General features: G+C 33.8%; 2 protein-coding genes and 1 long non-coding RNA gene across 3 annotated transcripts in view; 2 read left to right on the forward strand and 1 right to left on the reverse strand.

The window, feature by feature from the left end:
* The window catches only part of LOC112022991 (dicarboxylate transporter 2.1, chloroplastic), a 9,657-nt gene extending 876 nt beyond the window's left edge, over positions 1–8,781 (forward strand). Inside the window, 4 exon segments of the mRNA XM_024055610.2 lie at positions 1–103; positions 1,483–1,796; positions 7,727–8,175; positions 8,565–8,781. The exon segment at positions 1–103 is cut by the window's left edge and continues 43 nt beyond it. Of these exon segments, the coding sequence (XP_023911378.2) occupies positions 1–103; positions 1,483–1,796; positions 7,727–8,175; positions 8,565–8,680 (982 nt within the window). The 3' untranslated portion in view covers positions 8,681–8,781.
* Positions 8,782–45,412: 36,631 nt separating this feature from the next.
* On the forward strand, positions 45,413–46,795 carry LOC112015943 (UPF0481 protein At3g47200). The gene has a single exon (XM_024048410.2). The coding sequence runs from the start codon at positions 45,416–45,418 to the stop codon at positions 46,733–46,735; it is 1,320 nt and encodes a 439-aa protein (XP_023904178.2). The 5' UTR covers positions 45,413–45,415; the 3' UTR covers positions 46,736–46,795.
* Positions 46,796–50,966: 4,171 nt separating this feature from the next.
* Positions 50,967–54,592, reverse strand: LOC136063133 (uncharacterized). The gene is made up of 2 exons (XR_010624837.1): positions 54,377–54,592; positions 50,967–51,190 (listed from the first exon to the last, which is right to left on the reverse strand). It is a non-coding gene; the product is annotated as an uncharacterized LOC136063133 (long non-coding RNA).
* Positions 54,593–62,217: the final 7,625 nt, after the last annotated feature.

Below are 62,217 nucleotides of genomic sequence, written 5' to 3' on the forward strand. Positions count from 1 at the left end.
CTTTTTGCCCATAATTCAGTCGCTGGCGCTCTCTGCCGGGAGCAAACCCGGCGACCCATCTGCTAAAAAGCTCGGTTCTTATCTTGTTCAGTCTCAATTTCAGGTTTGGTTATGTTGCACATTTGATTTCATTTGTTTTTTTTTTTTGAGTTTTAATTATGATAATTTCGAAACATTGGTATTCGGTTTTGTGTGTTTCTCATTATTAAATGAGATCGTGTATGTATGATATGAGGGTCGTTGAAGTTATAGCTTTTTTTTTAATTATCTAGTTGATGCTCTGTTTTTTTTTTTTTTTTTTTTAATATATATTTTAAAATCTTGATTAAGTTTAGCGATGCTATTGGGATTTTTATATAGTTGATATAGACCATTTTTTTAATATTAAATCTGCTTATCTATGGTGTTAGTCCAATTGCACATTTGATAATGTTTACCAGCTATTATTTAATTTGATATGTCAATGAAAACTTACTAGATATAGGAGAACTTTTGGATATCCATTGGGTTATGTCGTGCAATGGCTTGTTAAATTCCATTGTATATAGTTATTTATTTATTGATAAAGAATACCGTCATTTTTTACTCCTTTTCCGATGACTGCCTTTTGAGTTTCTGTTCAATGCAGTTTTTCCATTGGCCATTTCGTAGTCTAAATTGGTCAACTTTATAACAAAAGCTATGGTCTTCCGGCTTCCTCATCTCTTTCTTTGGTGTACTAGGATCATGTCTAATGGTTGTTGTGTTGGACACATATCCCAATCAATACCTGGATCATCTTTTATGATCTTGTTACTTAAAACATTTTGAAATGCCCCCTTCACATGGGTATGAAGAAATCATCTGCCCATTTGGATGTATGCTCCACATTTTTGTTTTGGTTCAATTGATCAAGAAAAGTGGGAGTAATTAGGATAAAAAATGTTCATTTTCTGATGATCTTTTAAGACATTCAGAGTATTATAATATATGGGTTTAAAGAGGAAAATGCAGTACTAATTGAATTGCTTGTTTTTAAGTTATTTTACAGAGCCTAGTAGAAACGATTCTAGGTAATAGCGCTTGGACAATAAAAGGAAGGTGTGTTCATTTTCATGAAAGAAAACTGCAGATAGAGTTTGCTTCTTGGGTTGATTTTAGTTCAGGGGATTGATAATGAGTTTTTTTAGTTATTAGAGACTTTTAATTTTTTTGATTTATCTCATGTTGATAACTACCCCCAAGTTTTGGTACTAATGCTTTGTTGTTGCTGTACCTCATGTTGATAACTAGATATACTTTTCCATTTTTTTTCCCAGGACAAATAGATGTGTTAGCTACATTAGATGGTATCTACAATTCCTTTTTCAGCATCGATGCATATCGTACTCTGTCCTTGTTAAATTTATGACTCTATGTTATTCCATGATCGATGCTGTTTAATTTTGTCATCATGTGATACCTAGGCAACTGATGCATTGCTCATTTGTGACGTGTTGACAGTCTTCTAGTAACTCTAGTGCTCTTTTCCTAACTGCTGCTGCTCAAAACCTGCTCTGCCTCAAATTGGCTGAGGAGCTTGGGGTGATAGTTTCAAGCCCTTGGGTTAGTTGGTTCAAAGCTGCTAGTTTACCAGCAATTGCCTGTCTTTTAGCTACTCCTCTAGTCTTATACAAGTTATATCCTCCTGAAACCAAAGACACACCAGATGCCCCTGCCATGGCTGTAAAGAAATTGGAGCATATGGGTCCTGTTACAAGAAATGAGTGGGTGATGGTCAGTACAATGCTCCTTGCAGTCTCTTTGTGGGTCTTTGGGTATGTAGTATGCCTTACTTTGTGATAGTTATTATTAAATTACCATCTCATACACACACACACACATACACACACACATATATCACCACATTGTTCCTTTTTTTTCCCTGCTGATAATTAGTTGCACAAAAGTCAATTGTTTTAAAAAAAAAATTAAAAAAAAAACTACTGGGAGAGTTGAATTCTCCATTTATTTTTTGGTATCCCTTGATTTGTTAACACTTTTTTTGGCAATTGAACAAGACTCAAAACATAAAATAATACTCTTGGGTGTCTAGAACAACTCACTACAGCATATTCTAAAAAATAAGAAAATTACCAAACTACCCCTATTTTTAGTAAAACTTTATTAAAACTGAACCAACAACTTTCTAAAGTAAAGAAACTAAATACTTAGATTCAATAATAACTAAAGTAGCCTTCAAAAAGTGCCAAAAAGCCCCCCACATCAAAAACTGAACTGAAAACTTTCTAGGATCATTTAGTATTTAATCTTGTTTCTCGTTGAACACTTTACTTTTTGCATCATTAAGCCTAATGTATAAGTTATCATTTTAGGACCTTATAAAACCCCCCAAAAGAGGAAACAAAATTGGTGAAATAATTTCAAAAATTGTAAATGGATGATTAAAAAGTCTTCCCATGGTAAAGATTGAGCCCTATATCTTGTCCTACGTTAGTCCTCTACACTTGAAAAAAAAAATCACCAGGGATTTGTTGAATTCAAAATTGAAATTTCCTTGCCATGTAAAGGGATATTTTAAATATATCAAAATCTTGAATCTCTTAACATAGAAATTCCCAAATATGTATAACCCAAATTTCTTTTCCTCATTCTTTAATAGATTGACAGTATAGACCAAATTACTATCTGAAATAATATAAAATTTTCCCACACTAATAAAATCAACTTGTTGGATTCATTAGAATTGTAATCAACTCACTAGCTTGATCTTTGAATTCACGAGATATGTGATAAGACTTAACGAAGTTCTACTGTTTTAATAAATTTGTGATCACTCTCCACATTACACTCCGTGACTTCTTTATGATTTTTTTGCCAAAGTTTTCTTCAACTTCTAATTGTTTAACTTGCAAGGATGTCTGATCTTGTTCTTCAACTTTTTTTTTTTTTTTTTGATAAGTAAGAAGAGAATATAATTAATAAAAGAAAAGCAAGAAAAATACAAGGAGTTCACGGTAGTGAACGAAGGAAAAAAAGGAACAAAAAGACAGAAGTAGCCCTTAATCTATTCTAATAGACGAAAGAAAATCCATAAGGGTAGAACAATCTGAGAAACCCCAACAACGAGACCAATCAAAGAGGGTCTGTTGGCAAAGCTCTAATAATCGAACCACAGTTTTCCCCTCATCCTCAAAAGACTGCCGATTCTGTTCAGTCCAAATGTTCCACAATAAACAGCCTATACCAAATTCCAAATATCAGAACTATGTTTCCCAAGCCAATTATACCAACAAAATAAAAAGTCCGCAATTGAACCTAACATGACCCAATCGATCCCAAACAGCCGAAGCATATACATCCACAAAGAATGAGTTATCAGACAAAAAAGTAACAGGTGATCCACAGATTTTGCATTGCAACAGCACATATCACAATGATTTGCCAAAGGGCGACCACGAAGCATAAGGTTATCCAAGATAAGAATCTAACTATGAGCTGTTGTCCACATGAAAAAAGCCACTGTTTTAGGAACCTTAACTTTCCAAATGCCCTTCCAAGAGAAAGTGGAAGGAGCTGCATTTTGGATCTTATGATAAAAAGACTGAATATCGAACTTCCCACTTCCATTAAGATCCCAACAAAGCTTGTCACACCCTCCACCCCTAGGAATTCAGGTTTGGATGAAATGAAGTAGAGAGTAGGTGGCCGCTAACTTCCAATCATTGAATTCCGTATAAAATCTTAAACTCCATACTCTGTCATTATCACCCATTGGAGGGCTTAACACTTTAGAAATACAAGCCTCCTTATTGGCTGAGCACAAAAATAACTGAGGATAAAAAATTTTAAGAGGAACATCCCAGTCCACTTATCATGCCAAAAAAGAATATGAGAACCATCCCCCACCACAAAAGAGAAATGCTTAGCGAAAGTATCCCATCCTTCACTAATTCTCCACCATAACCCACAACCATGAGCCTTTCTACAAGCTCTAGTGCACCAACCCCCTTTTCCCTCCCCATATTTCATGGCTATGACCCTTCGCCACAGATGAGTGGTTTCATGGCCATACCTCCAAAGTCATTTCCCTATTAGGGCCTAATTAAAAGACGCCAAATGCTGAATACCCAAACCACCCAATTCACGTGGTAGGCAAATGTTTTCCCAAGCCACCAAAACACTCAACTGACGAACCCCACAAGAAGTTCCTTTGAATGCGTTCCAATCTAGTCGCCACAGATTTAGGGATAGTATAAAGGGAAAGGTAATAAGTCGGAAGGCTTGAAAAGGTGAAAAGCTTTTCAGCAAAGTGAGTCTACCACCCTTTGACAAATAAAGCTGCTTCTAGCTTGAAAGCTTCTTTTTCATCCTCTCAAGGATTGGATTCCAAATAGAGGCTGTTTTATACAAGGTTCCCAATGGCATACCCAAGTAAATCATAGGCAAATTGCCCACCCTGCATTAAAGAATATTAGCCAAAGTCTGAATGTTACTCACCTCCCCAATAGGGACAATTTCACTTTTTCTCACATCCACCTTCAAACCAATAAAAGCTTGAAAACAAGTCAAAACCAGCCTAATAGAAAGAATCTGCTCTCTAGAGGCATCATAGAAAAGAATGGTATCATTAGCAAATAATAGGTGAGAAATACGGATACCAGTAGAATTAATAGGACCTGCATGAAAACCCTGAATGAAACCTCCTTCCTCAATTTTCTTCAGGATATGACTTAAAACCTCCATGATCAAAAGAAAGAGAAGGGGAGACAAATGATCACCTTGTCTAAGACCTCTAGGGCTACCAAAGAAACCAATAGAAGATCCATTAACCAGAACTGAGAAGCGAACGGTAGTGACACAAGTTTTTAGCCATCTTCTCCATCTGCCCCCAAAGCCCATCCTCTCCATAGATAAAACAAAGTGTCCCAATTCACATGATCATGTGCTTTCTCAATGTCTAACTTACACACCACCCCCGGAGTACGACATTTCAGTCTAATGTCTAAGCACTCATTAGCAATAAGTACTGAATCCAAAATCTGTCTGCCACCAACAAAAGACTTCTGTGACTCCGAAATAAGTTTATCCAACACCTGCCTCAATCTATTTGCCAAAACCTTAGATAATAGCTTATACACATTGCCCATTAAGCTGATAGGCCTAAAATCTTTGATATTCAATGCATTATTTTTCTTGGGAATCAAAGATAGAAAAGAAGCATTCAGAGACCATTCAAACTCTGTGCTTCTATGGAAATGATCAAAAAGGCCATGATGTCTTTTTCCACAACATTCTAGCATTTTTGAAAAAATGCCATAGTGAAACCATCAGAACCTGGGGCTTTATCACCCTCCATCTCTTTAAGAACCTTTACCACTTCCTCCTTAGAAAAATCCCTCTCTAATTCAAGCCGCTCTATCAAACTCTAATCCATCCATAGAAGGGCGCCAAGTATTTGATTCAGTGTACAAACTCTGATAAAAATGGACCACCTTAGCCCGCACCTCTTCCTCATCCTCATAGAAGACACCATCCACCTCTATACCCCGAATATGATTAGTTATTCTATGGGAGTTAGCTACTCGATGGAAGAAGCGAGTATTATTGTCCCCCTCCTTTACAAATAAGATCCAGGACTTTTGTCTTCAAGAAATCTCCTCCAAAGAGGCAAGATGTGCAATCTCGCCTTTAATTTGAATATGACAAGTTTGATCCTCCTGTGAAAGTAGCATCCAAACCCAACAATTCAGATAAAAAGCATTTCTTCCTAAAGGCCAGATCCCCAAATTCCTCCTTATTCCACATTTTCAAGTCATCTTTACGAGCTTTTAATTTACGAGCCAAAATAAAGCTTGGAGAACTCGAAAAGCAATACCCATTCCACCATTGCTGAACCCATTCTACAAAACCCTCTTCTTTCAACCACATATTCTCAAACTTAAAGGCACTCTGACCTTTATTAACACTACCCGCCACCACTAGAAGTGGGCAATGATTAGAAACTACACGAGGGAGTACCCTTTGAGACATGTTTCCAAAGTGATCTACCCAATCAACCGATGCCAAGGTTCTATCTATTCTTGACATATACAATCCCTCCCCGAATCTCTAAACCAAGTAAATGAAGCCCCTTCAAGAGGTAAGTCCACAAGGTAATTAGCCTCAATGAAGTTTGAAAAAGCAAACATAGCCGGACTAAAAGCCTCACAACCAAATCTCTCACTCAGAAAACGAATAGTATTGAAATCCCCAAACACACACCATGTCGCATTCCACCTGGAGTGCATCCTTGTAAGCTCCTCCCATAGAGCACCCCACTGACTATCATCATTAGGCCCATACACTCTTGAACAAGCCCATACAAAGTCTAACTTTGGCTTCTTCTCTTTCAAAAGCTACATGAAAATTTTTGTCCTTCCCCATAAAAGTCGGACCCACTGCATAAGGCCCTCACTTTTGTCTTTACCCCTAATTTTTATTTGGAAAGCTTGATTCCCGGACTCAAAACTGCAATCTGCACTACCTCTATAAGCATCAATCAAATTGCCAAGATTTACCCAACAATTTCTATGCCTACTACATTGCAAACCATCACATCTCTATATGTTCTTCTAATAGAAATAGGCACATCACAGATTTCACTTACCTCTAATTCTAGATCTTCACCTTTCCTGGCCCAACCATTTTTATATGGTGTAGAATGCTCCTCGAACTTCTTCGTAACAAAATTCTCACTACTACCACTATCCATAATTATGTTACAAACCTTCTTTCTGATAGTGCCCTGTGATTAAAACATATTATGGTGTTGCATTGGCTCTTGCAAGCTGCACCATAAAATTTATGTGCTCAAGACCATGTTCAACAAATGCTTGGCCCTCAAAAAGCCTGATTTTCTCCAACCCTAGGTTTTGATGACTAGGGTTTTGGTTTATCAGTGACAAACCAAAACCAATTGTCAGTAACCTTTAAAAAGCGGTTAGGATTTCTTGCACCATTCATTGGTTATCTTCCTTGAACAGATCAAATTTGTCCTTTGGAATAGGCTTTTTACCATGGTCCTCTGGTGTAGGATTGTCTGTATTTCTTCTGCCAGTTGCCATTATGCCAGAGTATTCCCTCTTCTGAGACCGACCAATTAATGCAGCGGAAATGATAAAGTCCTGAGTCCACAGGGTTTTGAAATCCACCAAAAATAAACTTTATAGATTTTATTGATTGAAAACTGAATTAATTATCTTGGTTTACAACTTGTAGGCCAATTTATAGGCTCTACAATTCTTTTTCTCTAAATAATAATCTTATTAAACTAATCCTAACCTATATGGTATGTACTAGGACTCTATTTTGACTAATATAACCCCTAAAACCCCTAAAATGAAGAGCTAAAAATCAAAATTAAACAATGTCTATATTTACAAAAAATAATTATGTCTTCCGATATAGAGATTGATACCTATATCTTGTTCTAGTTTACCAGTGTTGCATGAAAATATGTCCTAGATTTTATCCGTGTGTGTTTATATTTTTTCCTGGAATGGAGCTTTCGTTTGAATGTAAATATATTTCTAAAAGCAATCGTTATGTTCTTTTAGTAATACCTGCAGCTCAATATATATGATGTTCTTATCATTGTTAGCTGAAAGTTGCAAACTCATTATATCTTCGGTATGTGGTTTCTATTCCAATGTGTTTTTGTCCTATTAGGTTTTTGAATAATTAATATTTCTTTGTCCACTTGCAGTGATGCTCTTGGTATAGCAAGTGTTGTAGCTGCAATGACAGGCTTATCCATTCTCCTTTTGTTGGGAGTCCTTGATTGGGATGACTGCTTAAGCGAAAAATCCGCATGGGATACCTTGGCTTGGTTTGCTGTTCTAGTGGGTATGGCAGGCCAATTGACGAACCTTGGTATTGTGACCTGGATGTCTGATTGTGTCGCCAAGTCGCTTCAATCTTTCTCTTTGAGTTGGCCAGCTGCATTTGGTGTTCTTCAGGCTTCTTACTTCCTCATCCACTACCTCTTTGCAAGTCAAACAGGTCATGTTGGAGCTTTGTACTCTGCATTCCTTGCTATGCAGTTGGCTGCTGGGGTTCCTGGCGTGTTAGCAGCTATGGCTTTAGCATACAATACAAATCTTTTCGGTGCCATAACACATTATAGCAGTGGTCAGGCTGCTGTATACTTTGGAGGTGTGACTCTTACACATATCATGCATAACTTTCTGTTGATTCATCTTTTTGTCCTTGTTTTTAGATGACAAGTGATTTAGCTCTTATTATTCTTCTGATCTATTGTTTCTGTTTCTTATGACTTCCATTTTTTGGACGGTTTTAATTTTCGGCAGTTCATTGATACTGATGTAAAAGAAAATATTTTGTTTTGAATTTTAACATGGGTATTTATCATAGAAGAAATTCAAGATGTCTATATCCGTCCGTTCTTCTTGATTTTAAGGACTAACAATGAAGTATCTCTTTATGGAAAGCCTTCAGAAGTTAATTTTATGATTTTACCCCTTTTAAGATCTGTTGCTGCATGGTGTCTAATTTTTTTTTTTTTTGTTGTTTTTACTCAACAGCTGGTTATGTAGACCTTCCCGATGTATTCAAAGTGGGATTCATAATGGCTGTTATCAATACTATCATCTGGGGAGTAGTTGGAGCTTTTTGGTGGAAATTTTTGGGCCTCTATTGATTTTCAATTTCAATGTAAGTAATGGCCTTCCCTGTTGTACGTTTTCCTCTTTGAGGACATTGTTGAGCTCATAATTTTATCTCAGCAAATTTTCATTTTTAGCTGTTATCTTTAATAGCTTTAGCTCTGTTTTACCACAGCAAATTTTCATTTTTAGCTGTTGTCTTTAATAGCTTTAGCTCTGTTTTACCATTGCAGTAGTGAAACAAAGCTCATTGAAATATGATTCTTTTTAGGGTGGAAATCTAAATTAACGATTTGTATCAATCCTGTTTTCTTCCTTGTTCAATTTTGCATGGAACCTTAGGTCATGCAGTTTTTTGTTATTCATTTTCTGTTTTGTACTCTACCATGTATAAAAGAACTTTTGTCATTTTTGCTGCGCCAAGCATGCTTCACTTAGGGTGCATTTGGTTGGAGGGGTGGAAAAGTAGGAGGATATAAAATGGTAGGAGGAAGGAAAAGTGGGAGGATAAAAAAGATTTTAATTTTTTTTTTAGTTGGGAGTGGAAAAAAGGAGAGATAGAAACAATTAGTTTGTATAAATTTACTAATATATCTTTTGTTAAAAAATGATGCTCAATTAAAACAAAAAAAGTGACAAACAACCACACACAAAAAAAGCAATCACCCAAATTTATTTTTTTTAAAATCACGTCTAGTTAAACAAAATAAAAAATAAAAAGAAGAAAGAAAAAACAACCATCATGCTTAGGCCCTAGGAAAAAAAAAAAGAATAAAAGAAGAAGAGGAAGCAACGTCCAAGAAGGCAAAAGAAAAAAAAAAGGATGTAGATTTTTGTCAATCAAGAAAAAATGCATCCTCATCCAGTTTTCTCCCTATTTTTGGGAGAAAACATTTTGGTGGAGCCAAGGAGAAACACTCGGGCTCCACCAATTTTTTCTCTCACCTCCCTCCAACCAAACACCCACAAAAAATGTTTTACTAAACAACTTTGTGCTTAATGTTTTTCAGTGAACAACTTTGGGATTATAATGTTTGTGTAGTGAACTATGATTATATTTTTTTGTTGGGTGTGGAATTTTTTTAGAACCCTACCTTAATATGATAATTGAAATGAAGAATAAATATAATTGAGAAGCCTGGGAAAAAGAAAAAAAAAGAAAAAAAGAAAAATCTTCTGCCCATGTATTTGCAACATTTCCTGTGAATACCATTTAGATGGCATGAATGTTTAATTGGTAAATGATGTTTTGGTTAGTAGGTTCCTGATCAAATCATAATTTCAAATATGCAAAGCGCTGATTGTCTTACGCCACAGGTGTATGCAACAAACGCTTCACATGTACTTGGGATCTGCACATGTGGACCTCACATGTATATGAGAGATGTTGCATGCACCCGTTGACATAACATATCACCTCGTGCTGGACACCTATCCTAGGTAAGGAATTCTGTTTGGAATTTTCTTTCTTTTTTTTTTTTTTTTTGATCGGTAAAAAAAACTTCATTGAAAATAAGAGAGAGAAAAAAAAAAAGAAGAAAATTTTTCTTGGAATTTTATCTACTATTTCTTAATGCATTCACATAAAGAGCTAAATTCTTCTAAATAGATCATTGGAGTTCAAAATTTGTATAGATTTGCATATTGGAATTCCTATTGGAGCAGCGTTGACAAATTATTAGCAGTTTGAAATAAACTTTGATGTACGTAATTTCTGTGTCGAGCTAGATCAAATCAATACACCTTGACCCTTCCCTAAAGTCATGAATGGTAGGCAGATATGGAACTTTGTAAATTGGCTGAGGTCTTCAAGAATCAGCCTTACTTGGTTGGCATCAAAAGTATATGCTGTTGAGACGAGGGAACTATAAAACATTTAACTGAAGCAAAATTAAGTTACCCATCTAGATTAAAAATTCTAATATTGCCAAAACATAGTCAAATGGTTCACATCACAGTAAGTAAATACAGTTCTTAGGGATAACAACTTGCTTCCTCTGCTCACAACGGTAAAATTAATGGTACAAGCAAAAGCCAAAAGCGACTATTCCGGATGGAGGGCATCCTAATTTTTCTATTCCCACTTTGTTGCAATTTTTTTTTTCCCAATTATATATAAGGAAGTGGTGTCTTTTGGTTAGATTATTCCACCCCTTATTCATGAGACACCCCGAAAATCTCATGGACCGATAGTGTGCTGGATGGAACTTGAGCCTTTGGGTTTACGGCACATCCTTCAAACCTATTGAATCTAGTGGTTCACTACTTGATTGTTTCAAAAGGGACTGTTACACTTCTTTTCTCCTCATGTAGTGATTTTTGGTAAATGTTGCTGCTAGCAAATTCTTGGTATACTAATCCGTCAGTTCATGGACTAATTCAATTGCACAGAAGAATGGTTTTTTCTCTGCACTATAATCCCTTCAAACTCGTCAGACTTGCATGAGTGTAAGGATTGTGTTCCGTGGAAAAAAAAATTGTATATATTTTTTTATTTAAAAAAAAAAAATTGTATATTCTTATTAAAACAATAGACTACAAAATATGTTACCTTTCCTCAGTTTGAGAAATACTTGGAGGAAATAGACACAATAAACGCCCACAACACGAGCATTTAGCCCCCTATTTATCCGCACGAAGGAGCTGGAGATGAGATCTTTACCTAGCAATAGTAATCTGTAAGCCTCCAGTTTCATATTCTCCTCCCATGGGAATATTTAGTTATAGCATACTATTGCATCTTCCAGTTTAATTTCATGGTAAATTCTTTTTACCCATAACCTTTCATCCGAGTTACAATGTTCCTCCTACAATTTCTGATTGGTCAATTAACCCCCTAATCTGAATGAATTGCCACAATGTCCATCCTGCCATCTATGTTGGAGTTATCTTGGACGAAAAAGTTAGTCATTACAAAACATGTGACAACTAAAATACTTGTCATTTGGTTTTAAAAAGAATGGATGTTATGCATGTGTATATGCGATAAAAGGAAGCAAACATATCCTAAGATGACATGTGAGCATGTAGATATGTGCAAAATGCATTTTTATGTCATTTTTTCTAGAAAGCAAGATAAAAAAGACATGGCCAAGCACTTGCTCACATGGCATTGACTAGGAAGGTAAATTGCAAAAGGAATAAGTAAAATTCACTTCGCTCCACAGCATAGCCTAAGTGCCTAACAAATGCAACAATTCTTTTTGGCAAAGTATTTTATCTCATGCAAAAGGGCACAAAAATAACAAGAACACAAATGTTAAATTCCTATAAAGTTGATAACAAAATCTTTTAATAATTTTACTATTTCCAAATGAAAAATAATTTTATTTTGGCACAAAAAGAGATTGAAAAGGGATATTTCATTTTTGTGACCTCAAGGGCATTTGTGCAATTTTTGAAATTTTAGGGGTCATTTTATGATTTCATGAAAGTTTTGGGTAAAAAATGTTATTTAAAAAGTTTGGGGGTCAAAGATGCAAATGTATTAAAATTTGAAGGATCAAAGTTTAATTTTTTGAAAAAATTAGGGGTCGAAATGTAAACTATGAAAAGATTTAGGGTCCGTTTAGTAGAGAAGTTTGAGTAATGTTGTTTGTAGTTTTTTAAAATATGTGTGGGTGAAAAAGTGTGTAATGTTGTTTAAAAACTAAAAATGGGTGTTTAAAATGCTCTACTAAACTGGCCCTTAATGTTAAAAATGTAATTTTGTGAAAGTTTGAAGTTGAAAATATAATTTTGAAAAGTTCAATGGCATTTTTGTGGTTTCAGCTAGGCTGATGGTTGATGGGTTTTGTTTTTAAAATGGGAAGCGGCCTGATTGGTTTTACTTGTTGGGTTTGGGTTGATTTTAAAGTGGGCCGAAGGTTTAGTTTAAGAGGATTGGAGGATTTGAGAATTGGGCTTGAATTTTGGATTGGGTTTGGTTTGGGATTGAATTACAATAAATCCCTCTTCTCTGCTCTGTTCTCTCAATTCTACTAGCCGTTGGTTAGTTTTAGAGTTTGGGTTTTGAATTAGGATTCACCAATACCTAATCAATCAATGACTGAGATTGAAAGTTGAAAAAACAACTTCCAATCTCAGCTATTAAATAAAATATATTAAAAAAGAGTTAAAAAGTTAAAGTTAAAAAATAAAAAAAATTGAGGGAAGTGGAGGTATTGCACCAGGTGCAATACCCTAGGCATTACACCTGATGTGAATCTTTTGAATTATCAATCCTTCGCTCTCAGACTCAAAGACTCACTCTCTGTTTTGTCCTCTTCGAACTCTCAATCGAGGGACTGAATTAAATCCAACGCAATCCCAACTCTCAACTAGCCATTAGTTATTTTAAGGATTTGGGTTGTTTGAATTATAAAACCTACATTCTCAGACCCAGAGGAAGACTTCTTGAATTACTTTCCATTCTCCTTTCCAACAGGAAACCCTTCTCTCTCTCTCTCTCTGTTATTTGTTGTGCTTTCTTTATTGTGTTTCTATCTCTGAAACAGAGAAGAGAATCATTTGATTTTACAATGATGGAGACTTGTTTCGACTCTCATTCATCTCCTAAAAGATTACTTTGTGATGTTGGGTCATTTGATTTGGATGTACTACTGAAATATTTCATGCCAGAGAAGGGAAAAGATGCAATGGACTTGCCTAGTCAAAGGGTTTTGATGAAACTCTTTCTATTTCACTGCCTCGCCAACACATCAGATCAAACTCCTTTGCCACTGCCACTGGTCACAGAAAACAACGACACTCCTTTGGAAGAGAAGAAGCTTCAATATCGTTTCAGACCCACCTGGGGCGCCCGCCAAAAAAGATCGAATCTTGGTTCTTCTAAACCTCATTCCAATTCCCAATTGCCAACTTTGAACATCAAAAGGAAGAGGTTTTCTCAACCCACTGCCACTGCAGATCTGGAATTGAAAGATTCTCTACTACAAGAAGAACCAGAACCAGAGGCTTCTGTTGCACCCAAGATAGTCCCACGGCTTAAAATCATTCCACCAAAGAAACCCCATCATTTGGGAAGCTCTTCTGCTTCACCCATTGCCATTCCTAACTACTCTGCATCAGTGCTATCTAAAGAAAAGTCTTCCCTACCCAAACCCAAGAGGCAGAGGATCAACCCCACACCCACATCCAGAGTCATTCAGCAAGCGGGTCCCGACTCACCACCCGTCTTGTCCATCCAATTCAAACACAAAATCAATAACTCAAAGGTCATGATTTGAAGCTTGTTATACTGAAGCAGTTGTCCCTAGCCGACATGGACTCTTCCTCTGCTCGGCTTTCCATTCCAAAGGGTCAGATAAGGGCTGACTTACTCACACAGGAGGACCAAGAGCAAAGAGAACCAAATAGCACCAGTTGCAAAGGAATGCAAGTCCCCTTGATTGAGCCCAGCCTTGCAGATTCAACCATCATATTGAAGAAGTGGAAGTTGGGTAGCGGCATCTCCTACATCTTTGGCTCTGGGTGGCAAACAGTGGCGAAGAAGAATTGACTCAAGGCTGACGATATCATACAACTTTGGTCCTTCATAGTCAACCAAAGACCCTGCTTGGTCCTTGTTAAGCTTTAGATTTCTTACTTAAAATTTTTTTTCATCTCATTTTTCCACTTATCATGTACTTAGACTTCGTACAGTTTTTTTTTTTTTTTGGTACTGCCTTCAAACTTTTCGTTTGAATATGGCATTTTTATCCTCAAGTTACAAAATTTGAGGTATGATATTTACTAAGTACTTTCGTAATTCCCTTTTAGATATAGTGTTATGCTAATAGAATAGTCAAGTATGTTCTTCTTCTGTTCATTAGTTGTGCTTATTGAGTTGGAACATGGGATGTGAACAGATTGTATCAATAGTAATTCAATTTTTTTCTTGTATTCCCCACTCCCATTTCCACTGGCTAGCACCTGCAAGTTACACAATATAATTTTGCCACTTAAATTGGATACAATTTGATACAAGCATTTACCTCTAATAACTTGTTTATTTATCAGGCCCAAACAATATAAATACAAAACCATCACTTGCATTTTACTAGGATGTTTGAAATGTTAGTGGAAGCTTATTACTCTTGTGTAAACTAAGTTTAGAAAGGAAGAGGAAATAGGTAATACTTATTGCAGACTTTGCCTTTTCTACTTTATGGAAGGTGTTTTTGCCTTTAACCCAAAGTTAGAAGCCTGGAAACTATTGTACCACTTGTCTTTATGGGTTATGGTTACAAGATTTTGGACAATTTCCAACAAATAACTGATATTTCTTCGCTTGACTAGCAATGAGGCTGTAGTTTACATCTACTTCTTCAATTCGTTCTCTAGTTAGCTGGTACAGTTGCATCAGTCAAATGATGCGCCTATTGACAAGAGAAAGATGCCTAGACAAACTGCACCATAGTTCCAATTACCAACCTCGTTAGCACTTTTCTAATATCAGATTTTCTCAAGACAATTGTACTATTCCTCTTGGTAAATTATACCTTATAACTATTTTTCACTACTTTTGCGTTTACTAATGTTAATTAATTAAATCATAGTTGATGTCATTTTTTCATGTTATGTAGGTGAAAGTTGTAGTGGGCTTTTTTGTTATTTTGGGTTGGGCTGCCTCCTGTGGTACTGGGCCCAAATATTCTGAGTAAAGGAGTTGAGACCGGTCCAACTGCAACTCAATTTGGTCCGGCTTGTGCGCAAACGTTGAGTCCAAGTCCAAGGGAAGACGTTGCAAAGTAGGCTTATCCTCTATCTCTATCATAGAAGGAACTTTTCTCAAATTTCCGCCGCAGGATTGACTTTTTTGTTTCTGCCGCTACTAGTTTCTGCCATAGGATTGACGTTTTTGCCACAGAAGGAACTTTTCTCTAGTTTCTGCACAGGTTTGACTTTTCTGCTGTGCAGTAAAATTTTCTGCCGTGTAGTAAAACCGTCAACCGTGTAGTAAAAATTTTTGCTATGTAGTGAAGCTATCCGTTGTACAATAAAGCTTTCTGCTGTGTAGTAAAGCTTCTTGCCGTAAAGCTTTCTGCTGTGCAATAAAGCTGTCTGCTATGCATTAAAGTTGTCTGCTGTGCTTTAAAGCCTTCTGTCGTGTGAATGACTACTTTTCATTTTTACTACAAAAATAATTTTCCACTTCCTGCACATAAACAAATCTAAAACCTAAAAAAAAATACCCATCAAACAAATGTTAGTTTAAATGGGTTAGCATATTCTCAAATATGTACACACATTCATAAATAAAGATATATGTATATATATACTTATGGCAGGATAATAATTAATTTGTGTCAAAAGTAAAACACGTAATAACAACTAAAGAAGAAAGTTTCGGCAGAAAATGTTTAGCTGGTAAAATAGCTAACACGGTAAATATGATGAAAAGGTGCTTCAGCAGAATAACTAGTACGACAAGAAAAGACACCACAACAGGACAACTGATGCGGCAAATGTGATAAAAACGTGCTATAGCAGGATGACTAAATACAACAGATATAAGTTATAATGAGAGAAATAAAATATATTTGCAATTGAAATCAAGTATTGAATCTTCCCATAGAATAAGTAAACCAAGAAGGAACCCAAACTCCAACTTAAACAATCTTGTCATAGGCTCTTGCCATAAAAGTTGTACATTTTGGAGAATAAGCCTAAATGGCTATTAGCTATAACTTTTGGAAACTTCAAAGAGTGGGTTTGCTAAGAGGAAGGGAAAAGATGGTCTATTGATGCATACCCCTATTCCTGCCACGTTTTCTCTCTTCTTTTTCTTTCTTTTTGTTCCATTTTTTACTTTTACTACTCTCTTGCCGTGGGTTGTTCCCTTTTTTGATCTTTCCTTTTCCTGGGTTCCTCTCTCTGAGTACTTACTATTCTCTTACCATGGGTTTCCTCCCTTAGGTGCTTCCCTATTCGGTCCTCCTTTTCATCCATGGCTAGCTCCTCTTTTTACAGTGAATTGATTCAATGGAATTTTTCCCTTTTACTCTTAGGGCTTCACCAACTGTTTTTGGTTTGCTGTGGGCATCCTTTCAAGACTACCCACTAACCTATTAGTTGCTCCGACCATTGCCATTGCTCTAGTACATGTCTGCTACACCACTACTCATTTCACGACAAAATTCCCTTTTGTTTGTTCTTGTCGTATACCTCTACCTCTAGGCTACCTCACTACCTAGCTCTATAACATGCATCAGATGGTTCCAACCATCTATTACTTCTTTTGGGTAAGATACCATTCTAGTAAGGTATATTCCCAAAAGAAGTCATGGTAGGAAACTAAATATAGACCCCATTTTCCCTCTACCACCAAACTACACCCTCTGAATCCCTTTGACCATGGGCCCACCTCCCTTGTATTGGCTGGGTATAGGTTGGTGGTGCTCCAGCCCTTTTGTTTTTGTCTTCTTTCGTTCCACACTGTTTCTGCCGTAGCAGATATGTTTTGTTTTGTTCTGCTACGTATCTCTATCTTATTTCTTCACACGTTTCCTGTTGTGTTTGTCATTTCCTTTAACTTGGCTTTTCTCTCCTTCACGCATTTCCTACTGCCGACACTTCCTACTGCTCCTTGTTTCTTTTCATCGTGCTTCTTCATATCAGTTTTCACGCCTATCTTTTTTATACAAAAAGATTTAGGCCTTTATGGGCCAAATAATGTTGACTGGATCAAAAGGGTATTAGGCCCAATTTATTTTCATCTGCCGAAGCCATTCTGCCAAAGAACTGTATTTTGCGGCAGATCTATATTCTGTGGCAGTAAAGCCTTCTGCTGAAGAATAGGGTCGTATGTCTTCATTTGCCGAAGTCATTCTGCCAGAGAACTGTATTCTGTGGTAAAGCTATATTCTGCGGCAGATTTGTATTCTGCAGTAGATTTGTGGACCAAATAATGTTGGCTAGATCAAAAGGGTCTTGGGCCCAATTTATCTTCATTTGCTAAAACCATTCTGCCAAAGAATTGTATTCTACAATAAAGCTGTATTTTGCGCAAGATTTGTATTCTGCAGCAGATTTGTGTTTTACTGTAGATTGCTTTCATTTGCACTTCTTTCTTTGGACATTTCTTACTATTCGGTCTTCTTGGTGGGTCTTTGGGCCTTGCTTTTCATTGGGCTTTCTTCCTCATAGGTCTTTGGGTACAGATTTGCAAAAATGGGCATCAACATTCAGCCCTCTGAGCATATGGATTGCTCTTGCAATTCGTATGCGAAAACTTATGCAATTTTCTTTCGTGGATTGTTTCACAACTCACATGCAAATGCTTCTCTTCTTTTCTTCATGGGCCTGCTATTTCAATATTTACTCTCCTTAGGCAAATCGTTCTCTTTTTTTCTACAAATTTACAACCCTCCAAGGGTAGCCACAAAGTTGCTCTTCATAAGGGTGGTGGTTTTGTTGCTGTCACCCCAAAGCAAGTTTGCTAAAAACTTTGCCTCTTTTTAGCTCAATTGTTTCTGTTGATTGCCTACATGTTATTATTTAACTTGTGCCTGCTGGACCTCTATTGGGCTTGCTGTATGCTTTCCTTTTGCTAAATTCCAATAGCCTAGTACTATCATTGGGCTTGTACTATGTTGTTTTGGGCTTTCTTGGGTCATCTCATTGCTTTCGGGCTCCTTCCCATTTTATTCTTTTGGGCATCCTCGGTCCATTCCAATTCTTTACTCCCATGAGCTTTTACTAACTTCATTGGGCTTCCCCGGCCCAATTACCTTCTACTCATCCTTGGGGCTCATGGGCTTGCCATCAACCCTTTACTTTCTTTGCTTGCATTACTTCGGGCCTGCTATGGCTCATTCTTACTTTTCTACATCATATACTGCCCATGAGTTTGCTACTTCTCTCTTTCCGGGCTCTTTTAAGTTCATTTGCTTCCTCATGGCCCATTTGTTTATTTCATGGACTTGTGATCTATTATTCATGCCATTTGGGTTTAATGGTTTTCTTCTTACTTTACTAACTCTTTTCTTCCTATATTGTTGGGATTCTTCCTGCTATTGGGCCTCTTTGCCAAAGTGGGCATCAACACTACCCTCATTCAAAGGGATTGTCGATGATGATGATGTGTGCATCCTTCTCTTCTTCATCATTCCTTTGCTTGTTTCTTGGTTTGCTTCTTGGAAATTTCTTATAATCTTGGACTTCTACAATGGTACTCCATTCTTTATGTCTGCGGTAATTTGCATACTTATTTTTTTACATTTCTGCAGCAGTACGTACTCATTTCTTTGCTTTTGTAGGGATAAATACTCATTTTTCTGCTTCCACAGAATATGTAGACACTTTCTGTTGCAATACATGCACTTATTTCTCTGCGTTAGTACACCTCTTACTCTGCTTCTGCTAGAGCAGTATCTATACTGTAGGAAGTGAAGGTTGTAGTAGATTTTGCGGCAGAAGAATTAGGCTTGACTGCTTACTTTCCCTATGTATTCCTTAGTATTATCTCTTCATTCTTCCATAAGTGTAGTTGCTCTCATAGAATGGTCGAAAGACACAGATGTCGTGGAATCCTTCCTTGTTGGGTTCATCTTCATTATGATGTTTTACATTTTCTCATCTCTGCAGAATGCTCAAAATTGGCTATTTGGATTCTTTAACTCTTCTTTCTGCCAACTTTGCGAACAACACTTTTGCGGAGTAAGGATCCTTCTTACAGTCTTCATTTTTCTTTTCTTTTAGCCACTTAAGGTTGCTTCACTTCAGACTTCATTCATTTTCTAAAAATAGAGAAAGTATTGTCTTCTACTATCTTTGCATCTAAGTCGACGACTAAAAAGAGTTTCGTCAAAATAGCTCTGCCACTTCACTTTTTTCAAGTAGAGTTCTTTCACAAGAGGAAAGCTTTCTCTAAGTGTGTAGATCAAAAGGTGGCTTCACTCCCTTTTCTTGTGCCTTCTTCTTCTCTGCATCTTCATTTCTTTTGCTCAAAACAAAACGTTGAGCTAACATTGCAAGCCCTTATCATAGTAGAGTACTCTTTCATTTGTTGATAATACTTTCTACTGTGTTGAAAAAACACGTGTATTCCTTGCTAGGATGAAGTTTCTATGGAGAAAGATGTTGGGCCTTGTGGAAAGGCAAGTTTCTTTCAGTGATGATGTATTTATGGAAGGCTTCCTTATTCGGAGTTGCTACTAACATGGGAAAATGTATTGTTGCAATAGTAGAAGCCCTTTTAGCCCCCAAGATCATCAATACTCTTATACCTTTGTTGTTTGCATTTGTGGGCTGTTTTTGATTCTGCCATAAATTATGGTTTTGCTACAAAATTGATCTTTCTGCAGAAGCGACTGAGTCTGCCACTCATTTTAAGGCGCCTGCAAGTGGTGCCACTATAGATGTTCTTCTTTCAAGGGGTAATGAGGATGCTTCATAAAAAATCTTCACTTTCTTTTCATTCTAAACATATCCTTTATCATTCTGCCATAGCAACTATTGATTCCTTCGTATTTGCTTTTTTTTCTTCTTTAACATATTCTTCTTGTCATTCTGCCATAGGCTTTAGTCGTCTTTTATCTATATCTACGGCTACGCTCTTAGGCCTTTCCCCTCCTTTCATCAAGCCCCTTTAGGTCTTCGCACCTTTTGGCCGCAAAGAATTCATTTTCTTTTTCTTTCTACCGCATTTGCATAACTCTTAAGAAGGAAGTCATTACTTCTGCCAGGCTCATTACCTTTGTCCTACAGACCAAGGAAAAAGGTGAAAACCCTGTGGCTGACTTTGGTAAATTTCTATAAGCCCAAAGAGCGTTCGACAAGTGCATTTTTTTCACAAATTCTGCTATATCTTTCTTCATGGTAGGCCAGTAGTAGCCCATTTGCAGCAGACATCTGTAAAACTTTTTCTTCACCCGGTGTTCCCCACACTCTCCTGAGTGTACTTCTTTTATCATCTCCTTTGCTTCCTTAGGGCCCAAACATCTTAAGGGGTCCACATCGTACTCTTTTTTGAAAATGATTGTATTTTGCAAGAAGTAACGTGTTGCCAACCTCTTAAGCTTGTATCTTTCACTGTGCTTTTGTGGCAAGATACCTTTTGTCAAGTACTTTGTGAATGGGCTTCTCCAGTCTTCGCTAGTGAACACAGTGTAACTTTCTTCTCTGTCTGCCTCAAGCTAGTAGGTCCCACACTGGCTTTGGACTTGGTCTGCATCTTTATCCATGCTTGGCCAATAGAAGCCTGCCCTTTGAAGCCTGCGGTAAAGGCTGACCTCCCCGCAGGATCCACAAGTCTTGTCATGTATATCTTTCAATTTTCTCTGGGCCTCCTCATGCCCCACACATTTGGACAAGACCTCGCCTAGCATCCTGCGGTACAATTCTCCTCTTTTCAGGGCGTAGTCTTTTAGCACCTTTAGTTCTGTGGCGTTTTCTTCCTTCATCAAGGCCTCTCTTATAGGGATCCGCAAATCTCCTTCACACTGTTCCTGCTGGAACCTTTCCTTCAACATCTCAATAATAGCCTCTTTCCTCTTGCTAACTTCTATCCTGGTGCTATCCCCTTCGAAAATTATTTGTGAGCCTAATGCGGCCAACGCATCCTCAAACCAGTTTTCGTTACTTGGAGTATGCTCTATTTCAAAGGTTGAAAACTTTTCCTCCATCTTCTAGGCCATTACTCTGTACGGGACTAAGCTGGGTTTGATGAGAATCAACAAGCATTCAAGGATCCATTGCATGTTCTAGTTGGGCTTTTTACTAAAACAAGATCCAAGAAGATTAAAGAAGCACTTAATGGGCTGATTCAAGAGATTTGGGCTGATTCTAACGCAGGACATTCCAAGCCTGGCCTAAAGGAATATGAATGTGTAATTAATTTAATCCAAGTTATTGAGGGCTAATTTGGCTTGATTGGGCATGATTTATGGCAAGGATTAATGACTGATTGACTTTCAGCTCCATATCAGTTAATAGACATTTTTCCTACTCTAGAGCTTATAATTTCGGACCAGATCTATCTTAATTTAGGGATTTTATTATTTAGAACGTTTTTAGCTATTTTCCTATTTTGGATCTACTAATTTTAGACTAAAATAAACTTTTATTTAGGGTTTTATTATTTAGTACAATTTTTTTTTTTTTTTTATATTTTCTATTTTCAGTCATGTCTTATATATAGCATGTACTCATTGTAATAGGGAGATTATTGAATAAAAATCAGAAAAGGTGAGGCTTTGCTCTTCTTTTGGTTCTTCAAGAACTGTGAACTTATCAGAGATTCTTCCTTGTGGCGTTCAAACTTTATACCTTTGATTCGTGATTCAATTATAATCATTGGGTCAAGGTGTTATACGTATACATTTGGTTTGCATTTCGATTATAAACTTTGGGTCAGAGTTTCTATCAAAATTTTAAATTTTTGCTTTCTTGGGCAAGTATTTCAATATTTTTGTTGGATCTCAAAACGTGTCGATTGAGGTTCACATCATTTGGTATCAGAACACAGGTTCTAAAATCAGTTTTCTATCCCTTTATCTTTTGTTTCCTGTTATCATCATGTCTTATTCCTTTTGTGATCTTTATTCCTCTTTCTTATTTTGTGACGTGCATTAGGTTAAAATCGTGCACCAAGCTCCTAGATAAAAAAAAAAAAAAAAAAAAAAAAAAAAATCATCCTTGTACCTCCCAATTGAAAAAGAACCAGTACTTGCCTATTTACCTTAACCTCTCCACAATCATTCAACCACTGCAACTTATATAGTCTTGGGTGTTTCAAGGTAGGTAAATTCAATTTTTCCACTAAAGTAGTGCTAGCCACATTAGTACAACTCCCCCCTATCAATGATCATACTACATACCTTATTGTTGATGTGGCATCTAGTATGAAAAATATTCTCCCTTTGTTGTTCCATATCATCCTCTTTGACTTGGGCACTTAAAGCACGCCTAGCTACAAGTGACTCACCCTCCACTAGATGCTCCACATTATCGTCACAAGCATCCTCAAGTGATGGAATCTAGTCATCATCTCCCTCACTTTCAGTTTCCACCTCTCCATCAATACGTGTGATCATGGTCCTCTTATTTAGGCATTGTGAAGCTATATGACCTACTCCCAAACAACGAAAACACTTAATATCACAATTACAAGTTTGGGATTCATTTTTACCTTTGTTGACATTGAGAGCTTCATCTCTCCTTTTTGGTAGTTCGGTTTTGGACTTGAAAACAGCCCCTTCGTCTTTCCTCCCATTTGACCTCCATGAAGTAGAGGAGCCCGAATTTTGAAATGACCGAGTTTCTTTCTTTTTAAGCTGTCGTTCCACCTTTATTGCCATGTGCACCATGTCCTCCAACTCCACGTAGTGCTGTAGCTCCACCACGTTTGCAATGTCCCTATTTAGCCCATTTAGAAATCTTGCCATAGTAGCTATTCTATCCTACTCTACATTAGCCTGAATCATGGCAATCTTCATCTCCTTGTGATAGTCGTCCACGCTTCTATAGCCTTGAGTAAGACTCTGTAATTTCAGATACAAGTCCCTATAGTAGTGACTAGGGACAAACTGCCTCCTCATGGTGGCCTTCATTTCCTCTCATGTCTCAATAGGCCTCTCATATTTTTTCCTTCTGTTCATCATAAGTTGATCCCACCATATAATAGCATAGTCAGTAAACTCAATCATAGCTAGTTTTACCTTTTTCTCTTCGGAGTAGTTGTGGCACTCAAAGATGAACTCCACCTTCTTCTCCCACTCCAAGTACACTTCTGGATCATTTTTTCCTTGAAATGATGGTATCTTCATTTTGATGTTTCCCAGGTTTCTGTCAGTCCCATCTTACCATCTTGGATCTCTTCGGAAACCTCTACCACGCCTTTCTCCCCTTGGCGCAAGCTTGCCCTCATTGTTTAATGAAGCTTGATCCTCTTCATCTTCAAACTCATCCTCATGGTAGTCATCAAAATCATCCATGCACGCATGCCTTCCTTGCCTTCTAGCATTAGGGGCTCTTTGGGGACGCTCCTCATGCAAAGAAACAATAACAGCGTCTTGTCTATCCATCTGATCCCGAATATCATTAAACACCACGTTCATACGTTCAAATTATTGTTGCATAGCCTACAACATGATGGATGACTCCTCCCCTCCTCTGTTTGATGCTTCGCCCCTAGAAGACATAATTTTGAAACTACAAAGAAATGTTAGAAATAATTCCTCACAACACTCCCTCACGTGTTTACACTCAAATTATGTCACTCACACTCGTGTTTCACTCTTAAATTGGCTTTTTCCCGATATTAGTCTCACACTCTCTTGCTTTTTTCCACTCGTAGCTTCCCCTTTTCAGTTCTGCTTAAACTAATAAACTTGATCAAGAAATTCAACTTGCATTATTTAAACTAATACCAATAGCAAGAAAATATGATAGAAACACTAAATCAAAAGAAGAGGAAAAAAGAAAATAATATTTTGGTCTGAGAGAATTGAAACTACAATCAAATTTTTTTTTTTCTATTTCTTTCTGAGTCNTAGTTTCAATTCCCTCAGACCAAAATATTATTTTCTTTTGTCCTATTCCTTTGATTTAGTATTTCTGTCATATTTTCTTGCCATTGTTTTTTTTTTTTTTTTTTTTAATTTCTTTTCTGTAGTCTCTTCTTTTTCTTTTTCTTTTTTTCTTTTTTTTTTCAAGCTCTTTTTTTTTTCACATTTTCTTTTTTGGAACTTGGTGCACGATTTTAACCTAGTGCATGTCACAAAATAAGAACGAGGAACAAAGAACACAAAAGGAACAAGACAGGATGATAACAGGAAACAAAAGATAAAGGGAAAGAAAACTGATTTTAGAACTTGTGCTCTAATACCAAATGATGTGAACCTTAATCGACATGCTTTGACACCCAACAAAAATATTGGAATAATTGCCTAAGAAAACTAAAATTTAGATTTTGATAGAACCCTGACCCAACGTTTATAAGTGAAACGCGAACCAAAGGTATAAGTAACAGACCTTGACCCAATGATTATAATTGAATCACGAACCAAAGGTATAAAATTTGAACGCCATAAGAAAGAATCCCTGATAAGTTCACAGTTTTTGAAGAACCAAAAGAAGAGCAAAGCCTCACATTTTCTGATTTTTTATTCAAATAATGCTCTTTATTACAATGAGTGCATGCTATTTATAAGACATGACTGAAAATAGAAAAAAAAAGTACTAAATAATAAAACCCTAAATAAAAGTTGATTTGATCTGAAATTAGTAGATCCAAAATAGGAAAAATAGCTAAAAATGTTCTAAATAATAAAAGCCTAAAATTAAGGTAGATCTGGTCCAAAATTAGATGCTCCAGACTAGGAAAAATATCTATTAACTGATATGGAGCTGGAAAATTAATCAGCCATTAATTCACATCATAAATCAAGCCCAATTAAGCCAGATCAGCCCTCAATAGTTTGAATTAAATTTATTACGCCTTCATCTTCCTTTGGGCCAAGCTTAGAATGTCCTGCGTTAGAATCAACCCAAATCTCTTGAATCAGCCCATTAAGTGTTTCTTTGATCTTCTTGGATCTTGCTTTAGTAATAGGCCCAACTAGAACATGCAATGGATCCTTGAATGCTTGTTGATTCTCATCATCAGGTCTCACGCTGCCTCAAAGCTTAATGGGTAAATAATCTTAGTTGGCACGCACCTAGCTTCACCACCTGGGCCTGTATGAGCAACAACTCAACTGGAGCAACTCTTAAAACGTGGCTAGGGTTTTTCTTTATATACTTAGGGTAAAAATAGAAAACCCAAAACATTTAATGAGTTAGGGCTGAGTTGGAATATTCTGCAGAAAAACATTCTGCCCGAGATTCGATCGATCGAGTCTTTCTTTCGATCGATCGAGCCAGGCCGAAATGCACCAATGCATCTGCAGCCTCTTGATTCCAACTTTACATGAAAGACCCAACTTTGAGCAAGTTTAAACAAGACTAAACAACTTGTTTTGATTATGGTTTGCCAACAATACAAATTAGAGTTCTAAATACATAAAATTCTAAATCTTTAGAACCTAACAATATATATACATATATATATATATATATATATATATTTATAAAGAAAACAACATGTATTTGCCATTTGGAAAGTCATGCAACAAATTACTTGATGTAAAATGCATCTTTACATCAATAAAAATTCATCTTTACTATATAAGCCAAAATTAGAACCCTAATAGAACCCTAAAAAAAAGAAACAAGCTCTCTCCCTTGCTCTACCTTAGAACCCCAAAAATTCCCAAACCCATAATCCCTTTCTCTTTTTACTTTGATTGCCAAAGTGAAATCCGTGAACACTTGCAAGCAAGGAGGAGGTGTGTTGAAGCTTGGGTTTTCCTCTATATCAGGTATGAAATGACTTTCTAGGGGTTTTGGGTGGTGGCTAACAACAGTGGTGGTGTTGGAGGTGGTAGTTTGGTGGGACTATGATTTGATGGTTCAGTGAGTTGGCTGTGTTGTTGGATATGTTAAATTGCTGGTTTCTTTTTTTTTTTTTTTTTTGCTGGGTTTTTTTGTTTCTTTATTTTTTGCATCCCGATCTGGGGTTTTGGGCGGTGGCTAACAATGGTGGTGGTGTTGGAGGTAGTAGTTTGGTGAAACTATGATTTGATGGTTCAGTGAGTTGGTTGTAGTGTTGGATTTGCTAGATTGTTGGGTTTTTTTTTTTTTTTTTTTTTTTTTAGATTTTTCTTTTACTTGCAAATCTAGGGTTTTTTTAGAGAACCCAGCAAAAGAGAGAGGGTTAGATTTTTAGAGAGAGGATTTTTTTGCTTTGTTTACCCTCTTTCGTAAAATTTTGTGTTAATTATGTATATGAAAAATGATGAAACAAATTTTATCTTGATTTGTTTTTTGATATTTTTCTTTTACGTTTTATGTGAAGAAGAAGAAGAAGAAGGAGAGAAAAGAGGAGAGAGACATAAAATATAATGAAAAAGACACATTTACCCCTGTTTTTAAGAGTGAAAAGGGAGATGTGGGTAATGAGGGTCTAACGGAGGCCACCTCAGGTGGGTTAAGTGACAAATTTCAAATTACGGGTGGACATTGTTAAAATGGGCCAAACCACAGGTAGGTTAACTGCAGTTTCTCTCCATAATTTAAAACTATACAAATCCTAACATTGCTATCTAAAACAAAATAACACAAAGATAAGTAAAACAAATGCACAAGTTTTATTTCTATACAATATCAACATCCCAAAATATAAAACAAAATTACAAATGACTTATTGGATAACTCATTTGACAAAAAATAAAAATATATAAGAAATTTACAATCTTGAAAATTAATCTTATAACATATTATCAATTGTGGTTGGCACTCTATTTCAATTTGAGATATACATTAAAATTTGGTTGTTTACTTATTTATCAATGGTTTCTTTTATGAAAATCATATCATTGTTAAGTAATACACACTCTAGGAAATATCATAATTTATTTTAAATTGTTAAAAAATAGGTCTAAGCATTCATAATTTATGTTAATTTGATACTTTGGCTTCACTATTTTCACACTTGTGAATGTTTCTCACACATGTTTACAATTTTAAATATATATTTTTAACTCTATTGTAATAAGATTATCTTAGCACGTACTTTGTTATTTGATATCTAAAAATCTTTACTTATTACAGAATAATCAACCATTCATCTTTCAATTAATTTGCATGCAGTTATATAAATGTCTCAATTGTTTCCTTAAAACTTACAATAAATAATTAAATGAATATTGTCTTAATTTTATTTTTTATTTTTACAAAAAAAAAATTAAAAATAGTTCGAGTTTGGGTCGGGTCGCAGGTCAGATTGGGTTGACTCGCAAAAAACACGAGTTTGGTAATGGGTCAACTCATTTTTGTTTTGGGTAAAAAAAAATTAGGTTCAAATCACTTAGTGCTCATTTGGCTTGTGCATCCACGATTTGTGTCTACGTTTTCACCTTTTTTTTTTTCCACGCGTTTCCAGCTAAATTTTACTGTATTAGTACTGTAGCGGCTACTGTTCAGTAGCCGCAAAGTTTGACATTTCAACACAAATTTTATTGTTCACGGACCCATAAATTTAACTTTTCAGCAATTTTTTTATTAAAAATAGGTCTCACGATACTATTCACACATTTAAAAATTATTTTGTTACAGTATTTTTCAATTTTTAATTTTAGTTTTCAATTTTCAACTATATCTAAATAAATCTTTATTTTTCGGATCGAAATGAATTAAGTTAAAAAATTTTGATCTATTTTGTCACGTCTACTATTCTAATGCGATTTCAAAATGCACTTTTTCAAACCACAGCTTTAGGTACAGTTTTTTCAAACAATCTCAATATTAAAAAAAATTGAAAAATAAGTTGTACTGAACAGGCACAAACCAGTTGCTGTCTTTTCAATTTTCGATGATAGTAATAGTTAGATGAATGTACATCAAATGCTGCTGCTTTATTTACTGAATTCGTGCATCTGAATACCAGGTCAGGCATTGAATGGGGTACTAATTAATGAAGTTGAAAATGAGGACAATGATTATGTTGAGCTGGAGAAGAGCAATGTATTGCTGATGGGTCCCACTGGCTCAGGTATTTATTTGACGTCATTTTGTTTGAGGTATTTAGTGCGAGGAGGGCTAAAAGGTTTTATTTATGTCAGTTGAACCATCCAAATATGAAATATGAACACTAATTATATGATGTCAATCGAATTTCTTTTTTTACGTAAGACATAAACATACTAAGGCTAAATCTTGTTCTAGTTAGATGGGGTTACTTAAATTCTTAAGGAATTAGAATATTTAAAGGAGATGTTGTAGCATTTTAATATTAAATAATTATAATAAATAAAATTGACAATTTTTTTTAGAAATAATTAAAATATGCAGTTAATCTCGTAATTCAAACCATTTTTTGTCTAGACTTTTAAGTACTTTGTGTATAGGGAAGTACTAATTCAATTATGAAACTCTTGGTTAAAATTGACAACTTAAATTTAAAGATGTGGAGGTGAGAGTTAATATGAAAGATAAAAAGTTAAATAAATGTGTAATCCTATATTGAAAAAGGTGAGAGACTTTATCATTTTTAAGCGTATAGAATAATGGGCTAAAATGTCTTGGAGTCGATATATTAAGTCAGATACGTGCACTTGGAGAGAGTGAAGGGAGAAGATGTCCAAATAGTGTTGTGTAATTTCTTCCAAATAAATATTATTCAATTTATCTTGTATTATTTCCATTTTTTTTGTGATTGCCCTGACTGAAGATCATATTGGTGTTTAGAGATAAGTCTCTGATGTAGTAAGTATCTTGCATAATTATCTTGAGAAGCTGGATATTTAGATGTCAAGACAGGGGGCACGCAATTAAATGTTTTTTTTTTTTTTTATGTCCATTATTGATTATTTTCAGACTTAAAATTTAGTTATCTTATTTGGGTAACTTGGTCTTTTATGATGTTGTAGGAAATTTAAGTATATTTTTGTAATTTTTTTTTTCAGAGAAGATGGTAAAAAATCCTAAAGGGCTCTTAAAAATATGTATTTTTTTGGACTTATTTTCAGTAGATTGAAATAAAATATTTTTCTGAGAATGTCTCAAATTTCTAATGGGTTCTAAAGATTCGTCAAGGCTTCGTTGTTAAGTTAGAATTATATTTAGCTTATTGCTTGAAACTCTTTAGCTTTATCTTGAAAGATAGGCATTTTTTATTTGTTTTCTAGATGAGAGGAAGACTTTTTTAGGATGAGTGTAGTAGCAGTACTCCAAACCTTTTTACACTTTACGTTGTTATATATATATTTTGCTGTTTTATTTTACTTTTGCATGTTTCGCATTGCAGGCATGAAACACACTAGTACTCTTCATTGAAAAGTTTGTTTGGAAGGATGTGATGAACAAACAAATCTTGGTGGGGCTTATAGTGGATGCTATGATCTCCAACCTCTCGCACAAGTCTTTCAACTTTGAAGATCAGATTAAGAAACAGGTTCTTTTCTTTGTAAACAATCCATCTATTTGTTTGGGGCCGAATCGTAAAGCAGAGTTTCATTTCATTTACTAAAGGTGCTCAAAGGTCTGTGCGGCAATTTTTCATTTATGTAATTAACGTAGCAGTGAAAACAAGCTTGATCTTTTTGGACTAGCTAGGTTAGATACCTTTTTCTCTCTTTCTCTTGCTCTTGCGGTTATTTATAACTTATACTAGCTCCCATGTTACGTGATTATTTAGTTATAAGATTATAAAAAATTAATTTGATAGCCTCCGGATGAATCCTATTTGGCTCTCAAACTTTCAATATAGTTTAGCTTAGGTATATAAAGTTATAAATCCATAAAGGAATTTTTTTTTTTTTTTTTTTTTCAATTCGATCCCCTTATAGACGTGTGGTTGTACTCAAATGAGGGAGCGCTCCCTAAATGTTGGAAGCCTAATTTGTGCAATTTACTTGTGCATGTTAGGTTCTGCAAGGACGATTCAAGCTTACATAGTAAGGCTAAACCATATTCTCCAACCCCTCAAAAGCTTTATTGTGATGTCAGTGGAACCATCCAAATATGAAATATGAACACTATGATGTCAATCGAATTTCTCTTTTTACATTAGACATAAACATAGTAAGGTTAAATCTCGTTCTACTTAGATGGGGTTACTTAAATTCTTAAGGAATTAGAATATTTAAAGGAGATGTTGTAGCATTTTAATATTAAATAATTAAAATGAATAAAATTGACAACTTTTTTTTTTGAGAGATAATTAAAATATATATGCTATTAATCTCGCAGTTCAAACCATTTCCTGCCTAGAGTACTCTCGATCACTTTGTGCATGAGGAAGTGATAATTCAGTTACAAGGCCCTTAGCTAAAATTGACAACTTAAATTTAAAGATGTGGGGGCTAGAGTTAATATGGAAGATAAAAAAGTTAATTAAATGTGTAATCTTATATTGAAAAACGAGAGAGACTTTATTATTTTTTAAGTATATAGATTAATGGGCTGAAAGGTATTGGAGTAGATATATTGGGTCAGATACGTGCACTTAGAGAAAGTGAAGAAAGGGAGTATCCAAATAGTATTGTGTAATTTCTTCTAAAAAAAATATTATTCATAATTTTTATTATTCAATTTATCTTGTATTATTTTCATTTTTCTTGTGGTTGCCCCAACGGGGGATCATATTGGTGCTTAGGGATAAGCCCCTGACATAGTAAGTAACTAAGTATCTTGCATAATTATCTTGAGAAGCTGGATATTTAGATGTCAAGACGGAGGGGCATGTAATTAATTTTCTTTTTTTTTTGTCCATTATTGATTATTTTCATACTTGAAATTTAGTTATTTTATTTGGGTAACTTGGTCTTTTATGATGTTGTAGGAAATTTAAGTATATTTTTGTAATTTTTTATTTTCAGAGAAGATTGTAAAACAATCCTAAAGGACTCTTAAAAATATGTATTTTTTTAGACTTGTTTTCAGTAGATTGAAAAAAAATATTTTTCTGAGAATGTCTCAAATTTCTAATGGGTTCTAGATTTATCTTTCCCTGATTCGTCATGGCTTCGTTAAGTTAGAACTATATTTAGCTTATTGCTTTTCGTTCGGCTTGAAACTCTTTAGCTTTATCTTGAAAGATAGGCATTCTTTAATTAATTTATTTGTTTTCTAGTACTCTTCATTGAAAAGTTTGTTTGGAATGATATGAACAAGCAAATCTTGGTGGGGCTTACACTAGTGGATGCTTAACTCTTGGTATATATTCACTTTTAATAGAGATTGTATCATGCATATCACACCGACTTCAAAAGGGCCTAAAAGAAAAAAAAAATCAAATGATTTATTTAATTTAATTGTATTGTTAAGGATCAAAATGAAAGTATAATAAAAATGCTAAAATATTTTTTTAATAAATTTATCCTGTTTCTCAACAAAAAAAAAAAAAATGCCAGATCATTGAATTATAATTGTAAATGTTTTTGATACTAATTGTTGTAGTCAATAATTTTTTTTTTTTTGCTGCTTTGCTGAATATATGTGACAAATTCAACTAATGTTCTCTTTCCGTCTCTCTTGGAAGGTTATGTTAAAACGTGGAATCAATATAAGCTGCTTGCGGTACAGTCATATATTTTCTGATTTTTCAGTTATATGCAGTGTTTTTTTTTTTGGGTGAAGTTATAGAAATTTCACTAATAAAATGGGACAATCTAGCACACAGAAAGTGTACTAGACAATCTCCTAAAGATTACAAATTAGTAATCATTCAAGGAGGAAAAACAGAGAAAAGAAAATGGAGGACATCACTATGAAAAGCACACATCTAATCCACAGATCTCAAAAAAAAAAAAAAAAAAATTTAAATGTTTTTTTTTTTTTTTTGTCCATTATTGATTATTTTCAAACTTAAAATGTAGTTATTTTATTTGGGTAACTTGGTCTTTTATGATGTTGTAGGAAATTTAAGTATATTTTTGTAATTTTTTATTTTCAGAGAAGATGGTAAAAAATCCTAAAGGGCTCTTAAAAATATGTATTTTTTTGGACTTATTTTCAGTAGATTGAAATAAAATATTTTTCTGAGAATGTCTCAAATTTCTAATGGGTTCTAAAGATTCGTCAAGGCTTCGTTAAGTTAGAATTATTTAGCTTATTGCTTTTCGTTCTGCTTGAAACTCTTTAGCTTTATCTTGAAAGATAGGCATTCTTTATTTGTTTTCTAGATGAGAGGAAGACCTTTTTAGGATGAGTGTAGTAGCAGTACTCCAAACCTTTTTACACTTTACGTTGTTATATATATATTTTGCTGTTTTATTTTACTTTTGCATGTTTCGCATTCCAGGCATGAAACACACTAGTACTCTTCATTGAAAAGTTTGTTTGGAAGGATGTGATGAACAAACAAATCTTGGTGGGGCTTATAGTGGATGCTATGATCTCCAACCTCTCGCACAAGTCTTTCAACTTTGAAGATCAGATTAAGAAACAGGTTCTTTTCTTTGTAAACAATCCATCTATTTGTTTGGGGCCGAATCGTAAAGCAGAGTTTCATTTCATTTACTAAAGGTGCTCAAAGGTCTGTGTGGCAATTTTTCATTTATGTAATTAATGTAGCAGTGAAAACAAGCTTGATCTTTTTGGACTAGCTAGGTTAGATACCTTCTTCTCTCTTTCTCTTGCTCTTGCGGTTATTTATAACTCATACTAGCTCCCATGTTAAGTGATTATTTAGTTATAATATTATAAAAAATTAATTTGATAGCCTCCGGATGAATCCTATTTGGCTCTCAAACTTTCAATATAGTTTAGCTTAGGTATATAAAGTTATAAATCCATAAAGGAATTTTTTTTTTCAATTCGATCCCCTTATAGACGTGTGGTTGTACTCAAATGAGGGAGCGCTCCCTAAATGTTGGAAGCCTAATTTGTGTAATGTACTTGTGCATATTAGGTTCTGCAAGGACGATTCAAGCTTACATGGTAAGGCTAAACCATATTCTCCAATCCCTCAAAAGCTTTATTGTGATGTCAGTGGAATTACCATCCAAATATGAAATACGAACACTATGATGTCAATCGAATTTCTCTTTTTACATAAGACATAAACATAGTAAGGCTAAATCTTGTTGTACTTATATGGGGTTACTTAAATTCTTAAGGAATTATAATATTTAAAGGAGGTGTTGTAGCATTTTAATATTAAATAATTAAAATGAATAAAATTGACAACTTTTTTTTTGAGAGATAATTAAAATATATATGCTGTTAATCTCGCATTTCAAACCATTTCCTGCCTAGAGTACTCCCAATCACTTTGTGCATGAGGAAGTGATAATTCAATTACAAAGCCCTTAGCTAAAATTGACAACTTAAATTTAAAGATGTGGGGGCTAGAGTTAATATGGAAGATAAAAAAGTTAATTAAATGTGTAATCTTATATTGAAAAACGAGAGAGACTTTATTATTTTTTAAGTACACAGATTAACGGGCTGAAAGGTATTGGAGTAGATATATTAGGTCAGATACGTGTACTTGGATAAAGTGAAGAGAGGGAGTGTCCAAATAGTATTGTGTAATTTCTTCTAAAAAAATATTATTCATAATTTTTATTATTCAATTTATCTTGTATTATTTTCACTTTTCTTGTGGTTGCCCCAACGGGGGATCATATCGGTGTTTAGGGATAAGCCTCTGACGTAGTAAGTAACTTGCATAATTATCTTGAGAAGCTGGATATTTAGACGTCAAGACGGAGGGGCATGTAATTAATTTTTTTTTTGTGCATTATTGATTATTTTCAGACTTAAAATTTAGTTATTTTATTTGGGTAACTTTGTCTTTTATGATGTTGTAGGAAATTTAAGTATATTTTTGTAATTTTTTATTGTCAGAGAAGATGGTAAAGTTATATGCAGTGTCTTTTTTGGGGTAAAGTTATAGAAATTTCACTAATCCGTAGCAGCCACTGCAAAAATTATGTCATTTTGCCATACCAAAAACCTACTTTATTATTTTACCACATTATTTTACAAATATCCCATTTATCAGATGTTCTATATTTTTACCACTTCATTTAAATATTATTTCTTAATTCTTTTTAATTCTTATTTTATTCTTTCTTTATATTTGTTCCTACGAAAGTCATATTTTCAAATATCATCAATTCTAACGGTAACATTTTCAAACAATCCTCTTAATTCAACTGTTATATTTTGGCCAGTTTAGACCTTGAATTGACAAGACTCACATTTGCATGACCCTTAATACATAGTTGAACAGATAGAGAGTACAAAAAAGACAAACAAATGGTTAAGGCCATTAAAATCAATGCTCTCTTCATTGTACACTACCCTTACTTCAAAAGACACAGAGTTTGAATTGGAGTGTAAAGCTGAGGCTCCTTCCAATATATACAAAAGCAAAAAGGATTAACAAGTAAAGAAAAGCCTAACTTCCATTTAATTTACCTGAAATTATTCACTTTCCCTAACCAAAGCAAAAAGTAAGAACAATTACAACTAAAAAAATGAATGAACAATACTACTTTCTTCACTGTACATAAAGCCGTAGTTCCATATGCAAAGATCAATAATTAAACAAAAAGCCTAACTTCCATTTAATTTGTAGCAAACACCCAATTTCTCTAAATTTTAGCTTCCCTTTTGAATTCTGTCTTCTGTGTCCAAAAACATAAAGATTAATTTCCCAAATAACAAGGAAAATAGTAAAGAATTCAAGACTGGGTTTTTATTGAGCAAAAGGGGGAAAAAAAAACCGGTGAAGGGACAAATTAGATCAGTGATGGTAGAGAGGAAATCGGTGGTGGCTCATATTCATGAATGGGAAGAGAATAGAGCAAAAGAGGAAAGGGAAGAAGAAAGAGTGTGGGAGAGTGGAGATGGAGGCACATATGTAGATCGGGCTGAAGGAGAAGAACAAAGAGATATGTGAGAGAGTGGAGATGGAGGCGGTGAGGAATTCCTGAAGGAGAAGATGAAAGAGATATGAGAGAGAAGGAGGAATAAACAAAGAATAAATAATATGCCACACGCGTTCCGTACCGTGGCAAATTTGTCACAGTACTGTTCAATGTTGCAAAAAATATACCAAATCCTACATCTGCTAAATGGGCTCAAATTGGATTTGGTGTGGGATATGTGCCAAATATTTAGCATTTGGCGCATATCCCACATCTACTGTGTGGGTGCTCTAAAATGGGACAATCTAGCACACATAAAGTGTACTAGACAATCTCCTAAAGATTACAAATTAGTAATCATTCAAGGAGAAAAAACAGAGAAAAGAAAATGGAGGACATCACTATGAAAAGCACACATCTAATCCATAGCTCTCAAACAAACAAACAAAAAAAAAAAAAAACCATATGCTCGAACCCCTCAAAAGCTTTGTTGGGATGTCATAGTGGAACCGTCCAAATGTGAACACTATGATGTCAATCCAAGGCTAAAATTTTGTTCTAGTTAGATGGAGGCTCCTTAATTAAATTCATAAGGAATTAGAATATTTGAAGGAAATCTTATCCGTGTTTATGGATAAGTCTTTGATGTAGAATAGTGTAGAAGGAAACACAAATTAAAAAAAGGGCAAAGTTTGACTACAAATTTTGTTATAGTTTAAGGCCATAATTTCACTTAATATCTTTTTATTGAATGTGAATATTGACAAATTTACTATTAGATTACATTTTTTTTTCTTATATCCTCTGTACTTTCAAAATTTTCAAAGGATCAAAGATCAATAGTTACGTTATCAATCCAACGATTAAAGCATAAAAATCATGCAATCCAACGATTAATGGTTAAATTTTCAAAATATTTAACAATGTAATTTTTTAAAATTAAGTTGTAACATTAAACTACAACTAAGTTTGTAGCCAAACATTATCCATTAAAGAATGCCTAATACACTTTAGTGCCCATTTGGGATGCACTTATAAGCTAGGTTATTGCTTTTTTTTTTTTTTTTTTTTTCCTACTATTTTTGGGTCTCATGTGGTGTGAGTCACATACTTATTTTATTTAACTCTTACTTTTTATCTACAGTATTTTCAACAAAAATATTTAGATATTTAGATATCAAGACTAAGGGGTTCATAATTAAATAATTTTTTCTGTCATTGATTATATTCAAACTTAAATTTAATTATTTTATTTGGGTAATTTGATCTTTTATGATGATGTAGGAAATTTAAGTATATTTTTGTAAATTTTTATTTGATAGAGAAGATGGTAAAAAATCCTAAAGGGCTCTTTAAAATATGTATTTTTCTAGACTAGTAAAATAATCAATCCTATTACCCAACCAAGAAAAAAACTCAAGGTTGCCATTTTTAATCCTAAAAAATCCACCATGCAAAACCCTAAACCCTTTTAGAGAGATGACCCTTTTAGAGAGACGGATAATAAAAGCTTTCTTAATCCATTATAAATCCCAAAGGGTGAAGCAAGAAGGAACCAACTTCCAACTCCCAACAAGTAGTTCTATCAAATGCACATTCTATATTTATTGCTCTAGTTTGAAGTAGATACAACAGCTCAAAAGTGTGTTTGTGCCATAGTGAGTATGAGTGGTGGTAGAAGTAGAGTTATTTCTATCTACTTCACAATCTCTCTCATTTCTCTTATCTTTTTGAAAAACATTATTGTGAAAGTTGTTGTGTGATTTTGTGAGATGATTGAATGATAAGCGGAAGCATGATAGAGAAAGCACACACACAAAGTTTTTTGTGGTTCAGCCTAACGACTTGTGTCCACAATGAGAAAGCTCTTAACGGCTACATATTATATTATATTAAGCACTTATGTTACAATAAACCCAATGTAGGATTTATATATTAGAGAATATATGTCTATCCATAGGCTAATCATAGACTAACCTAAGGTTAATATGCTTGTTTTACAAGTACATTGACCTACGATTGATTTGAGTCATTTAGGCCATAATATATCTAACACCCTCTCAAACTAAAGGTAAAAGCTTGAATTTGAAAGGTCTTGAATGTATAACTTAGTGTGGCACCTATGCTGCTCGATTGACATGACATGATCTTGTGTCACAAATATGACACTATATCTGGTTGGCATAGCAAAACTGTTGAGTAAATAGGATTTTGTGTCAATTCTTTGCATAGAATTACACCATTGACAAAACAAACTATATTTTAGGCAATTTTTTTTTGAAAAAATATGTATATATTTTGGCACCTTGTAACACAGTAAAGAGCAATTTAAAAAAAAAAAAATTAAAACAAAATAAAACTTTGGAATGATGGCCCCCACTTGGAGAATGACTTGGTAAAGCCTAAAGCCCAAGTCCTTGGTGAAGTGGTTTGCTCATTTAGACATGGGCGGCCCGCCCAATCCAAGTGTTTTGTTTGATGGGCCGCGTGTCCTTAATAAACTCCATCTTCACGTGCACTTGGATTGTGCTTGTTGCAAATATTGCAATTGAGGCAACACATGTATTTCTGTAGCCGCATCTGTAGAACGAAGCTAGGTAGGTCCATCTCGTTGCCGTTGAAGGTTTGCTTTTGCTGCGCGGTGATGATCTTAAACCCACGAACGATGCGATGAAGAGGTAGCCATGGTGATTCTCAAACCCACAAACAGTGTGGCACTGGTAGCATACGACATACCTGTGGTTGCGGACCAGAGATAGTAGTCGTGACTGGGCTGTGTTGACGGCGGCTTATCTCGTAGAGAAACAGATCCAATGACAAGATCGATGTTGCTGTCTGTGAGAAACTTCCACAGAGAGAGTTGAACGGGTTTGAGTGAGTAGCAACTTTTTGGTGATTGACGGAAATGAGGTCTGATTCTTCTGAGTAGCAACTATTACAGGCTCTTCAATTCCATATTGAGAGATAACTGATAAGGCATTCTTTAGTATGTGTGAATAAAACTTTCCAGGGTGAGTGTAGTAGTACCCCAAAGCGAATTCAAAGGGTGTAAACCACTCCAAAATTTTTCTATTTTATTTTAGGCGAAACTATATTATTGGTTCACGAAGTTTATCCTATGAGCGCAATTGGTCCTTCAAGTTTGAAGTGAGTACAATTAGTGTCTTAAGTTTTAAGACTAAGTTGTATTGGTCCTTTTAGTCACTACTGTTAACAGTGTTACTTATGTGGTTAACGGAATAATAACTTGGCATTTTTTTAAATGATGTAGCATGTTTTTAGTTAAAAATTAAAAAGAAAAAAAAAATTCCCACGTTATATGAAATTGAAAAATCATATTGACTGGATTAAAAATAAATCTGATATTTGTTTAACAAAGGCATGACAGAGAGAGAGAAGGGGAAGCGAAAGATTGACAGCCACAAGAACTCAAATGGAGTTTCCATCGCAATCAGATCAGGCTGAGAAGAACCATACCTATCGCTAACCATTAAGGAGATCAGACTGAACAGATTGGATAATCACTAGGTGGCGATCAGATTCGGGAGAAATAGGAGAATCCAAAAACTCTAAAGACCCAGTGAGATAACAACAGAAAATGGCACAATCGGGTGAGATCTTGGTAGAAAGAGACGAATAATGGAGAAGATCTGGTGAGCTCTAGTTTAGATTAGATCTCATTGAATCTGGTAGATCTAGCTAGATTGTACTTGGGTCATCATTGATCAACCCGCTAGAGTTGGGTTTTGAAGGCAGAGACTTGTCATCGACCTCCACAGCCATCGAATTTGATCGAGTCTGGTTTGAATCCGATTGGATCCCTTGGGTGGGTCAAGTTAGTCAGTCTCTTGGACACCCTTGGGTATGCGACAACTATTTGATTGATGTCAAAAAATTATTTTGCGGCAACTCTTTTTTAAAATTATTTTTATTGTTGTTGGTGATGCTAAAAGATTTTAAATCTGTGTTTCTACTATCTAGAACACCCTAAATGCTTTTAAAAAAAAAAATTATTTAACAGTTCGTATGATTTTAAATCTGTGTTACTACTATCTCTGCCGTGCCTTTGTTAAACAAATATTAGATTTGTTTTTAATCCAGTCAACATGATTTTTCAATTTCATTGTTCATGGAAACTTTTTTTTTTTTAATTTTTAATTAAAAACATGCCACATCATTTAAAAAAATGTTAAGTCATTGTTCCGTTAGTCATGTAAGTAACACTGTTAACAGCAGTTAGTAAAAGGACTAATACAACTCAGTTTTAAAACTTAAGGGACTAATTGTGCTCACTTTAAACTTGAAGGACCAATTGCGCTCATAGGGTAAACTTCGTGGACCAATAGTGTAGTTTCGCCTTTATTTTACTTTTGGCTCTTATTATCTTGGTGGGGCTTGCAGTACTGGATGCTCCAACTCACACAGGTCTCTGAACTTCGAAGAGATTAAGAAAGATGTTCTTTTCTTTATAACCAATTCATCTATTGTTTGGGTTGTACTCTAAAGCATATTTTCATTTCATTTACTAAAGGAAGCTAAAGCTTTAAGGTCTGTCGGGCAGTTTTCATTTTTGTACACGTGAAAAACGAGAATCTTCATCCTTTTGGTCTCGGTGCAATACCTTCTAGATCTCTTTTTCTTGGTTGCTAATAATTTATACACCTCTTTCTTGCAAAAACATTTTCAGAGTTAATTTGAACTTTACAGGTTCGATACTCCTCCGTGATTCATGTTTGTTTGGATTGAGGTAGAGGAAGGGGGAGTGGAGTAAAGTATATATATGTGTGTGTGTGTGTGTGCGCGCGCGCGCGCGTGCGGTTGCATCTAGATGAAGGAAAATTCTTAGGTAGTCTCAAAGTATAGTGAAATGGTGTTCATTTCTCTCACATTCATGGTGGACCTCATTATGAATTTAACGAGTGGACCCCACCATGAATGTGAGAGGAGGGAGCACCATTCTCCGTGTTTTGGAAGCACCTAAGAATTGCTCTGGATGAATCTTATTTGGCTTCTCAAACTTTCATATTTTGTATAAACCTATATAAAAGAACTTATTCAATTTGATCCCCTTATTATAGACGTGTATTTCTACGCGAAAATGAAGGAGATCCCCAAAGAGTTGGCAATCTAGCTAATTTGTGTAGGGTATTTGTGTTAGAGTCTGCAAGGATCATTGAAACTCACGACTAGAATCGTTGTAGACAAAGAAAAGAAAAAGGCAAGAATTAAATACTAATATCATTTGAAGACAAAAGAAAAAGAAAAAGCAAGAAATAGAAGAGATAAAGAGAGAGAATGGGACCTACGTGTAAAAAGAGGGAGCAAATTTGTTGCTTTTATATATAATTCATTTATGGGATAGTTTGGATTAAGACACATCAAATTTAGATTTCTTCTACCAAAGTGGCCAGAGTAAAGGTGTTTGGTGCCTTCCTTTCATTTTCAGTGGCATAACAAAGTTATATTGTTTTAGAAGGTACTATACTCTCTCTCTGTCTGAAGAGTTATTCCATTCTCTATTATCTGTAATGATTTAATATGTGTTTCGCCAGTTTTTGTTAGAGTTCAAATTAATTAAGTTGTGATAACTTTTCATAACCAAGAATCTTGAGCATCACTAACATTTTCTAGTTCTATTGATAAGGAGAACTTCGAGTCCAAATCTCTCTAATTTCAACACTCACTTGATGTAAGCCAAAAAAGATATTGTCTATGCTATGCTATGCTATATTTTAGTTCTTTTATTTTCAGAAAATAACAGTTTCATCCATATCAAAATAATCACACTTCTCCTATTTTTCACTTTCTCTTTCAATTATATATATATATATATATATATAATATATATATATATATATATATATACATATATATTTATAACTTTACATTTATAGTGAGGTCTCTAAAATTTATCTGGTACAATATTAAAAGATTAACCAAAATTTAAACATCTTCAGTTTTGTATATATTATTATAGATAATAAATTTTGGTTAAGTATAAGAATGTTACATGGGTCAATTAGTGGGTGGGGTTGGAGGATTTTTTGGACCCTACTCAAGCTTTTTAGGTTAAGAAATTCCAAACCTAACCTATCACATGTGTAAAGATCAACTTAACTAACCCACATGGGTTAGGTTGAGTGGGTTGAACTGGTGGATTGTGATTACATGTTTCACACCTTATAAAAAAATTAGACTTTCATTAATTATTTAATTTTTTTTAATAATTAATCATTATAATTCACATAATATACCTAATTTATATTGCAAATGTTCAAATTCATCAAAAATAAAGAATTACATTAAATAATTTAATTAAATTCATAAAAAATAATTCTTAAACAACCAAAATAAATGAAAACAAGATAATAAAATAAACTCATATATGTGATGGGTAGAGATGGTTAGATGGGTAAAAAAATGATCAACCTGAATCCAACTCAACCCAAGACTCAAAATAAAATTTCAACCCTACCTAATTCATGAAAACCAACTCGAGAGGTCAGGTTGGTTTGGTTTTATTAGGCTAGTGTTTAATGCATAACCTAATTAAATATATAAGATAAACTAGGACTCACCTAGCATGTAGTTTTTTAGTCAAAAAAGTGGCGTGTAGTTAATTTCATTAAAAAACAAAACAGCTACCATTGGTTATTTGAACCCTTTTTTTATTTTTCCTTACAGCCAATTATGTTGTATCACATGGAAATTTTTTTTTTTTTTTTGGGGGGGAGATAGTTATAGATGCTATGTTTTGGGAATTAACTTGGAAATTGATCTTAACAACTCTTTTTTGCCCTCCAATGGTCCCTACTCCTAAGTCTTGGCTAAGATAATAAAATGACAACGATATTTAGTTTTGGTTCTTTTTAAACTAAATGCCGCTAGCAACTCCATAACTAATTCAAGGGGCTAATTCATACTTTCATGCATAGATAGATTATTATGAATTTTTGTTGATGTTATTATCAACATCATCAATGATTTTACATAAATTGGTAATTTACTTGAGTTACTTGAGTTAGGAAAAAAAAAGTTTGAGTTAGGGGAAAAAAAAAGTTAGGGGAAGACAAGAACCTATTTCTGTACCTAGGGTAAATTAGAGTTTATTTTGAATTATTGGTTAGATGGTGATGTAGGTTACCTGTTTTTTAACAAATAGAGCATTTGCATCAGTCAATGCAAAATAGAAAAATGTATCAATTTTACACATTTAACCATCAAAATCACCCAGATAATCAGGCTAAAAATGTGTAAATTTGCAAAGTTGCCATAGTAATTGTGTAAATTTATACTGAATTATTCATTTTGCATATAGTTTTTTATTCTTTTATTATGTATCCCAAAGGTGAAAGAAGAGAGTAGATGATGGTTATTGTATGTGAAGAAAAAGAAACAATTAAAAAAATCAAGAAAAATTGATATTTTAATGTAACGTAGTGTAAAATAGATAATTAAATATGAGGTGTTATGAAAAGTGAGTATGTAAAATAGAAAAAATAAATTCTTATGCTAAAATAGATGAAATGTTTTACATGAGCTGATGTAAATGTTTAGCTAAAGGAGGTTAGTGAGCATTTATATTAGTAGGTGTATAATAGAAAAATGTGTAGAATTTACATAATTTTGCCTACAAATGTCCCATATGAGTCCGTGTATAATTGTATAAATTTACAAGTTTGCGACAGTAAATTTACACTGACACTATTCATTTTGTATTTAGTTTTTATTTTTTATTTTTTATTTTTTTTTAATGTATCTCACTAATAGAGGAATAGGGTGGATGATGATTATTATGTGCGAAGAAAGAGAAACAATTAAAAAAAAAAAATCAAGGAAACTGATATTTTAATAAAATATAATATAAAATAGATAATCTGTTGTGTTGTATTTTGAAAAGTGAGTATATAAAATAAAAAAATAAAAATTGTTTTTTATGCTAAAATAGGCAGGAGTTTTTGTATGACCCGATGCAAATGCAAGATCAATATATTAAATATATTAAAGGAGGAGGAAACTAGTGGATTTCGAAATGTAAGCTCCAATAAACTTCAAGGAGATTTTTGTAGTTTTATCTATAAAAAAACACAAACACACACAAACTGTACATGTTACATTATACAATAAGAAATGCTTGCTGAGTAGACCACGATATGTGGTAATCATGTTTAACGCTGAGGAGCATTGTTAAGATTACTTTTATTTTAAATTTTTATTCAAGTAGAGGTTCTTACTTCCTAGCATGAAATTCAAAGGGCAACTAAGCTCCCTAAAGCTAGTGAATAATGGGAACTATCTATTTAATATTTATAATCCTAGTGAATATTGTTTTGTCATCAGGAAAATCAGAGTGAAGTTTATAGATGGAAAAAATGAAGTCAGCAAAGACAGAAATTCGAAGGGGAGCAAGTTCATCAATTGAAATTCAACATCAATGTACACATGTGGTAAATGAAATTCAAGAAATGTTAAAACATTTGGAGTCCCCTGTATCACTTGAGAGTTGCATCTATAGGGTTCCTGATTATCTTCGCAAATTGAAGGAAGAACACTACACTCCTCAGGTTATTTCAATAGGGCCCTTTCATCATGATGCCAATGACAAATTGCATACCATGGAACAACGCAAATTGAGATATCTCAAGTATTTCATTGAACGTGTTGAGAATTTTGATATAACCTTGGAGGGTTTAGTGAGGATTATAAAGGAGAATGAAGAAAGCATTCGATGTTGTTATGCTGAGACCATCCACCTTGACAGTGATCATTTTGTATTTTTTTGAGGGGGGTGGGGGGGTGGTGGGGGGAGATAGTTAGATGCTATCTTTTGGGAATTATCTTGGAAATTGATCTTAACAACTCTTTTTTGCCCTCCAATGGTCCTAACTCCTAAGTCTTGGCTAAGATAATAAATGCCGCTAGCTAGCAACTCCATAACTAATATAAGGGGCTAATTCATACTTTCATGCATAGATAGATTATTATGAGTTTTTGTTGATGTTATTATCAACATCATCAATGGTTTTTCATAATTGTAATTTACTTGAGTTACTTGAGTTAGGAAAAAAAGTTAGGGGAAGACAAAAACCTATTTCTGTACGTAGGGTAAATTAGAGTTTATTTTGAATTATTGGTTAGATGGTGATGTAATTTACCTGTATTTTAACAAATAGAGCATTTGCATCAATCAATGCAAAATAAAAAGAGGTATTAATTTTACACATTTAACCATCAAAATCACCTAGAAAGTCGAGCTAAAAATGTGTATATTTGCAAAGTTGCCATAGTAATTGTGTAAATTAATTTATATTGAACTATTCATTTTGCATATAGTTTTTTATATTTTCTTTATATATCCCAAAGGTGAAAGAAGAGAGTGGATGATGGTTATTGTAGGTGAAGAAAGAAAAATAATTAAAAAAAATTATGAAAAATTGATATTTTAATGTAATGTAGTGTAAAAGAGATAATCTAATATGGGGTGTTATGAAAAGCGAGTATGTAAAATAGAAAAAATAGATTCTTATGTTAAAATAGACGAAATGTTTTACATGAGTTGATGTGAATGTTTAGCTAAAGGAGGTTAGTGAGCATTTATATTAGTCCGTGTATAATAGAAAAATGTGTAGAATTTACATAATTTTGCCTAAAAATGTCCTACATCAGTATATATATAATTGTGTAAATTTACAAGTTTACGATGGTAAATTTATACTTACAATATTCATGTATTTAGTTGTTTAGTTTTTTTATGTATCTCAATAATGAAGGAAGAGAGTGAATAATGGTTATTATGTGCGAAGAAAGAAAAACAATTAAAAAAGATTAAGAAAATTGATATTTTAATAAAATATAATATAAAATAGATAATCTATTATGTCGTGTTTTGAAAAGTGAGTATGTAAAATAAATTTTTTTTTTTAATGCTAAAATAGGTAGGAATTTTTGTACGAACTAATGCAAATGCAAGATCAATATATTAAATATGTTAAAGGAGGAGGAAACTAGTGGATTTTGATACTAAAAGATTCGAAATGTAAGCTCCAATAAACTTCAAGGAGATTTTTGTAGTTTTATCTATAAAAAAACACAAACACGCACAAGCTGTACATGTTACATTATACAATAAGAAATGCTTGCTGAGTAGACCATGATATGTGGTAATCATGTTTAACGCTGAGGAGCATTGTTAAGATTACTTTTATTTTAAATTTTTATTCAAGAAGAGGTTCTTACTTCCTAGCATGAAATTCAAAGGGCAACTAAGCTCCCTAAAGCTAGTGAATAATGGGAACTATCTATTTAATATTTATAATCCTAGTGAATATTGTTTTGTCATCAGGAAAATCAGAGTGAAGTTTATAGATGGAAAAAATGAAGTCAGCAAAGACAGAAATTCGAAGGGGAGCAAGTTCATCAATTGAAATTCAACATCAATGTACACATGTGGTAAATGAAATTCAAGAAATGTTAAAACATTTGGAGTCCCCTGTATCACTTGAGAGTTGCATCTATAGGGTTCCTGATTATCTTCGCAAATTGAAGGAAGAACACTACACTCCTCAGGTTATTTCAATAGGGCCCTTTCACCATGATGCCAATGACAAATTGCATACCATGGAACAACGCAAATTGAGATATCTCAAGTATTTCATTGAACGTGTTGAGAATTTTGATATAACCTTGGAGGATTTAGTGAGGATTATAAAGGAGAATGAAGAAAGCATTCGATGTTGTTATGCTGAGACCATCCACCTTGACAGTGATCATTTAGTAAAGATTATTACAATGGATGCCATCTTCATTCTTGAGTTGTTCTGGAGAGACTTCTTCAATGATTGGACGAGTGAAGACAATGGTGCACGTATAGAAACATGGTTGACGAGTGCTATAAGGTTTGACTTGATTTTACTTGAAAATCAACTCCCATTCTTTATTTTGGAGAAACTATTTGACCATGCCTTTGCCTCTCACCCAAGCTACTCCAAGTCCTTAATTCAAGTCATGGCATTTTACTACTTTGATTATTACAACACTCAACACATAACTTATAGTCCCCATCTGAAAATGAAACACTTTCTCGATTTGCTTAGAACCTTTTGGCTACCTCCATCCGAAAAGATACCAAAAAGAGGCAATGACGTAGTTAAACATTTGCATTCTGCAACCCAATTGCATGAGGCGGGATTGGCGTTTAAGAAAGATCCAAGCAGTTGCTTATTAGATATAAAATTCACAAAGGGAGCCTTGAGAATGCCACCTTTAACATTAGACAATTCAAGCGAAACTATTATCCGAAACCTTTTGGCTTTGGAGCAATGTCATTATTCAGATAAAGCATACATTACCGATTATTTTATCCTATTTGGTTTCCTTATTAACACTAACAAAGATGTGAATTTACTTGTTCGAAAGGGGGTCATGCTTAATTTGCTAGGCAACAGCGATGAAGCTAGAAATTTGGTGAACAGTCTTGTCGAAAATGTGATATATGTTGACATGAACTCCAATTTTTATCGTGTCTGCAAAGATTTGAAGGCGTTCTATAAGAAACCTTGGAATAGGTGGCAGGCAACTTTGAGACGTGATTATTTTAGTAGTCCTTGGAGTATTGCTTCTACAGTTGTTGCTCTCATCTTCTTGGTGCTTACTTTACTACAAACTATATATACAGTAAAAGTGTAAAACAATAGATTCAAGCCCTATGAGTATTAATATATTGTACTGTTTGTGTGTGTGTGTGTGTGTGTGTGTGTGTTTTTTTTTTTTTTTTGATGAAGCTAGAAATTTGGTGAACAGTCTTGTCGAAAATGTGATATATGTTGACATGAACTCCAATTTTTATCGTGTCTGCAAAGATTTGAAGGCGTTCTATAAGAAACCTTGGAATAGGTGGCAGGCAACTTTGAGACGTGATTATTTTAGTAGTCCTTGGAGTATTGCTTCTACAGTTGTTGCTCTCATCTTCTTGGTGCTTACTTTACTACAAACTATATATACAGTAAAAGTGTAAAACAATAGATTCAAGCCCTATGAGTATTAATATATTGTACTGTTTGTGTGTGTGTGTGTGTGTGTGTGTGTGTTTTTTTTTTTTTTTGAGAAATTGTTCACTGTATTGTTAATTAACTTGTTATTACGATTAAAAACTGAACTTGCCATTATAAATTAGTAGACTTGTTTTATTTTATATCTATATATATATTTTGGACGAAGTTGAGCTACAAAATTAGTTATAACTTAAGGTTATAAACTACTCTAATAAACTGACATGTGGAAAAAATGTCATGTGCATTGCACATGATTATTTAAGTAAACTTAACTCAACTAACCCTAGTTAACTACGCCACCCATATATTAAAAAGTTAAATCCCATATTTGATATTTTCATAATTTTAACTAACCCTAGTTAACTTCACCCTTGTATCAGACTAAATTCCATAATTTCAAATTGTCTTATTTTAAATCCCATATTTGATATTTTCATTATTGTGTAAAAAAAACTCCACTTATGATTCCAAACGTAAAATATACCCTTAAAGTTTTGAGGTATTTAGAATACCTTAACGTTTTAGAATTTGAATTTCACACACTAACGGTATATGTCTTTTTGATTATTAACCCCACTGTCAAGTTTTTGTTAATAAACAAAACTTAGGTATAGTATTTTAGGTGTTATTTCTTAAGTTTTCCTTTTAAGATTCAGTCATGTAGCTACTTAATTAAAAAATACATTTTCATCTCATGAGAAAAAATCCATATAGCTGAATTTTAAAAAGGAAACCTAAGGAACAACACTTAAGTACTGTACCTAAGTCTTGCTCTTTGTTGATATGTTTAAGTGAAACATCAGCTTGTCACTTATTAAATCATGACACATGTTATTAATTATTCCATATCATTAATTAAATTTTCAAAAAGAAAAATCCAAAAAAAAAATAATTAAATTAAATTATTTATCTTTTCAACATTTTATGAAGTGAACAAATTGAGTCTTGCCCCCAGAAAATGAAAATTGTCTCTCAACGAAAAAAAGAAAAAAAACCTTCAAATCATACATTTTCAAAGCTAAAAAAAATGTACCAAACACCAGCCATTTGCCCATCACCAACTGTGGCTTTGAACGTGCCTAACTCACTCGCTCTCCCTCTACATAACTCGGTTCGACCTTCATGCTCTCTTTCATCAGACTCAGCCCCTCCATGATGTAGAGGTTGTTAAATTCGCAAATAGGAGCAAGTGGTGATAGTTGGGATTTGGGTGTTCTGGATTTCACTTCAGCATGAGTTTTGGTCATTTCAAGTGATGTGGGAACAAATTTGTGCCATGGAGATTTCATTAGAACAAAAACACGACATTTACATCAAGGCTAGCTGTAGCTTCAAACTTACTTTAGTAAACATGAGTTTGGTTCTCTAATTCTAATTGGTTTTCAATTCATAGCACTGCTAACTGGAACGATACACCCCTGAACAATCTTACACAGCGATGTATACTGCATACAATGGTATTAATTTTTCATCTGATTTTTTTTTTTTTTTTTTTTGAATCTTTGTTTCCAAAGCAAATTTTGATTTTCTTGGAAAATTTTGGAATGCCCAGAATTATTGAAATTATTTTATATTTTATTATTTTAATTTGTAATTTTGTATATTCTATAGTATTTATTTTAATTTTTAATTTTTAAAAGTTATTTAATTATGTGTAATTGTTAAATCCACGTGGCATGACTTCATTGGAGCAACTGTCACATGTGTTTTTTTTTTTTTTTTGAATCTTTGTTTCCAAAGCAAATTTTGATTTTCTTGGAAAATTTTGGAATGCCCAGAATTATTGAAATTATTTTATATTTTATTATTTTAATTTGTAATTTTGTATATTCTATAGTATTTATTTTAATTTTTAATTTTTAAAAGTTATTTAATTATGTGTAATTGTTAAATCCACGTGGCATGACTTCATTGGAGCAACTGTCACATGTGTCATGCTGATATATCATTTAACAGACACATTAGCAAAAAAAACTGACGAAGAGATAGTAATCAAAACAAAATATAATGTTAGGGTATGAAATCTAAATTCTGAAACTTTGAAGTATGAAATCTAAATACCCTAAATTTTAAGGATATAGTTTACATTTTACCCCAAAAAAAAAAATACTTATAGTTTACTCCCAGAGTCAGGTTAAATTTCATACTTTTAAATGTCTCATTTTAAGTCCCATATTTTATAATTTCATTATTGTGTCAAACAGAGCCCCACCTATACTTTCTCTTTAAAAAAAAAAAAAGCCCCACCTATAAATGTTCTCAAGTGTTGCATAATTTTCAAGTGTTCAGCACAATAATGAAAGTGTGGAGTTTGAATAGTGTCAAATTTGAAAATGTGGGTTTTGAAGTTTCACGAGGATAAAATAATAGTCTTTATTGGACTTCCCCTACGTTTTTTTAATAGCCCTTTTTACTTTAAATTTAGGCTAAAATTCAATTTATTCTACTCATTTGTTCTTCAGTTACTAAATTAATTCTTTAGGTTTCACTTTAGGCAATATAGTCCCTTATTTTGGAAGAAGTCAATAAAATCGTTTCTCAAAAAAAAAAGAAAAAAAGAAGTCAATAAAATCCTTTTATTAAAGTTTGTTAAGTAGGATTGTTAAACACTTAAAACGCACTATTTAAGCCCGATATTTCACTTCAAAATATCACAAAATAAGGCTTTCTTCCCCTATAAAATCACAAACGCAACACTCAAAGAACAAAAATGACCACTAATTCTTACCCAGGCCACTTGCGTCAACCGTCAACCCACCCACACAAAGACACCCACTTTTCAGTATTGTAGGTTCATCTTATAACGATGGATGGGGATTAAAAAACCTTGGTTTCCCAAATAAAGGAGACTAAGCAATGCTTATCTCTTTTTTTTTTTTTTTTTTTTTGAGAGGAATTATCTCTTGGTATTGACATTGCTATTTATGTCACATAAGTTAATTATTTGGTACAATTAATGGATACTCAATGGCTTTTAATAGAGGTTGTATCATGTATATCACACCGATTTCAAAAGGAAGTAAAAGAAAAAAAAAAATCAAAGGATTTATTTAATTTAATTTAATTGTTAAGGATTAAAATGAAAATTTAATAAAAATAATGCTAAAATATTTTTTTTAATGAATTTTTTCTATTTAATTTGCCAGATCATTGTATTATTATAATAATACAATGATTATTGTAAATGTTTTTGATATATATTTTTTTGGTAGTACGTTTTTGCCCGATCATTGTAGTCAATTGTGGGGCCCAAGAATCCGATGATCCTAGCCCACTTCATATTTAACCCAAGGCCCATGCCGGGGAGGAAGAAACGTCCGAAGACAAAGTTAGAAAGTCCAAATTGCCCAAGAACTTTACCGAGGACAATCCTGTCCTTGGCCAACCAAGACCATGGGAGGAGGAAGTAACGGGCCATCAAAGGTAGCCTCCCTAAGCACCCCAGGAAACAGACAAGTATGATGGGCCATCCAAGGAAGCATGGTAGAGGAGAATTTCAGGGAGGAACTGTCACCTCCACATTAAATGCGTACAACTGACGTTCTGGTCACATTAATGGAGAAATGAACCTTGAGCAATGCTGTCTTGGTTGCTGCAACTCACAGGAGGTTTGGTAAGGCGGCTGATGGGACGGGCAGTCAGAGGGGGGCATGGATGATCAACAAGTGGAAGAAAGAGATTGTGGGAGGAGGTCTATATAATAGGGAAAAACAAGTCAAAAGGAGGATGGAACGTTGCTCATTCAATAGTTACTACAAAGCTCCTCGGATATAGCCGAGGACAGATTTTCTTAGATAATCTTAGTTCGTCCATGTTTAGTGGTGATGAACATCATATTGACCATGCTCTCTATTATTGGCCAATGGTTAAGACGATAGCAATTAGCAAGATTCAAATTATGGCTGAAAGAGTGAAAGTACATAAACAAATTGTCATTATCTTCAAAATTGAAGAGAAGATAGAATTGAGAAGGGATCTCTGTAAATTTCAACAATACCCATACCTTCCTTCTTTTTTTGCTAAACAAAAATTCCCATACCATACCTTGTAGGCCCCTTTACAGTATTTCCACTGGATTTGTTACCCTGGCCTGAATCAATAAAGAGAGAAATGAGAATAAACATGTTACCTCTTCAGTAACTTGAACTAATTCAAGTTAGACTAAGAACCACCACCACAAATCATATCATTTTAAGTACCATGATTATAATGCAAAAAAAAAAAAAAAAAGGGGATACTGAATAACTCAACCAGGATAATTTAAGGTGTTGTTGAGCTATCTAGTTTAATATAATATCTTCCTAGATAGCTGCCTGTAGCTACCAGATTAAAATTTCAAAGCTTACTAAGAGGTGGCATAGGTGTTTAGAAAAAACCAAAGAACTAGTCACTAGATATAATTTTGATTGATACATCAATAGTTGGAGGTGGGGGGAATTTGAACACTGGTTGTCTCAAATAAAAACATTAATGCCAAGCAGTTGGGCTACAAGGCTCTTGGCTTTATCTAGGATCATGTATTTATTGCTATACTTAAATAGTTGTAGGAACGTAGGTGAATTTTTTTTTTATCCAAACTGTAATTTTGGACCCATTGGATCCACTAGTTTTTTTTTATTTTTTTATTTTTTTTATTGAGAGAAAATATCTCTCAATGTACTGACTCACTGAACAACATGAGTCATTATTGAAATAGATAAAGAGAGAAAGATAGAGGCATTAAGCTCTCTGCTCCTCTCTTCTCTATTTCAGATAGTCTTAGGGAATTGAGAAAGTGAAAGGATAGAGATCTCCTGCTCAAATGAGAGAGAGATAGAAATACCAAATTTAGAGGCTGAAGTGCAGCTTTGTCATATGTGTTGTGCTAGAAGTGTGCTTAATTTTCTGCCAAGTTATGCTGCAGTTCAGCGTCTCTCTCATTTAGGATTTTTTTTTCTTCTTTTTGGGAATTTGATGGAAGGATCAAAAATTTAAATTCACAGAATAGTTTTTTTTCAAAAATTTTTAAGGGCTGGGCTTTTTTTTTTTTTTTGGTAAAATTGGTAGATTAGGCTAAATTTTGTAACTTCCTTATTGTTGATTTTGTTATGGGGCTTATTTTCTTGGGCTTATACACTAGGCTGTGTTTGTTTCGTGTAAAACGTTTTCCGGAAAATATGTATTTTCCGGAAATGCTATTTTCCGGAAAAGGAAAATATTTGTAAGTGTTTGGTTGAATTATGAAAATTGTTGTGGAAAATATTTTCATGTGTTTGGATGTATTGTAAAAATGCTATTTTCCGGAAAATTTTCACATTTTCTTAGCATCCAAACAAATTTTATTACAAAAAATTTCAACATCACAACCAATTCAACAACAAATTCCGGCAATAAAAACACAACACAACCACGACGACCACGACAACAACAACAGCAATAAATTCCGGCGACAGAATCAGTTCATCCAAAAAAAAACAACAACAATCAAATTTAAAAAAACAAATTGAGAGATTGAGGAAGAGAGAGCGTGGAGGCGATGGGATTCCGGCGATAAAAACACAACACAACAACAACAACAACAATAAATTCCGGCGACAACAATCAGTTCATCCAAAAAAAAAAAACAACAACAATCAAATTAAAAAAAAAAAAAAAAACAATTGAGAGATCGAGGAAGAGAGAGCGTGGAGGCGATGGGTCTGGTTCGTGGATCGGCGAGCTCGAGGAGGCGATGGGTCTGGGTGAAGGCGATGGGTTCGTCGTGCTCGTGGGTCGTCGTGCTCGTGGGTCTGGGTCTGGGTGAAGGCGATGGGTTCGTCGCGCTCGTGGGTCTGGGTCTGGGTGAAGGTGATGGGTTCGTCGTGCTCGTGGGTCTGGGTGAAGCCGTGCTCGTGGGTCTGGGTCTGGGTGAAGGCGATGGGTTCGTCGTGCTCGAGCTCGTGCTTCTGGGTCTGGGTTCGTCGTGCTCGTGGGTCTGGGTCTGGGTTCGCCGTGCTCGTGGGTCTGGGTCTGGGTTCGCCGTGCTCTTGGCTCGTCGTGGTGTGTTGGGTTCGTCGTTCTCTCTGTCTCTCTCTCTTCGTTCTCTCAGTTGTTTTCCGAAAAATTTCATTTGAAGTGAAAATGAAACCGGAAAACGTTTTCACCCGTTTTTTGCATTATTTTCGGTCAACCGGAAATTATTTCAGTTTGACCAATTTTCAGTGACAACCAAACACACAATTTTCCGTAAAATCATTTCCTGAAAACGTTTTCACCCGAAACAAACGGACCCTAACAATTTTTTTTTTCCATTTTTTTTTTTTTGGGGTGTTGTGGGGGGGGGGGGGGCACTGTCCCCCAAAGCCGAAGAATGGCTCTGTCCCTACTTATAGCTTTGATGAAATAAAACAATTCTATCCAGCCAGGATTTTAGCATTGGGACACCAAGTTACGGATAAGACTACGTAGGATTTAGTGGGGTCACAAAAAATAGATAAAGCCATGGAATGCATCACATATATACTTGGCCAAAGACTGTCCTTGAATATAAACATTTTTTGGGGAACTTCCCTACAATAAAGGTGGTTCTACCCCGGTTATACCATAACGCATTGTATTAAGTACATGTTTTTAGCCATACTAAAAGACCAGCTTTGATATAAAACCTTACCCAGCAAAAAAAAGTAAGAGAAACTTTTAAAAGGAAAAATGCTTAATGGACACCCAAAGAAACAAATCAAATACATATAAATATTGATAACAAGTTTATAGGAAGTCATGATTACCAGGCTTGGAAAAAAAAATTTTAATTTTGTTTTACTTGTTAATTGTTATTCTGCTTGAAATTAAACAAACTTTTTAAAAAGAGAAATTATGTATTCATATTATCTTGGATCAAAACTCCACCTTGCTTTTAAAATTTTGTAAGTACTACAATTTCTTTTCATTGACAACAGCCCAACCATGCCAAACCACTCCAACACAAACATTGGCACAGCTGCCAACAGGATACTTTTTCCAGTCTAATTGTCTAGTCGGAAAATTTATCTAAAGATAAAACAATAACCAGATATTTCTTACCACTTCACTAATATTCTCAAGGAGTCGAAATGAAATACTGAAAGTTACTGATTCACAATATAGAAAACATAACTGCTCATGTGCATATTTGAAATCCTCCAACCAATTCTTTGATGATGAAACCACCACAACAAATAGAATAGAATGCAGCTAAAAAAACAAATCATATGAAACTCGCAGGTTTAGCTATGAACAATTTAGGTATAAAAAAACAGAGAATCTCTCTCTAATAAGAGACCTTGCGTTAAATACCTTGCCTTTGGTTTTTCAGAAACGGCAGCAACTGAAAGGATCTAAACATCGACAATAGCAGAAGACACAAAAAAAGCCTGTGATGAAAAATAAAACTAAAACTGAATAAAACTTTCCTAAGAAACAAACAAAGGCCTACACAGAACAAAACCCACAATTAAAAAATCGAAGGTTTAGGAAAACTGAGCTACTTACGTGGAAAATTGTGTGAAGAAGAAGAAGATGGAAGAAAAAGAGAGTTGATCGGTGTTGAAAGATCTTAGAGAAAGGGAAGGAGATTGAGGATGGCCGTAGTGGCTATGTTGTTGTAGGTGGTGGTGTCGGTGGCAGAAGGCAAGGCCGGTGGAGTGTGAGGGAGAGTGAGGGAGGTTGTCCCTTTCTAGATCGGAGGGAAAGTGGTGGCTCTGGGCAAAATTTGCCAAATGGTATATTTTTGCAAAAAAATTAGGTGCGTGGCATGAGTTCAAAGTTAATTAGTTAGTTAGACTGTTTTTGAAAATCGATTTTGGCAAAATCGACTTTGGGCTGGAAAATAAACGCTATAGTGACGTTTTTCTTAGTGGCGTTTGTAAAAACGCCACTATAGGTACCCTATAGTGGCGTTTTTTATAAACGCTGCTATAGGCACTAAAAAAACGCCACTATAACGTTCATTTTCCAGCCCAAAGTCGATTTTGCCAAACTCGATTTTCAAAAACAGTCTAACTTACTAAATAACTTTGAATGCATGCCACGTATTTTGGCAAAATCGACTTTGGGCTGGAAAATAAACGCTATAGTGACGTTTTTCTTAGTGGCGTTTGTAAAAACGCCACTATAGGTACCCTATAGTGGCGTTTTTTATAAACGCTGCTATAGGCACTAAAAAAACGCCACTATAACGTTCATTTTCCAGCCCAAAGTCGATTTTGCCAAACTCGATTTTCAAAAACAGTCTAACTTACTAAATAACTTTGAATGCATGCCACGTGCCTAATTTTTTTGGAAAAATATATTATTTGGCAAATTTTGCCGGTGGCTCTGCAGTTCGAGCGGCGAGGGAACAGAGACAAGAGTGAGGGTAGAAAGTGTTTGGGAATTCCGATGTTTTGATTTATGTGAGAGTATAGTATCAAAATTTTGGTGGGAACCGAAGTGTTTTAGAGGGAATTTAGTAGATTTTTATTGTGACAACATTTTGATCTATTATAGCAAATTTAAAGTTGCTGCAATAAAGAAAGAGTAGGCTTAGGCTTATTATGACGGTAATATTATTGGGAATTCACCCAAAAATTGCGTTTTTTTATCTCCTGCGTACAAGATACACAATGGGGTACAAAATGGGCCAAAAATCATGCCTATCAGCCTAAGCCTTCACTCTATGGACTAAGTTTCAGAAAATCTCCCATTAAAAATCATGCAACATTATTTTGGGTTGGGTCAGGTCGTCAATCGGATCAAACACAACTAAGCTCCACAAAACCCAACAAATAGAACTTGTTATGGCGAAAATCAAGCCCACCGTAATAACTCTTTACTTTTTTTTTAATAAAATAATATTTAATACTTCAAATTAAAAAAAATAATTTAATCCTACAAATTAACAAATATTATAATTTATATACTTCAAATCACTAAAATTAAATTTAATACTACAATTGTCAATAAAATATAATTTACTAATGAATAACAATATAATTAATACTTCCAATTATGTAAATATATTTTAATACTACAAATTAATTTAGTATAATTTAATAATTAACAAGATTTAATATAATACTTCAAATTAATAAAATAAATTATATTTTTTAATAATTCAATTTAACAAAATTTAATTTAATACTTCAAACTAATTTAATATATTTTAATTTAATACTTCAAATTAATAAAATATAATTCCTCACTAAAAATTAGTAAAATATAATGTAATAGCTAAAAAAAAATATAAAACCCATTTAACTAATTACTTCTAACCCAAACCCAACCCAATTATTATGGGTAATCCCAACCCACCCAATTATCAAAATGCCCCTAAAGTGTAAATGACCAAAGTACTCTAAAATCTTAAAAAATGATCAAAATACCCCAAAACCTCGAAATTACCGAAATTACCAAAATAACCACGAAACCTACAAAATGACCAAAATACTTTCGAAACCAAAAAAATGGCCAAAATAACATTGAAGCCTAAAAATTAACCAAAATAACCCCGAAATCTAAAAATTACCCCTAAAACATAAAAAAATGACCAAAATACCCATGAAACCCAAAAACTGACCAAAATACATCCAAAACCTAAAAATGACCAAAATACCCTCAAAACCCCCCAAAAAAAGTCCAAAATACCTCCAAAACCTAAAAATTAACCAAAATAACCCCAAAATCTAAAAAATTACAAAAATACCCCCGAATCCTTAAAAATGGCCAAAATAACCCCGAAGCCTGAAAATTAACCAAAATAACCTAGAAACCTAAAAATGATTGAAATACCTTGAAAACCTAAAAATTAACTAAAATACCCCCATGAAACCTAAAAAAATGACCAAAGTACCACTGAAACCTACATATGACTAAAATAACCCCTAAACCTTAAAATGACCAAAATATCCTTGAAACCTATAAAATGACAAAAATGCCCCTTAAACCTATAAGTCGATAAAAATACACCCTAAACCTAAAAAATTACCAAAATCCCCCCTAAAACAAAGAAATGACCAAAATACTCCCTAAACATTACAAATGACCAAAATACCCCCTAAACCCCTATTTTGGTAATTTTAGAGGTTTTGGGTGTATTTTGTTCATCTTATAGCATTAGTGGTATGTAGGTCATTTTAGACATTTTGAGGGGTACTATTTTGGTCGTTTTAGGGGTTTTAGGGAATTTTTCGTAATTTTAGAGGTTTTTAGGCTATTTGTTTCCATTTTTAAGGTTTTGGGTTTATTTGGGTGACTTCAAAGGTTTAGGGGTATTTTTGTCACTTTATAGGTTTGAGGGCATTTTGGTCATTTTTTAGGTTTCAAGGGTATTCTAGTCATTTTTTTTTGGTTTAGGGAGGTATTTTGGTCATTTTTAGGTTTCGGGATTATTTTCGTCAATTTTTAGGCTTTGAGGTTATTTTGGTCATTTTTAGGTTTCAAAGTTATTTTGATCAATTTTTAGGTGTCTGGGTTATTTTGGCCATTTTTTAGGTTTCAAGGGTATTTTCGTCATTTTTAGGTTTGGGGGGGTATTTAGGTCTTTTTTTGTTTTTCAGGGGTATTTTGGTTTTTTTTTTTTTTTTTTTTTTTGGAGAGACTTCTTCAATGATTGGACGAGTGAAGACAATGGTGCACGTATAGAAACATGGTTGACGAGTGCTATAAGGTTGACTTGATTTTACTTGAAAATCAACTCCCATTCTTTATTTTGGAGAAACTATTTGACCATGCCTTTGCCTCTCACCCAAGCTACTCCAAGTCCTTAATTCAAGTCATGGCATTTTACTACTTTGATTATTACAACACTCAACACATAACTTATAGTCCCCATCTGAAAATGAAACACTTTCTCGATTTGCTTAGAACCTTTGGCTACCTCCATCCGAAAAGATACCAAAAAGAGGCAATGACGTAGTTAAACATTTGCATTCTGCAACCCAATTGCATGAGGCGGGATTGGCGTTTAAGAAAGATCCAAGCAGTTGCTTATTAGATATAAAATTCACAAAGGGAGCCTTGAGAATGCCACCTTTAACATTAGACAATTCAAGCGAAACTATTATCCGAAACCTTTTGGCTTTGGAGCAATGTCATTATTCAGATAAAGCATACATTACCGATTATTTTATCCTATTTGGTTTCCTTATTAACACTAACAAAGATGTGAATTTACTTGTTCGAAAGGGGGTCATGCTTAATTTGCTAGGCAACAGCGATGAAGCTAGAAATTTGGTGAACAGTCTTGTCGAAAATGTGATATATGTTGACATGAACTCCAATTTTTATCGTGTCTGCAAAGATTTGAAGGCGTTCTATAAGAAACCTTGGAATAGGTGGCAGGCAACTTTGAGACGTGATTATTTTAGTAGTCCTTGGAGTATTGCTTCTACAGTTGTTGCTCTCATCTTCTTGGTGCTTACTTTACTACAAACTATATATACAGTAAAAGTGTAAAACAATAGATTCAAGCCCTATGAGTATTAATATATTGTACTGTTTGTGTGTGTGTGTGTTTTTTTTTTTGAGAAATTGTTTCATTGTATTGTTAATTAACTTGTTATTACGATTAAAAACTGAACTTGCCATTATAAATTACTAGACTTGTTTTATTTTATATCTATACATATATTTTGGATGAAGTTGAGCTACAAAATCAGTTATAACTTAAGGTTATAAACTACTCTAATAAACTGACATGTGGAGAAAATGTCATGTGCATTGCACATGATTACTTAAGTAAACTTTTTTTTTTTTTTTGAGGATTACTTAAGTAAACTTAACTCAACTAACCCTAGTTAACTACACCACCTATATATTAAAAAATTAAATCCCATATTTGATATTTTCATAATTTTAACTAACCCTACTAACCCTAGTTAACTTCACCCTTGTATCAGAATAAATTTCATAATTTTAAACTGTCTTATTTTAAATCCCATATTTGATATTTTCATTATTGTGTAAAAAAAACTCCACTTATGATTCCAAATGTAAATATACCCTTAACGTTTGGAGGTATTTGGAATACCTTAGCGTTTTAGAATTTGAATTTCACACACTAATTGTATATGTCTTTTTTATTATTAACCCCACTGTCAAGGTTTTGTTGATGGACAAAACTTAGGTACAGTACTTTAAGTGTTATTTCTTAGGTTCTCCTTTTCAGATTCAGCCGTGTAGCTACTTAATTAAAAATATACTTTCATCTCATGAGAAAAAATCCACATAGCTGAATTTTAAAATGGAAACCTAAGGAATAACACTTAAGTACTGTACCTAAGTCATGCTCTTTGTTGATATGTTTAAGTGAAACATCAGCTTGTCACTTATTAAATCACGACACATGTTATTAATTATTTCATATCATTAATTAAATTTTCAAAAAAATAAAATAAATCCAAAAAAAATTAAATTAATTAAATTAAATTATTTATCTTTTCAACATTTTATGAAGTGAACAAATTGAGTCTTGCCCCCAGAAAATGAAAACTGTCTCTCAACGAAAAAAAAAAAAAAAAAAAAAAACCTTCAAATCATACATTTTCAAAGCTAAAAAAAATGCACCAAACACCAGCCATTTACCCATCACCAACTGTGGCTCTGAACGTGCCTAACTCGCTCTCCCTCTACATAACTCGGTTCGACCTTCATGCTCTCGTTCATCAGACTCAGCCCCTCCATGATGTAGAGGTTGTTAAATTCACAAATAGGAGCAAGTGGTGACAGTTGGGATTTGGGTGTTTTGGATTTCACTTTAGCATGAGTTTTGGCTATTTCAAGTGATGTGGGAACGAATTTGTGCCATGGAGATTTCATTAGAACAAAAACACGACATTTACATCAAGGCTAGCTGCAGTTTCAAACTTACTTTAGTAAACACGAGTTTGGTTCTCTAATTCTAATTGGTTTTCAATTCATAACACTGCTAACTGGAATGATACACCCTGAACAATCTTACACAGCGATGTATATTGCATACAATGGTATTAATTTTTCATCTGATTTTTTTTTGAATCTTTGTTTCCAAAGCAAATTTGAATTTTCTTGGAAAATTTTGGAATGCCCAGAATTATTGAAATTATTTATATTATATTATTTTAATTTGTAATTTTGTATATTCTATAGTATTTATTTTAATTTTTAATTTTTAAAAGTTATTTAATTATGTGTAATTGTTAAATCCATGTGGCATTACTTCATTGGAGCAACTGTCACATGTGGCATGCTGATGTGTCATTTAACAGACACATCAGCAAAAAAAAAAAAAAAAACTGACGAAGAGATAGTAATCAAAACAAATATAATGTTAGGGTATGAAATCTAAATTCTGAAACTTTGAAGTATGAAATCTGAATACCCTAAATTTTAAGGGTATAGTTTACATTTTACCCAAAAAAAAAAAATACTTATAGTTTAATCCTAGTGTCAGATTAAATTTCATACTTTTAAATGTCTCATTTTAAGTCCCATATTTTATAATTTCATTATTGTGTCAAACAAAGCCCCACCTATAAATGTTCTCAAGTGTTGCATAATTTTCAAGTGTTCAGTACAATAATGAAAGTGTGGAGTTTGAATAGTGTCAAATTTGAAAATGTGAGTTTTGAAGTTTCACGAGGATAAAATAATAGTCTTTATTGGACTTCCCCTACGTTTTTTAATAGCCCTTTTTACTTTAAATTTAGGCTAAAATTCAATTTATTCTACTCATTTGTTCTTCAGTTACTAAATTAATTCCTAAGGTTTCACTTTAGGCAATATAGTCCCTTATTTTGTTAGAAGAAGTCAATAAAATCGTTTCTCAAAAAAGAAAAAAGAAAAAAAAAGAAGTCAATAAAATCCTTTTATTAAAGTTTGTTAAGTAGGATTGTTAAACACTTAAAATGCACTATTTAAACCCAATATTTCACTTCAAAATATCACAAAATAAGGCTTTCTTCCCCTATAAAATCACAAACGCAACACTCAAAGAACAAAAATGACCACTAATTCTTACCCAGGCCACCTGTGTCAATCGTCAACCCACCCACACAGAGACACCCACTTTTCAGCATTGTAGGTTCATCTTATAACGATGGATGGGGATTAAAAAACTTGGTTTTCCAAATAAAGGAGACTAGGCAATGCCTATCTCTTGTTTTTGTTTTTAATAGAGGTTGTATCATGTATGTCACACCGATTTCAAAAGGAAGTAAAAGATAAAAAAGTCAAAGGATTTATTTAATTTAATTTAATTGTTAAGGATTAAAATGAAAATTTAATAAAAATAATGCTAAAATATTTTTTTAATGAATTTTTCTATTTAATTTGCCAGATCATTGTATTATTATAATAATACAATGATTATTGTAAATGTTTTTGATATATATATATATATATTTTTTTTTGGTAGTATGTTTTTGCCAGATCATTGTAGTCAATAAATTTGTTTTGCTGCGTTGCTGAATTAATTATGTGACAAATTCAATTAATGCTCTCTTTTTGTCTCTCTTGGTAAGTTTTGTTAAGACGTGGAATCAATATATGCTGCTTGTGATACAGTCATATGTTATTCGATTTTTCTGTTATATAGCTGGATATTTAGATGTTAAGAGGGAGGAGCATGTAATTAAATATTTTTTGTCCGTTATTGATTATTTTCAAACTTTAATTTAGTTATTTTGTTTGGGTAATTTGGTCTTTTACAATGCTGTAAGAAATTTAAGTATATTTTTGTAACTGTTTTTTTTTTTTCAAAGAAAACGGTAAAAATCCTAAAAGACTCTTAAAAATATGTATTTTTTTAGACTGGTTTTCTGAGAATGTCTAAAATTTCTAAAGGGTTATAGATTTATTTTTCCTTGATTAGTCGAGGCATCGTTAAGGTAGAACTACGTCTAGCTTACTGCTTTTCATTCTGCTTGAAACTCTTTAGCTTTATCTTGAAAGATAGGCATCCTTTATATGTTTTCCAGATGAGGGGGAGTCCTTTTTAGGACGAGTACTCCTAACCTTTTTACACTTTATGTTGTTATATATATATATATATATATATATATATATTTTGCTGTTTATTTTACTTTTACGTGATTTGCATTGCAGGCATGAAACACACCAGTACTCTTCATTGAAAAGTTTGTTTGGAATGATACGAACAAGCAAATC

The sequence above is a fragment of the Quercus suber genome, unplaced genomic scaffold (assembly GCF_002906115.3).
Source record: "Quercus suber isolate HL8 unplaced genomic scaffold, Cork oak 2.0 scaffold_488, whole genome shotgun sequence".
Taxonomy (NCBI): Eukaryota; Viridiplantae; Streptophyta; class Magnoliopsida; order Fagales; family Fagaceae; genus Quercus; species Quercus suber.

Coding starts and splice junctions, on each gene's coding strand:
- LOC112015943 (XM_024048410.2), top strand. CDS start 45,416: ATGGAAAAAATGAAGTCAGCAAAGACAGAAATTCGAAGGGGAGCAAGT.